This window comes from Dermacentor variabilis, chromosome 6 (assembly GCF_050947875.1).
Source record: "Dermacentor variabilis isolate Ectoservices chromosome 6, ASM5094787v1, whole genome shotgun sequence".
Classification (NCBI taxonomy): Eukaryota; Metazoa; Arthropoda; class Arachnida; order Ixodida; family Ixodidae; genus Dermacentor; species Dermacentor variabilis.
The window spans coordinates 117,564,926-117,637,014 of NC_134573.1; the positions used below are offsets into that span (position 1 = coordinate 117,564,926).

Consider the following 72,089-nt stretch of genomic DNA (forward strand, 5'->3'; position numbering starts at 1 on the left):
GAAGGAGAACCAGCGCATTAGCATTACCAGCGGCGGCTGCCTCATCCGTATTTTCTCACTTCAACATGTATTGTTTTAAATTCCCACTGTAAACAGCATGCACATACACAATACATAATATACACAAAGTACAAAATTTATTATATTTTTTTTGAAAGAGAAGGAGGTAGCCAATTAAAGATTGTTTCTAAACGTATGGATAGCCTATGCTTAGAGAATGAATGTGTTGCTGTATGTTCACCTCGCTTCAAATTGCTTTGCGTGCTTTTGAGACCATGAAAAAAAGCCTGCAGACTTCAGTGACCTCTTCGGCAGTCTTTTATCAACGGCGTTTGAAATGCACGTGAATGATATGTGGCTCAGTATTGCTTCTCTTTCCATAAGCAATGCTAATGACTCACGAAAAAAAAAAAAAGCTCTTCTCATAATTTACACTATTCATTAGGAATGGAAACATCGTCACTTGTACGCAGAGGTAATATATATATACAGGGTGTCCGAGCTAACTATTATGTACTTAATTTAAAAAAAAAAGAGCAATTGCGTTACTCGAAGAAAACCAAGTGCATATTGTTTCCGGTGCAGCAGACTAGCTGCCAGTAATTTTTTCATTACTGAGATTTATTTAGGCAATTGTAATTACTTTTCTAACTAAAGACGTAATATCGTAATTATCGAAGTGTCAGTGAGACATTTGTAGGCACAGCCAAGGGACATCTAAGTGTGGTATTTTCAGCGACGTACTAATTACGTACTAAATTTTTCCGACGGTAGATAAACCCCGCGAAATACGAAAAATACCACGTGACTGCGCTCCCACCCGCATCATAAAGCAACGCCCTCGAACAAGCTCCCTCTGAGTTAGCCAGAACGAAATAAAAGAAATAAAGAAAAACATCGCGATCGAGCTAGTGCCTTATCTGCCGCGCCTCGGCCGAAGCAACACGTCGCGTTTGGTGTTAGTTGGAAAGAAGCTGTGATAGCTGTTGTGTTAGCGTAGTTAAAGTGCACAGATGGTTATTCATTTTTTTTTTGTGTCACAGAACCTATCATCACAAAAGGGAATTGACAACGTCAGTGCAAATGTTTAAAGGTGTGTTTTGTTTCGTCCCAGTTGCCATGTCTTATCTCTAATGAGCAGAAGGCAAATTTGCCTTGGGAGCTGCAAATGACGGAGCTGCAAATGACAACAAGAGGAAGGCCGCAAATATATATCAGTCATGGAAGTGTGGAGGTAGACCGAACGCGCCAACTATCATCAGAAATGATCATCATCAGAGAAACTATCATCAGAGAAACCGGCAGCTTCAAGAAACAGCGGCGTGGGACTCCCAACTTTGGGTCCTAGCCTACGCACAGATGCTCTAGCATTTACGGCCTCAATCCCTCATGCTAACATGCGGGACGAGGTCGCCCAGGTGCCAATTTCCAAGTCATCAGTTTGGAGGATTCTAAACGACGGCCTTTCACCCGTACCACCTTAACCAACACTAATGCTTGAAAGATGGGGACCTGCATAATCGTCTAGATTTCTCAAACTGGGTCCTCACAAAATCCAATGAGTCACCGAACTTTGTCAGCAACATCATGTGCACAGGTGAGTCCAATTTTCACAGAAACGCACAAGTAAATTTGCACAAGGCACACTATTGGAGTGACTACATGCAGACTGGGTAAAGCGCAATCGGCACCAGTACCAGTGGTCGTTCAATGTGGGGTGCGGAATTTACGCCGGTGCTATAATCAGTTTCACCTTCTTCTATCACACACTGAGTGGGCAGCGTTACGTGGACGAAACCCTTGAAGGAGTGGTGAACGAGTTTCTCAGCGAAGTCCCGCTGTGACGTCTTTCACTTCTGCGGTATCAGCAAGATGGAGCACCAGCACACTGCGGCAGCCGAGCACGAAACTGGCTGGATGCGACTTTTCATGCGCAATAGATTGGAAGGCACGAGCCTGTAAACTGGCCGGCTAGGTCACCTGACCTCTCTCCACTCGGTTTCTTTCTGTGGGGTTATGTGAAAAATCATGCTTACATGTTCAAGACGCACGCCAGATTAGATAAAGACAAGGATAACAGATGTCTGCCGTATAATTCCAGCGTTGGTCATCAAGAAAGCCACTGAAGACGTGGTATCGGCGTGAGCTATATATGTTATCCCAAAAGTGCTGTCACATAATCCAGCTTATGTCGATATCTCTCTTTACTGTTTCTTTAAATGTTCTTGTTGGCCGTAAAATTCGGCTTTTCTTCCGTTCTCTCACTATTACCGAGTTGTAGCGTTTATCGAACTTCCCGTGTATCACTTCACACAGAGGCACTTTCATTATTATTATTTTTTATTCACAGACGCTTCACAGTCAGCTTAAACAAAATCAGGAAAGGAAAAAGAAAAACTGAGCTTTCCGCACGGTTGGCACTGCCACACGAGAAACGTGTTACATAAGCATAATCAGATAAACACGTGAATACAAGAACACGCTCGAGTGCCGTGCAAAAGCGAAGGCAACTAGAACCAACGACTAGAACATCAAGCTAATATGCTAGCCGCCTCACCTGGTTTGAAATGCTCCACTTTGAGCTTCCAAACGCTGCCGCTGCTTTTCGTCGCCGACGTCGCCGCGTTGTTTGTATTCATGGCGGTGCTTCCTCCGATGCGTCGATGTTACGAGTAGATTGTTCTCGAATACTCTAGTCGCGAGCGACCCGATGTGAGACGGTAAGGAGAGCGCGTTGACGGATGGAGAAAGGCGAGCGCCGGTGGAGGAGGAACTGACTGGAATGGCGGAGCACCTAGCACGACCGCAGAACAACTACGGCGCGACTATCGCGGCTCTTATGTGCTTTTTCTGCTGCTTATTATTTCTTTTTTTTTTTCACGCGGTTGGACGGTAGGAGCGCTTCTTTCCTTGGGTGTAACTAGATTGTACTAGAATATGGTTCAGTGGAACGAGCGGTGGGGGCGGCGCATGCCTCGCAGTGACGCGCCGACGACGAAAGATACTGTGGCGGCGCTGCGATCGAAGTGGATTGGGCCGCATCAAGGTCGCGCCGTTGGAAACTGCTGGCGATACTTTTCGGAAGGTCGTTCGTATTACTTCGTGCGCTGGTATACGCGTTCAGACAACTCAAACGGTGTTCATAATTGCATATGAGATGTATTCATGCCTCAGGAATGGATGCCTTTCTTTCCCTCCTTTATTTCATTTTTCTTTAATGCCACTCGGCGATTGCGTGTGCATTGCGGCCGCAGCGTCGGCTTTCATTCTGCTATATGTTATTGTACGGTTTCCTTTAAAGAACAAAAACGTTTTCTTGTTCTTCAAGCAGCATGTATCTCTCTTGTATTTTTGCGCATATAGTTGTCCATGAGTAGGTATTGCGAAACGCAGACGCTAAAACATATGTAAACTTGCTGCTTGCCGCTTCAAACATAAAACATATCCGGCGCCTTGTGCTCAGATTTACGGGAAGTACTCGTATAGAAAAAGAAAAAAAAACTGCAGTGAAACATTTCAACCATGTTTCTGTCTTGCTCGCGTAAAGAATGGGGAGTAATTGGTACGGGTTTTTTATTGCGGTATGACCTCGGGTGCCGAAAACAGTTTTAGTTGGCCATTGTATGTGTGCTAATATTTGGCCCGTAAGCCGTGTGAAATTTTTGTCCAGCCCATGCTTAACAATAAAAAAAAAAAAAGTGGCGCGGTAGCTCTATTAGTGGCTACATAGTGGATGTGACATTGCGCTGCTGAACCCTAGCTCACGGGTTGAAACAAGGTCGCGGAATTCGATGGGAACGAAATACAAAAAAAAAAAAAACACTCGTGCATATCTATTTAGAAGCAGGTGAAAGAAGGAACCCCAGGTGGTGAGAACTTAAGAGGGTGCCTCAAAATCATATCCGCAGAAGTAAAACGCCAGAATGTGTTAAAAAAAAAACAGAAGAGAGAAGGTAGCTGCGTCCTCGGGAGTTTTTTCTAAAGGTGTAAACGAACGAAATTCTTCTCAAGTATGATTTCCGCGAAAAATATGTTGCGCTTATCTTGTATTTCATACATAAATGTAATCACCGTTTCCATATCTACGTCCGCTCAATTAAGCCGCTTCTGTATCATGAACGGCTGCTTTCAGTTGTCCGGTGCACTATCATACGGGCAATAACGAAGCAAAAGAAGGGACGGCATGCACGTAGAGATATTTGTAGATCAGCTGTGTTCGCTGAAAAAGATAAGTGTGGTACAACATTAGGCACCCAGTTTAGTGGATTGCAGACGTGCATGGTGGGACAGTAAAAAAAAAAAAAGTTTTCCTTGCCTGATTGAAGCTGGTAGATTTAAAGGTTGCCCCAGAATGGTGCGTTTGTATTGAATGACAGCTAGGAACTTGTTCAGCAGAACCGATTAGCACGAGTGCGTAAATCCTCTCAGGAACTGGTGCGCAACAGCCACGACTCTCTAGCAGCAAAATGATTCGGAATTAGAGTCCTCACTTGGATCGGTCCCTCACCTTAGAGACTTAAATGTGCTGTTATGCGTTACATTCGAACGGGAACAGCTACTCTATAAGTTTTGATAGTGAATTCTGAAGTCGAATACGATCTGAATAGCAAATGCCATTCGGTTAGACTACATGTTTCTGCTTCATTTCGCCTGCTGGCACGTTGAAGGAGATCGCCAGACAAGCCACGGAGATTATATTGGTAAAGACTTCCCGGTCTCCCCGATTAAGTCTGGGTACATAGGCAATGTCACTATAACAATGTTTTTTTTTATCATGGTCCCTGATCAATACTCCACCAACAAGAAGCGCACGTAAAATGACACGATATCAATAAAATTGTTTTTACGTAGCTTCATGTTGCATATAGTTGACTTTAGTTGAAAAAATTGTGTGTTACTTTTGGAAAACAATGTCGAAAATGGCAGTTCACCTGGCTAAAACTACAAATGGTGCCGGCCGACAAGAGTCCCGGCCGTGCCAAAGTAAGTAGAACCATAAAAAAATCTTACTGCGCAGACATTCTGCGAGAAAAACTTGGCGTCCGCCAGCGTCCGCGCACCGAACAGAACGAACGCGCGCTCGCTGGCAGACGACGCATTTGACGACAGCAAAATTGAAGACGTCCTGTTGTAAAACTCATGCCTCGGATATGTATACGTAGCAAAAAGCTGTGGAATAAGAGTTCGACTCTGTGGCATAAGCGTTTGACCGTAACGACCCAGCTAGTAAAGGTGCAGTGGATTACCAGGGTAGTCATCATCATCAAGTAGATCACATGCATGTACTCTTAGTGCACAGCAGTCCACCAAATGTAACTATGCACGGCAAGCTCCATCCTCTTCTGGATTTCGGCCGACGCAAAAATTGCAGCGCTACGTATTGCGACTTCTTTAGCCACAACCATGGGAATATAAGTGAGTTTAACAGAACAAAAAACGTACTGTAAGGAGCCAAACGACGTCGACAAAAGAGTAAAGCACGGAAGCCGGTGACGGGGGAGGGAGCGCGCCGAACGTGCGCTTAATTTACGCGTACTGTTGGTGACGGCGGGAGAGCGGCCATTGCAGCTTACTGCACAATATGTTCTTAATAAAAAAAACCCTTTCTGCCAGCGGTAGTGGCGACGCAGTCACTGCTTACGACTGTTCTTTATTGGAGCTGACAATGCCTCGCCACTTGTTAGGTGAAACACCGTGCACTAGCACAAAATTTGATACCTAGTATTTGTACATGCTTGGTCTGTTTCATGTCTCCATGTAATGTTATCGCAGCGCGACCTAAATTTTATGCTTCACATTTCCTTACTTAATATGTTCCTTGACATTGAAGCATATTATTTGTCATTATAAAATACCCCTACGAGACCCTGCCCATCCTGTAAGAACAAAGTAAAGTCCTCCGCATACGATAATACCTTTATACCTCTTTCGAGCGGGATCTCGCTAAAATGCCTTAACAACGTGTCGATCGCAATCAAAAACAATATAAGTGACAAATGACAGCTCTGCCGCACTCCCCTTGTCACATCAAACCTAGGTGTGAAAGTGCTGTTAAGTAGTAGCTCAGCTGTTGTTCCCGAGTACAACATCCGATGGACAACTACAAACTCTTCTGGAAAGTTATAGCACCATAAAACCTCAAATAAGTACTAATGTTATAAGCGATCGAATGCTTTGGCATGGTCCAAGTTTACCAATACTCCTGAAGCTTCATGCGATGTTATGTATTGTGTGATATCATGTGCTAAGTTGACAGACGAAAATATACTACGACTAGGCGCGGAACATGTTTGATGTACACTGACTATTTTCGGCAATAATACCTTCATGCGATTTACAAGAAGGGTTGTCAATATATTGTAGTCTGTGTTGAACAGCGTTATAGGCCTTGAGGATGAAGGTTCTGCAAGGTTGGAGTCTGGCTTAGGGAAGAGCATCACGCGGCCCGATTAAAAGATTCAGGAATACCTTCTCAAGCGAGAATTCCGTTAAGGAGTGATACTAAGGCAGTACGTACTTATACACAGCAAGACCGGTAAAATTCGCCTGGTAAGCGATCTGGGCCGGGTGTTGATCCGTTAGTCATAGATAGGATAACGTCAAAAACTTGTTGCAGATTTGCTGGAGACAATAAATTCTTGCCTTCTGTGTCTTCCACTTGGGGTAGGTTATCACAAAAACCCAAAACTTCTTCAGCTAAGAGTTGCGCATTGTAAATATTTTCTGATGGGAATGCAGCTGAGAACCATGCAGTTCCATAATCTTTCGATATCTCGCCTCGCACCGCTCTATGCGCCATCTTCTATTAGAACCTTTTCAATAAAAGAGCTGCCATTTTGCCTCCTGCTGGAAGTACGAGCCAGCCGCAGTACCTCAGGATCAGAAATTGGACTGTTCATCATCCACGCTTTTGCAGAGGTACGAGCGTACCAGATCATAAGTCTATGGTATCGTTCACGCTGGTGATCTGGGTACTCGGGCGTGAACTGTGTTTTGGAGCCACCGTCTAATACTACTCTTATCCTCAGGCACTCACAAAGCTGCTCAGTGTCTTTTTCGTTTCCTGCTAGCTGCTATGCGTGCTGACCTCCACATTTCTTTTGAAAGTATCCCATGCTTTGATATTGCATCCATAATCACATACTGATGTAGCTACTGACGCTTTTAGTTCGGTTACGGTCGCCTAGTCACGCAAAGAAGCAATGTCTAGTTTCTACATCTCAGTGCGTTCACCTGGCAAGCTTAGAGCGGCAAGTTGCAAGGGTTATAGCTGGTTGAAGTTCGTCTTGTAACAAGGAGGGTCACTGCGCGCGTCCGTCCGCTTCTACTTCTGTTGTCCGTAGGTTCATAGCGCAGTAACCCCCCTCATTACAAGATCACCTGGCCTTCCTTCGATGTTCAACATGACCGCGAAAGCTCGATGATCTTCAATGCGGCTGGCGGCTGCGGGAATGTCGAGGACGCTGCACTGGACAATTTCCATTGTTAATTAAGGGGAGAAATACATTCGATTTAGACGACATAGCGATTGCCTTTGCTGCCATGCGGCACCAAAACTTGCACCATGCACATGTACACAGGCATCTGATAAATTGTATTCTTTCCCTATACGAGTCAATTCTGCTGCATGCGCATTGGAAACGTTTTGTCTTGCTCCTAGTGAATCGCACATAGGGTAGAGTACACAGTTAAAACGCCAACGATAAAGGATCGCCGGTTGTGTAAGAAAAATGGTGATAGCATTGCAAATAAGTCATTGCGGTCCGAACATACGCGGTTCCATAGACTTTCAATCCCCGAACTATGGACTATGCCTGGACTATGGACTATGCTATGGACTATGCAGACTATGGCCGTTGCCATAGTCTGCAACATCAACGTAGAGCACGTCCTTCGAGTTTTTGAAACTCTTCTCAAGAGCCTCGGCCCGTTTCTCTCTGTGTTCCTTATGATGGATTGGGTGCATGTTTTGAGGTAGTGGTGGGATTAGTAGTCAGTTCCGCACGCTTCGCGGCAGGTCGACTTTGATGCCTTCCTGCCCCTCATAGTTTATGCCTAGCCTAGCTAGGATTTTCCTGCCCATAGGACTTCCCGCAAGTCTCTCATACTGCGAGATCCTCACTGCTTCAATAATCTCCTCAAGAGTGTTGTGGAGCCCTAGAGCTAAAAGCTTTTCATTTGCAGTGCGGATGGGAAGCCCCAGCGCCTGTTTTATACTTTTACGTATGATGCCATCAATCTTCTTCTTCTCGAATGACCTAAAGCTGAGGAAGGGAGCAACATAAGCTATTCTACCTATAACAAAGGCCTGGACTAGCCTAACTAGATTCGTCTCTCTGATCCCGGACCACCTGTTGGCAATCCTGCGGATCAGCCTCATGGTCTGCAGTGCGTAGCCGCCTAGTTCCCTTATTGTTCACCATTAAAGCTGTTGGCCTGAATCAAAAGTCCCAGAACTCTGATTTTGTCCACTTTTGGAATGGGGATCCCCCCAGCTGTGAGGGAGATTTGCGGTTCCTCCTTACTGGCCCTGCCTTTCGGCTGGTATAGACGCAGTTCCGATTTTTGCGGTGAACATTTAAGTCCCCTAGGTCCGACGTAATCTTCAACTGCCTGGATAGCCCTTTGGAGGGTTTCCTCTATTTGGGCATCGCTGCCCCTAGCTATCCACAACGTGATGTCATCAGCGTACATGCTGTAGTTTAGTCCTTCAATAGCCTCCAGTCTTTCAGGGAGTTTGATCACGGCCACATTGAAAAGAAAGGGCGAGAGCACAAAATTCCTCACAAAACCATTTAACTTCCCGCTAGATTAAGTTACACTCGTGGAGAAAGAAGTGGACATCTTTCTCGCGAGCGAAATGAATTACTTCTCTCTGCTACGAAATAATTGTGCGTTAAAAGTCATTATGTGCAAATACATTGTAAGTTATTTGAATACAGAGATAGACTAAGGCAGATGGCTTACCACGTATAAGTTGCGCACTGAAACGGCGTCCCAGATCATTGCAACAGCCAGAACACGGCAAAGTAAAAAAAATGACACAGGAGTACCACAGCAGCGAACGCGAAACGGGCACTGCTCATATTCTTCACACAGGTTAGCCAGAAGCAAGTTGATTCCTAAAATACCGCGGTTGTAGATTCTCGCACAGGAACGGGAACGCCATGTCTGCGCCAAACGTCATTCCATCCACGCTGCCTCAGCTTCGTAGCGGGGAAAATCAGCCATTACGGGCAGCAGAAGCGGTGTAAGGCGCCATCGATAGTACGTCTCTAAAACGGAGACAACCTCCACGGTATTGGTGTCTCGTGGCATCTTTTAGCATTTCTTGGTGGCTGACGGCGTTGGTTCTGATGACGTAGAACTATCTGAAGACAGCATTTACTTGGCGTCTTTAGACGCCGTTTCTGAGCATGTGCGTCTCATTCACCGCTGTACGGGTACCACTCGCAAGTGCTGTCGTCTTCTTGACAACCGGCGTGATCCTCGACAGACCAGCCGAGACTTCGGGGATGCGGAGGTGGCGTCCATATGCGTCCTCGCTAGCGTTTGGTGATGTAGCGCATGTAAGCGATAGCGTAAACTGGGCGTCTAACACAGGCTCCTCATCGTCTTCTTCCGTGATAGGCGACGCCATTGCGGCTCTCTTCATCAGCAGAGGAAGAAGACGCAGCGTCGCTGGCATCGGGGGACGCTGGAGTCGGCCCCTCTGGTGCACTTTCTTCTCCTGACCTAAAGCTGAGGAAGGGAGCAACATAAGCTATTCTACCTATAACAAAGGCCTGGACTAGCCTAACTAGATTCGTCTCTCTGATCCCGGACCACCTGTTGGCAATCCTGCGGATCAGCCTCATGGTCTGCAGTGCGTAGCCGCCTAGTTCCCTTATTGTTCACCATTAAAGCTGTTGGCCTGAATCAAAAGTCCCAGAACTCTGATTTTGTCCACTTTTGGAATGGGGATCCCCCCAGCTGTGAGGGAGATTTGCGGTTCCTCCTTACTGGCCCTGCCTTTCGGCTGGTATAGACGCAGTTCCGATTTTTGCGGTGAACATTTAAGTCCCCTAGGTCCGACGTAATCTTCAACTGCCTGGATAGCCCTTTGGAGGGTTTCCTCTATTTGGGCATCGCTGCCCCTAGCTATCCACAACGTGATGTCATCAGCGTACATGCTGTAGTTTAGTCCTTCAATAGCCTCCAGTCTTTCAGGGCGTTTGATCACGGCCACATTGAAAAGAAAGGGCGAGAGCACAAAATTCCTCACAAAACCATTTAACTTCCCGCTAGATTAAGTTACACTCGTGGAGAAAGAAGTGGACATCTTTCTCGCGAGCGAAATGAATTACTTCTCTCTGCTACGAAATAATTGTGCGTTAAAAGTGGCTTGCGTCTGAACTGCTGGCTCTTCAAGTTGCTGCTGTCACTGCAGCAGCATACGAACGTGGATCGTATGCGTTGGGGGCACGTTACAGATGCGCTGGTGGTCAAAATCAATCCGGAGTCCCGCACTATACAGCGTGCCTCATAATCAAATCGTGGTTCTCGAATGTAAAACCCGACAATTCAATTTATTCTTCTTCTGTCTAGGCAGTGCGCTCTGTCTTTCTGGCGTCTTTCAGTGCCTGTCGTGTGGCCTTCAGCCGGTTTTCTTCTGGCTGGGCAGTGTCGATATGTACCAGTGCACAGTATGACGTGGTGCGGTGTGGTGTGCCGTAGCGAACGTGTACTACACCCTTTTTAAGATTGCGGCTAGTATCATCTGCAACCAATCTGCTTTGCCGGTTGCCATTTCATGTTTACATGTACTCTCGATTACGGGACAGCCATGATTTTTTTTACAGCGACGCTGTTTACCTCTACCTCCAAGGAAATTTTTCATGCCGTTGTAAGCAAAAAAAAAAAAAACACCCCGTACGTGGACCAATCCCGAAGATAATGCAATGCCGGGCCGACCCGCGGCGGAGGTCCAGTTCGTCATTAAGGGTCCCACGTACACAGCTTCGCTGGTCATCCTTCTTCACAGTGGAAGGGCACCGAGTTTATTTCTTCCCCAGCGGCTGTGCTACGAGCAAGGCGGGAAGACGGGAAGACAGTAGAGCGAGAAGACGTAAGACATGGGGCTGTGCCCCATGTGCTTCATTGGGTCGAGCTCTCTGCCTTACGAAGTCTCAGGTATCATTGCGTCCCGTATATGTTATCCCAAAAGTGGTGTATTATAATCCAGGTTATGTCAATATCTCTCTTTACTGCTTCTACAAATGTTCTTCTTGGCCGAAAAATTCCGCTTTTCTTTCTCTTTCTCACTATTACCGATTTGTAGCGTCTATCGAACTTTCTGTGCATCACCTCACAGTTAGAGACACTTTTATTTTTTTTTATTTACAGAGGCTTCACAGTCAGGTTAAGCAAAATGAATTAGGAAAGGAGGAGGAGGAGGAATAAATTTTATTTGTGCACAGCAGATTTGAGACCTAGGCCTCTCTACCTAAATGACGGCCTCGAGCCCTCGGGCCCTGGCGGCATCTTCGGCCTGCTGGATTGCCTTGAGTTGGTCGTCCGGTGCACAGCTGAGCAACGTGGTCTCCCACTGCCCTCTGGTCTTATTTATGTTATTCTGTATGGGTGTACGAGGACAAGTCCAAACCATATGTTGTAGGTCCGCGCTTTCTTGACAGAATCTACATCTATCCGTGTAAAGGTCCGGGTAGTAGCGGTGGTAGACCACCGGTTCGGATATGTATCTGTTTGTAAGAGGCGCCATGCCGTCGCTTGCCGTCTACTTAACGAAGAGTGTGCCGGGGGGAAATGGGCCCTTCCCAATTTATAGTGTTTGGTGATCTCGTTAAAGCTGGTCATCCGGTCTCTCTCCGTTCCCAGTATTTGTTGCGTGTCACCTGCTCGGCATGTCAGTTCTCGAGCCAGGTTGTGCACTATTTCGTTCCCGGAAAGGGAGGAGTGTGCGAGTGCCCATATAATGTGAATGTCGCGATCTTCACGAAAGTTGTTTAAAATTCTCAGTGCTTCCGGCGAGATTTTTCCTTTTGCGTAGTTCTTGACGGTTGTCTTGCAGTCGCTTACTACAATGTTAGCTTCCGTGGAGGCTATTGCCAGTGCTAAGGCAGCTTCCTCCGCGACCTCTGCCTTTCATGTTTTTACCATCCCGCTAACTCTGCAGTCACCCTCTAGACTCGTAGCAACTATCGATATAATGTGCCCATTTGCGTACTCCACCGCGTCCACATAGACCTCGTCCCTGGCACTACGGAATATTTTGTGGCGAGCTCTCGCTCTTGCGTTTCTTCGATCTTGGTGAAACTCCGGGTGCATGTTTCTGGGGATTGGGGATATTGATAGATGCTCCCTTATTGTCCTTGGGATGTCTCTCCGCACTCCGTGCTGTGCTTCGTAGGTTATTCCGATGTCATCTAAGATGTGTCTCCCCGTCAAACTCTGTGTAAGCCTTTCATACTGCGCTACTCTCTGGGCCTCAATAAGTTCGTCTAATGTGTTGTGCACGCCGAGCGCCAAGAATTTCTCGTTTGACGTATTTGCCGGAAGTCCCAAGGCTTGCTTATACGCCCTTCTAATAATACAGTCTATCTTGGCTTTCTCCGCAGCGTAGAGCTCGAGGTAAGGAACCACATATACAATACGACTGATTACGAATGTTTCTACTAATCGGATGAGATTGTGCTCTTTCATGCCATAGTGCCTGTTGGATACCCGCTTTATTAGTCTGATTGTTTGTTGAACACTCTTGTCAAGTAGTCTAATGGTTTCTCCGTTATGGCCGTTTTCGTATATGCGGAGTCCCAGTATTCTCAGGCTCTCCACTCTCGGTATCGTGGTGCCTTCTACTGTGACCACAATGCCCGGCCTTTCTCTAATGCTTTTTCGACACCGGCATGTGGGTCTATAGAGCAGACGTTCTGATTTTTGCGAGGAGCATCTCAGTCCCTTGTCTTTGATGTAGTCTTCCATCGTGTTTACTGCTGTTTGAAGGATATCTTCCACATGCCCATCACTTCCACCCGCCACCCAAAGGGTGATGTCCGCGTAGAGGCTGTGTCCGAGTCCCTCTATCTTTTCGAGTCTCGCAGGAAGACCGATCATTGCCACGTTGAATAGAAAGGGAGATAGGACTGAACCCTGCGGGGTACCCCTATTACCTAGTTTGGGCGCGTCCTATTCGGATTCTCCAATTTAAATCTTTGCGGTACGATCTGTCAAGAAGTCTTTGATGTACGCGTATGTTTTACGTCCTACATCCTGCTTTTGGAGATTTTGTAGTATGGCCTTGTGCGTGACGGTGTCAAAGGCCTTAGCTAGATCGAGACCTAGTATTGCCTTAGTGTCTAGACTTTTCTCACCCACATTTATGATCTGATGTTTCAGTTTGAGCATAATATCCTACGTCGATAACTTTGGTCGAAATCCAACCACGGTATGTGGGTAAAGTCCTCCATCATCCATGTATCTCGTGAGACATGTGAGAACCAGATGTTCCATGAGTTTACCGACGCAGGATGTCAGCAATATGGGCCTTAAGTTCGTCAGTTGAGGTTTCTTTCCAGGCTTTGGTATAAAAATGATTTGGGCTGATTTCCATTGACTTGGAATGCTGCCTTGCTTCCAGCAGTTATTCATGTAGTCCGTGAGAGCTCGGATGGATACATCGTCGAGGTTCCTGAGTGTTTTGTTGCTTATCCCATCAGGTCCTGGTGCAGATTTCGAGTTCAGCCTGGTAAGTTCATATCTGACTTCTGCCTCTGTAATAGGGGTATCAAGATCAGGATTCTCGTTACCTAGGTAAACCGAAAGTAGTTCTATATCCGCATCTCCAACGTACATCTATATATTGGAGCTCTCGAAAGAGCTCTTCTTCTGTACCGTTGTAGCTGTGTATAACCTTCTGTAGAGTGTGTCTGTATAGTTTTTGTACTTCCGGGGTCCAAGAGGCATCGGAAAATGTTCCAGGTCTTGGACATTCCTATCTGCCTTTTCTTCAAGTCGCACATGGCTTCCCACTTTTGTTGGGTTAACTTATTTGCATATATCTCGATTTCCTTGTTTAATTCCACAATTCTCTTCCTTCATTTCCGATTATGTTTTTGCTTTTTCCATCTTTTCAGCATGCTACCTTTCGCCCCCACATGTGCAATAATCTGCTATCCATCTCCTCTATACCTGCCTCCTCTGGAACAGTTTTGGTAGCTCGTTTAATGTTTTCTTGCAGTTTCTCTGCCCATTTCTCAATGTCCGTTATAGTGTCTTCCGCATCATCTTGTCGGATTTTGCGGAAAGGCTCCCATTCTACTAGCTTCAGTTCTCTCCCCCTCTTTTTACTTGGGCCTGCTTGTATCATTGTGGCGACGGTGCAGTGGTCACTACCTAAGCTTTCCTGCACGTTTGTTCATTGAGAAACTGCTACATTCTTCGTAAATGTGAGATCTGGTGTCGTGTCGTTGGTTACGCTGTTTCCTATTCTGGTTGGTGCCTGAGAGTCGGTTATGAGCGTTAGTCCTTCGTGCTGAGCGTCTGCCCATAGGCTTCGGCCCTTGATGTTCTCTATGCTGTATCCCCAAGCCGCGTGTGGCGCGTTAAAATCGCCGACCACGACTAGTGCCTGCTTGTGCGCTACGCTCAACACTTTGCGGAAGAGTGGGCCGAATTTGGGCTTGTGTCGGGGTGGACTGTATATGTTGAGAATAAATAGACTTCCCTCTTCTTTACGGGAGGAGATTATTTCAATCAGGACGTGGTCTATGCCGCGCACACCGGTATCGTGCTCGACAGCCGATAGGTTTGTGTATCAGCGTCGTGACGGTTGCCTTCTCGCCGGAAGCACTGTAAGATTTATACCCCGATAATTTTGGGATCCCCCGGTCTCCTGCAGGGCGATGACATCTGGCGCCTCCTTACTTGTTACGAACTGCTGCAGGTTTCCTCGCTTGCGACGATACCCGCGGCAGTTCCATTGCCAAATCGCGTATTGGTTACGCGGCGCCATGTTGATTTATCTGTTCTTCCCCGGTGGCCTTGCTATTTTCTACCGCATTCGGTCTGCTATGCAGTTTGCTTTTAACCGGTCCTGCGCCTGCCGGCGTAATATCCTTCGGTGTGCTTTCTAGTGCCGCTACTCTATTCTCTAATCCATCGAATCGTTGTTTAATCTCTACATACACGTTTGTGATTTGTTGCTTTAACCCATCGAACATTCCTTTAAACTTTCCCATAACCTCGCTGATCGCAAAGACATTCTTTTCTTCAAGCGTTTCTTGCGCCCTCCTCTTGTGTGGTGGTGCTTCTGCGTCGAACGGGCGTTGGAGCCCGACTACGCATCGACGTCGTACTGGCGGAGGGTGCGTTGCCATTCTTTTGTTGCTGAAGCTTCGCGTTTTCTGCCCTAAGCTGCTTGATCTCATCTTTAAGCGTTGCATTCTCTCGGGTCATCTGTTCTAACATTTTCTAATCTGTGTCATTTCCTGTTCTAGTGCGGACCCTTTAACTTTAGGCGATTGAGTAGCAGTGCCGGAGACCGCGCTTGCCCAGCTCACCTGTGCTTTGCTCCCGTCTCCCCCTCGATTATTTCTCGAACCGCACCTCGACCTTGATCTCGTCCACGATCTGGTCCTGGACCTGGACCTGGAGCGTCCGCCACCGGCTTCCCCTGGCAGTCTCGGGAAGGAACTGGAGCGGTGTCTTCCATAGTTTTTCCTGCGTGTTTCTTCTCTGTCGGTTGAGGGCTGCTTGCTCGCTACAGTCTTATGATTATCGTTGTTGCTCCCTCTGGATTCTATGTAGTTGTGGTAGTAGTACTTTTCCCCTTCGGCCTCTTCTTCTTCCCACCTCCGTCGCTCCCAGGGGCGTCTCCTGACCAGGTACGGTATCTTGTATCTTGCCTGGCACTTCTTGTCTCCCGTGAGGTGGTCTTTGCCGCACAGTTGTCACTCCGCGTCGCAGTTGTGATCCTGCTGTGGATTCTTGCACCCACACCCTCGGCAAATCTTGTCTTCAGAGTTGGGGCACACGTCAGCCCTGTGCCCTGTTCTTCCGCATCCATAGCATATGCCGATGTGTTTTTTATACAAGGAGCATTCGATAAGCATCGCTCCATACCTCGCATATCTTGGGACGTGAAAACCTTCAAATAAAATGATCACGTTGTCTGTGTTACCCATTCTCTGGGCGTGCAAGACTCCAGGATTGCGTAGCGTAACCAGACTGGTCACTATGTCCTCCGGACACTCCCGCTGGGATATTCCTCTGATAAAACCCTTGGATGTGTTATCAGGAGCTGCTCTGTAAGCACTTGCTTCAAGTTCTTGTTCTCCAAGGCGTAGCTTATTGATAGCCCCATATTTCCTGGCTCGGCCTCGGAAGGCGTGCTGAGCACCACTATATTTTGTTTGCTGTTTATGCATATGCTGTCTTCCTCCGCTGTCTCTCGGCCGACCCCGGCAGCGTTGCGCAGACGGTAGTAAATGCGATCCAGCTTGTAGTCTGATACGTTAGGTCCGCCACGTGGACGCACGATAACCCTATAGTCTTCTTTTGGCAGGTTAGGCAGCCTACTTGCTTTGATGATTTGTGGCACCTTGCGTTCGTTCTTCCATTTGTTTCTATTTTTTGCTTCCCCGACGAAGGTTCTTCCCTGCTGCTCGTGTCCCGCCAATCCGACCCCACCGCTGCATGGCTTCTTTGTGCCTCTTCTAACTTCGCACCAACCTGATTCTTTTCCGAACACCTCCGGTTGCATTTCATCGCCTTCCACGCTCCCGACTTCCATCATGGAACAGTGCCTGGGTATCACCGTCGGTGCGGTAGGCCGAGCTCTCTCAGGCACCGCAGCGGAGGAGGCGTTCGAGATGTCGAGGCGTTCGAGTTAGGTGTAGATCTCCCGCCACGCGTAGCGAGATGAAGGAACGATTGACGGCCGAAAACGGGCCCACCTGGTAGAGAATGGTGTTCTTGGAGTGCTTGGCACCTGTTCTTTTGATGATCAATAGATTTCTCCACAAAATGCGATTTTCCGCCGAGAATCATAAGAAAATGTGGAGCTGTTGTTGTTGTCCTGAGTGGCTGACGCGATGTGCATCCGCACTCCATGGCTTCTTCTTCTTCTTCCCCTTAGGAAGGGGAAAAAAAACGGAGTTTCTCGCACGGTTGGCACTACCACACGAGAAACGTGGTACATAAGCAGAATCGGATAAACACGTGAATACAAGAACACGCTAGAGTAACGTACAAAAGCGAAGACAACTAGAACCAACGTTCTGAGACATAATTTTTTCATTAATGTAGCGCACGACGCCAGCATCACAGCAAGCGGGTACCCAGCCTTTTTCGACCGATCAACTTGCTAAAAAACGCAATGTTTAACAGGATAAAGAACTATGCCATCATCATCATCACCATCGTCGTCGTCGTCATCATCATCATCAACCTGGTTTCGCCCACTGCAGGGCAAAGGCCTCTCCCATACTTCTCCAACTACCCCGGTTATGTACTAATTGTGGCTATGTTGTCCCTGCAAACTTCTTAACCTCATCAGCCCGCCTAACTTTCTGCCGCCCCCTGCTACGCTTCCCTTCCCTTGGAATCCAGTCCGTAACCCTTAATGTCCATCCGTTCTCTTCTCTCCTAATTATATGTGCTGCCCATGCCCCCATTTCTTTTTCTTGATATCAACTAAGATGTCATTAACTCGCGTCTGTTCCCTCACCCAATCTGCTCTTTTCTTATCCCTTAACGTTACACCCATCATTCTTCTTTCCATAGCTCGTTGCGTCGTCCTCAATTTAGGTACGAAGAATGAAACGCAGGAAGATTTAGCTTCCAATTTTTCAGTGATTCGGTATGTACAGGGCCTTTCACACAGACTTCAAAAGGTGGCTGGGAGTTACGAAGTAAAAGTGGTCTTTTCGGCTAGAAACAAAATAGGTAGTGTCTGTTGTAGGGTAAAAAAGTAAGTTCGAAAGTAAGGATGATGCAAAGAAAGAATGTTGTATTAAACATTCGCATAAGAACCAATTTGTCACGTCATAGATTCCTATGACGTGTGGTCTGGTGTACGTAGAGCAGACTGCGAGATGCATTAACGCGAGAATAAGGGAACACTTGTCTACTCTGAAAGGTCATCCTAGTACGCATTTGCGAATGCATTGTCAAGAACATGCTTGCTCACCCTCTCTTAGAAGCACCGACATATTGTTTACGCATAGAAATCAAACCGCGAGAGAAATTGTGGAAGCTCACAGGATTGCAAAACTAAAGAAAAAATGCATCAGTCATCCTTTTGTTTCATTATTAGATAAAGAGAATTCGCTCCTGTCAGTGCTTGTCTTATGCGCTTTACTGTTTTTATGTTGACCGGGTAGCGCTGACCCGAGGCATTTTATCACAAGTGTTGTTATATGCGCTATTGGCGTCTTTTGTTGACCGGATCGTGCAGATCTGTAGGCAATTAAGAAGGTGGTTCTTCGAAAATAAAACCAGTTGTTAGAAAGCGCTCGTCCTTGTGCTGCTCCTTTTCTTTGTCCCCGTTTGTTTTTCGCACAAGTTTATTTTTTCTCTAAAAATGAATCTGTTCCAACTAGGCCGACTCGCACTTAAGGTTCACAATGTTAGTTGCGAATTTTATTCGTAGACGATAATCCTTTGACCTATGAATGTTTAGTTGTCGAATCGGTTCTTGCCATTTCCTGCCGATCACATTGAACGTACATATCTTTATCGGTAGGGCCATGTAAAAAGGCATGCAGAAATTAGGTTTATTAGACACGTAACAGATGGCGGGCAGGGAAATTCGCCGAGCACATTCAGTTTGCAGATAGGAATTTCGTTTGTTTATCGTTTATAGCTTACACAGATACCAATCATCTACATTCACACTGTTTTAACGATTAAATGTACTGCTGTAGCTCCACTGGTTAGAGCGTTGCACGCATAATCTGAAGACGTGGGATCGTTCCCCACCTGTGGCAAGTTTTTTTTTCATCCCCCTTCGTTGCCGTTAATTAATCATTCCTTTAATGCCATTAGTAACCACAAGTAATTTCCCCTATGTTTTCCTTGGTGTCTTTGTTTGTGGGCTTATCATTACTATCGGGGCGTCTCAGGTTAATCCCCCTTCTTCTTGTTGTTTACATATTTTGACACTTTGCGTAAATGAATACAACCTACATCCTTTATTACGTGTTCTGGCATTTAATGATAAATTACAAGCAATTACAATTAAGAATTGTAAATTAAATAAAATTAAATTAAGAACTACAAGCAATTGGGCACCGCTGAAGTGATGCCTTGTGTTCTTGTGCAGAAAGAATGCATGGTAGTCCTGAGTGTTCTGCAAGGGAGCCACTGCAGTAGAGCTTCCCACGGCGTCTTGAATATGACGGTAAAACCTCTAGTTTATCTTAAAGTGGTGTAACAAAGTTTAAGCTTGCATATTCTGCAAATTATATTTTAAATCTTTGTCCATCATCCACTAATACATATTGTGTTGCTGACTTAACTGACAAAATCAAAGATCACCACAAAGCAAAACAAGCTATGTGTCATGCAGGTGCCACCAGGACAAATCTTTAAATCTTTGTTGGATATCTGTTCATTTTCATTTACTCAAAAACCCACAAGCATCGTTACACAAGGGGCCAGCTGCACAAAAATTTAATATGATTGCCCGTTTTGCAGGCGATGAAAAGGCACTCTAGCACACATCCTTGCAGAGTGCACTAAGCTCAAGAACCCCCCACCCTCCCCAGCCCCAACCGCCCCGAGCGATTGGAGACCTTGTTGTCCAGCCCCGACCTATCGACCCAGCTCGCGCTGCCGGCTAGGGGCCAGGAACTGCTGGACGCATAGGGGGCATGAGAAGAACGTTCCACCCCATCTGGTGCCAGCGCGCACCAACCTTTACTAAGGGCTCAGTATAAAAGTTGATTCTCTCTCTCTCTCTTTAATATGATGGCTGCATGGATTCAGTGCAGTCTGAGTGGTCACCTGAAGGTTTCTACTTATGCTAACGTATGCTCACTGTCTGTTTACATATTTCGATACTTTGAGTAAACGAATACAACCTACATACTCTTACTACATGTTCTAACATTTAATGGCAGCTTTTCTTCGCTACAAGCAGTTGGGCGTAGCTGACTGAGCCGTTCATATTGAGTTAACAAAATTTCTCATTATGAGTCCAACGCTAAATTCATGTTCCATTGCAGAAAGCAGCCGTTTAAGTTTCATCTCAACGCCCTGTGGAGGAGGTAGATTTGAATTTGCAGACTGTTCTAAAACGCACACATTTTATCAATGTGATCATTTTATTCGAAACTGCAGTTTATTGCTTCTATTTTGGTGACATTGCAGACGACGCTCAGAGTGACTTGCCAGGCTTGTGGCCGTTAGTCGAACGACGACACCAAGCTGAGGTAAGGCCTGCATGGCTACAGAAATCAGCTCCAATGCTATATTTGTGCTGTTTCTTGAAGGCCATTACGGCTGTAGGATCCAGCCATTTGAGCATGAACATTTAGGTAATTTGAGTGCCTCATGTTCTAGTACCATGTCATGCCAATTTATTCCCTTTGTTGCATCGACACTTGTCTTTACGAAAAGTGTAGGAGAGACGCCAGAAAACCTTCTCCCATGCCCACTAGCCTCTTATGGCTGCCTCTCTGCCAATAAATGACTTCTCACAATCAGGTAAGACTAAGTATATTGATTGCACTGCTTTTACTTATCTTGCCATAACTTGCAGGATCATATGGGCTGAGCAGGGCTTCATTTCCCACTGCTGATGTACTGTCTAGTAAGTGCATATTACTTTTAGTTGATATTAAGTGATAATTTGAATGCTAAGTTTGGTCATGCTCTGTCATACAAGAGGGCATGACTATGTGTTTTGCTTTCTGGTACAGTAGTGAGTAGATTCCGTTGCAATTTAAATAGACAATACTGCTGAATGAGCTTGCGAAATGTGATTACATTCAGAATCCAACCTCGACATTAGTATGCTATGTAACTGCAAAGTTGTGAACCAGAAAACCTTGTTTTACAATTGATGGACATTTCATTGGCAAAGAACCTCGTGCGGGCAATTCACTCCCAATGGTTAAATTACTTGCAGCACCTACCTCAAGGCCCACAAGCAGGCCAGTTTCAACTGTAAATGGGCCATCTGGTAAACAAAAAACTACATTCTATTAGACGGGTGTTCAAATTTGAGAGATGCTTTCTAGTGCTACCTATTCTGCCTGTGCATAATGCATGCCTGGATTCCTTGGGCTTTTTTAACATAATGGTTAGCATCCAAAGCCACAGTTGAGTGTGACACACTGGACCAAATTTAAGACTTTTGTGCACATGGATTTTTGCTGTCGATGTGAAATAGTCAAGAAACTACGAGTGTGCTTGACCTGAGTTTTCGCTGTCAGCTTGCCTTGTCTACTATATGTGGATGGCCTCTACCTTGCACTTCAAATTGACTGTATGCTTAATCTGCCAAACCTAACCTATGCCTGCGGATTTCTTGATCTCATCCCTGTGTCTGCATAATTCTCTGCTGCCCTCAACTGGCTACTCTTCCTTTTATATATCACCATTCATCTGTTGTACCCAGTACATACATGAAACAACCTTTCCAGTTTCACTTCCCCTTATTCTAAACTAGAATGTCATTTGCCTACCTTCTACAGTTACATATAAATATTTTGTTTCATTACTCATTGCATGATTGACATTTTTTTTCAATTTTCGTAGTTACCAAAGTTTTAGTTCCATAAGTTAGTGCTAGCAGAATACAATGATTAGATACATTTCTTTTCGAATATGTTAGTAAGCTGCAGATGTTTTATTAAACTGTTATTGTTACCTCAATCTTTGTAGATTTTGAACACCAGGTCTTCAAGACATTGCAAACAATTTTAATGAAGGTTGAGCACCAAGGGCGCCAACTTGATGTCATTACAGAACAGCTATGCAGTGGCCCTTTGAGAGTTGGCCCCGCAAAGGCTGTGGTCCAAAAACCATTCAAGGACATCGAAGAATTTGAAGAATTTGATGCCGAGATATCGACAAATGAAGGAACAAGGACACGCCTGGTCTGATATTTTTTTTCTTTTCTTTACCTGCTGTATCAAGTGCACTAGCATATATGAAACTGGCATACCAGTGCACGTTTGACAGGAATAATTCTGGTGTAGAGCAAAATGTAACACGGACACTAGGAGGCACATAAATAAGACAACACACAGCGCTTCTAGCAACAATGATTCTTTTCAAAACCAGACTGCTCCTATACCATCAGCGGCAAGCACACATAGATCACGTGGAAGCACTGAGACATGTGCTATGAAAGTCACACTATCGAAATTGTCAATGCTCACGCAGGGAAGCTAACTCTTTGGGAGATAACGCTATTGGTGGCTTGTTAATGCAAAATTAACCAAGTACGTCGATATGCTCAGCCTCAGCAATCAATAGGGTGATCTCTCCTTTATATCGAGCAACAATGATGGCGAAAACATGATTATTGTTGGCCATATTCATTGCTGAGGCCGAGCATATCGACGTACTTAGTGAATTGTGCATTAGCAAGCCACCAATATTGTTGTTTCCCAAGGAGTTAGACTTCCTCCATAAGCGGTGACAATTTGTTATGGTAGATTATCGTGGGTCGTGAATATGGTTCGATAGTGCGACTTTCATACTGAATGTCTCAGTGCTTCAACGTGATCTATGTCTGCTTGCCACTGATGGTATATAAGCGGTCTGGTTTTGAGAATAGGTTGTTGCGAGTAGCACTATGTGTTATTTTTTAATGTGCCTCCTAGTGTTCATGTTACATTTAGCGCTGCATCAAAAGTATTCCTGATGATTCACCAACAAGCCTGCCGGCCGCCCCCCCGCCCCCCATCACTACCCATGTTTTACAGATGCAGCAATTTCATGGTCTTGGTGGCAGCAGCATATGACCCGCAACACGGCGCATTTTACGAATTTTGCTAAGCCAAGAAGTTGCTGTGCAGTACAATTGGCTTGGCAAACAATGAAAGTTTTTCTGCATTGAAAGTGGCTGGCACAATCACAAGTAAGGGATTGGCTACCTGAATGTTTATATTGTAGGTGAAAAGAAACTTGGTAGAACCATTTCCTTTCTCGCTTTCAAAAGTCAAACTTGTACGGGGTTGCATACTATGTAAATTTGTCAAGCTGAGGAGCGTTAAACCAGCTGAGCCAAGTACTATTGTACTTGGGCAAGCTATAAGGTGGCTAATATGAAATTTCCTGTTGTTTCTGGATACTGTTAATGTTTTGCTTTGAGCGTGTATACACACAATGTTGTATATAAGTAATCTCCAATGCAGCTTTCAGGGGCTGTAATGCAAAATTTTCCTACATCAAAAAGAAGTGATGTCGAGAGTGTAATAAAGGTGTGGCTGCGCCACTCTGGCGAAAAACTGCGAGAACAGCAGGTCAAGGCTGCCACATCTGAAGGTGAGCTTTGTATTTAGACTATCGTGAAAAATGCTCAAAACATTATTATCTTGCATGAACGCTTAAGATTTGAAGGCGAGTGTTTTCGTGCTTATGGGTTTGATCCCCATATGACAATTTGGATGCTGCCTGGCACCCAACATAGCTGCATGGGCTGCCTGTTTGAGAAGTTGCACTTTGCTGTACATGCAATACTTGTATTCTTGCAGAACAATTGTCATTATCAGTGCTCATCATCAGATTATATGATTTTCTTCTAGGCTCACTGGATTTGCACTCAAAGTTTTCGGATTAAATGCCTCAAATTTCAAGTACAGAGCCCAATTTCAAGAGGAGTCACACTTTGTTCAGGAAATATTGCTGGCCTTTGCAAGGGCCAGCACAGTCATTCATAATTGTCTAGTCAGGAAACTGCACTTCGTTGAAGAAACGTTGGTCTTGGCAAGTGCACCCACAGTCTTGTAATACTCCAGTCATTGGGAAACTGGCTATATTTGTGTTTGCTTCAGCAGGTGCCATGACCATTAGCCGTATGCATTGCCTGCTACAGATACGTTTTATTAGCAGGTAGATACATTTTCGTTGGTACAGAAAAATTACATTTTCTTGCAGCCGGAATTTCATCCATGATTCAAAAGGCAAATTGACATTATCTGGGCACGGTGCTCATGGCACCTTCAACATTGAGTTTCTTGCGATAGATGAAGTAGCCGATTCAATTCACAACCACACGTCAGGCAATTAACGAACCTTACTGTGCATATGTGTTGAAAACTAGCTGATCACGGCAAGAGTTTGTGCTATTTTTGTCACGTAATGCAGTCAAGGCATTGGCTGTTTAATATATGTAAATTAGCCTTGTATATTAACCAGCAAGCCGAGGCTACCAAGGCATTCCATTCATTATTGATCGACTTCTGGAAGCAGCAATATATGTGGCCCATAACCATGCTTTAGTGTTACGTTCTGTTAAAAGTAAAACCAGGTTATTGAATGAGAAAATTCAGCATTCAAGCAAGCCTAGAGTGTGCCCTAATAAGTCCTCAAAACATCCTAGAAAAATCCTTGTGGACTGCCTGAGGACCTTTCTAGGCCTTTGCAAGGACCAGTAGAGTATGTCCTCAGGACGTTGCAATGTCCTTGCGAGGACGTACTGAGTAACTACTCAGGACGTGAGTGCGTTGTCTGGGAAGCGCGGCAGCCGCATTTCGACGGAGACAAAATAGAAAACGCACATGCACTTAGATTTCGAGACATGTCAAAGGCCATCACCGTGTCAAAATTAATCCGGAGTCCACCACTATATTGTGTTATTTAGCACTCGGATGGTGAATAAGACGGACTGACAGAATAGGAAGGTGCAGATATGGGAGCACCTGGGCTTATTCATGTGAATAAATCACTGCTGTTTCTCACGGCAGCTAAATTGAGAGTAGAAGAGTATTTGACCTGCCTGAAGCTCGGGTAATTGTCATCATCGTGTTAAAAACACGTTGTGAATGCGTTCCGTAGAACTGAGAACGTCGAGGGGAAGAAAAATTTAGAGATAACGTAAACTTTTCGTCCGAGGAAACCCAGGCTGTTTATGTTGTTTTGAATTGAGCTCTATTTGTAACCTTACAATTTGAAGGTGAAAGCAAAATTTAGGTTCTCATTATTCTTTGCATAAAAATATCAGGAAAGAGAGCCTTCTACACTGTCATTAACTGTTTATCCGTCACCTATGTGTACATTAGACAAACACAAAATGTCTAGGTAAATGAGTTACTTATATGGTCATAGTGCTTCGAAACGCCTACGTTATTTCAAATCCGCTTGAAACGTTTGGCGAGAATTCAATGGCTTTTGGTTTCTCACTTCAGTGAAACGCCTCAGAAAGGTTCGGCAACACTGGACTGTAGTAGTTCATTATCTGCGATTGGTAACCACATATGTGAATCACAATTATTGCAGCTATGCTGACGAAGCTTGATGCGACTGTTCTTATATGTGGCCTTATGCGGAATTCATTTTGTGTTCCGAAATTCCGTTTCGAAACAGTGCTTCTGTTTGGCTACTGTTGGCTCAGAAGACTTCTACAGACAAGCAGTGGAAATTAGTCAGATCTTTATTCTCTGTTTCGCGCTCTCCACTTTAGATTCTCTCATTAAATATCATTTCACACTGCAATGCGCAATAATGGACAATCAAATGACAGTTCTCCTTTCCTAGAAATTGTCTGTCGGTCCGGAATTCAGCGCTAGTCTTTTTCAAGAAGTTGTTCATTGGCCTCAACTCAGCACCAATCTCTCCCACACCAAGACCGCAACAATCATTGGTTCTTGTCAGAGATTGCTACTGCCTCCTTCCGCCCCCGCAGACTTTAGATCAGCGTGAGAACAATTGCTATTCCGGTGTTGTTCGTTCTCAAAACAAGTGGCCGCACACAGCGTCTTCGGTTTCACACTTGGTACAAACAGTCAAACACCAGCGGGGCGCGCGCGCGCGCGTGTGTGTCTGTGTGTGTGTGCGCGCGTGTGGCTTGACTCTCCTCCCCCGCCCTCGAAAAATAGTTCGTACACCACTGTTCAATCGAGAGACTTGCTCTTCCTATTCCCGATTCGGGGTTTGTGGAGCCAAATCGAATTATTAATTCATTAATTAAAGCACGGTTTACCAATCGGTGTCCTTTGTTGCGCAAGAAACATTGCAACAGTTTATCGACACCTTATTCTATGAAAGTAGCAGCATCACATCGCCAGCATGTATTGCAGGTGGTAAAATAGGTGAAGCAGCGGGCACTGACGCCCGATTTGGCGGCCGCTTTGTCGGACAGACTGTCTCGCAGCTGCGGCGCTCGTGCGAAGTCATTCGTGGCGGATGATAGCTTTCTGGCGTCTTACGCTGATGTACCCTGTAAATAACATCAGAGATATTTTTGTGGGAGCAGTACAGCGACCGTAGCGGATCCCGGGCCGCATATATCGAAAATCTAGAAGGCAGAGTGCCTTAGCAACCGCGGTTGAGCGCAAGTGGCTCAAAGGCCGCCGGTGGTGATGACTGACTCGATCAGCACCAGCGCCGCGGGCGCGAGAAAGTCTGTCCGACGTACCTTCAGAGGCAAAGTTCTGACCGGTGTTGCAGAAGTCCTCCCCTAAAGAATTGGCAATACATGCGGTGTGCCGCACCAGCGTACATCCCAATCCAGGTAACTGTGAAGCTACGAGAAAACACGTTTTGCTAGCTTTCGTGCTCCTAAAATTTTCGCAACACGATTTTCTCAACATTGTTTATCTGGCACCCGGGCGTGAAGCTTTACAAAATAAAGAACTGTAATATAACTCGATTGAAAGGGCTGTTAACATGGATGAAATGAGCTGATGATGAGCGGGTGCGATGAGTGACGTCAGGATATGGAAGCACGGGAAAGCCTATGTGAAATAGGGCCGCGGCCGGCACACGGTAGGCATGGCTTTGGTTACAGAATGGAACAGAACGTACCCTCATTTCTTAGGTGGCACGTACTGTTTTCATAACACGTCCTCGATCAACTTCCGCCAGAATGTTGGTAGTCAAGCATGACAACCTTAGAAGTTAGAACACGTTTGAACAGAATAAGTTTAATGTGCGTGCTCGAAGAAATAGTCAACTTCATCCATTCGCAATAGCTGACCGAGTTGAGTACGCACCTTTCTTTCATATCCCAGTTTGATCATGGGTGCCGAGTTCCGAGTTCGCCGCTGAGCGCTCACTGGGAACAAAACCTTCGGAAGATACACGCAATGGCATCAAGTCCTTTCTGTTTATGCTGGCAATACAAAGCGGACGCTAAGCTGCTCCTGCAGCGCGGCGGTTTCCACGAAGTTGCCGCGGCTTAAGACGCACTTCACGCTTGCTTGCGAAAGTTATTTTTGCAGCAGAATACAGCAGAGTGGTAGCCCGTAGATCTTGAGTCATCCAACATCGCAGAAACCCCAGATAAAACATGTTAAAACCGCAGAAATTCGTAATTAAACCCCTACCTTTCGAAGCTCCCGCTGGGAGGAAACGGAATCCGCACATGCCAATGCGACGCGCTGGTTCGAGGATACGTTCCTCCTCGCCCATAAAACAGTAACTCTAGTTTGGAATAAGCCCCCGTGGTCTGCATATATTTGCTCACGGGTGTACACTGAAACATTTCCTGAGGAAAAAACATTTATTGAAACGTATCACATCTGAACCGCATTCTCGAAGCGCCAATGACAATTCACTGAGAATTGCGAATACCAATATACACCCTACCACAAAACCAAAACTTACAAGCCGTATCCCAATAAGAAACGCATTCACTGGGCCTCGTTAATGATTTTCACGTGTTCTGCATCCTTTCTACACAACGATTAATTACCACCTCATATTACCCAATCCACCGAGCTGGTTCAGCAGTGACGACATTGAGATGCTGAGCACGAAATTTCAGGTATAACTCATGGCCAACGTGGCCTCATTCTGACTGTGGCTGGGCGCTAAAGCCTAGTGTACTTGGCTTCATATGCTCGTTAAAGAATCCCAGGTAGTCGAAATAATCCAGAGCCGTCCACTCGAGCACTACGGCGTCTATGATGCACCGTAAGTTGCTTCGGGACGTTGAACCTCATTACTAGATTATTGCATTAGCACCTGCTGTTGACGTACAGCAGTGATGTTTTCCCAATTATGTCTTAAGCATTTCTTTATCAGTAATCCCTATCGTAGCGACAACAAATATCTTCCGAACGAAGAAAGCAAAGCTGTGCACCAGGCAGCGATTCGTATCACCATTGGCGCCTTGGAGAGGAGCAATTCCACTAAGACACAGCGCAGATCGAAAAAATTGTCTGGCTTCGAGAGCCGTGACGTCGCTTAAACTATGACATCTGGAACATCACTCAATTCGTCACTGTCTAAACTGATCGTTTCAGTAGCGGAGGGAACGTGTCATTAGGACGAAGATTTATAACTAAGGTGTACCCCCCTCCCCCCTTCTGAGGTAAGCTCTTTTGTATTTTCCTCAATAAGTGTTTTCACCACCATCACCAAACGCGCTGCTCGATTCTAAACAGCATATCACCGTAGGCGGTTTAATACTGCCTTCTAGGAGAATTCCGTGCGCGAGTAATTCGTTCGCGAAGCACTTCCTGGCGACGACGGGGGGTGCCCCGGTGACTACCGTGTCCATAACCGGGGTCATAGCGATCATGCTCCCAGCGACGAGCAGTGCGCTCACGTTCGCTCGTGCGCTCTTCCATATTTCCTCGTCCGGTTGTCCAGCGTCTTGGATATTCTGTAATCTGCAACGGGAGGAAAAAATGCAGAGTAAAATGAGAGTCTGAAAAACGGAGGCATTGCTATCTCTTTCAACTTCTGAGAGACGAGAGGAGAAAACCGTCACTCCGTATAGTACCCTGGTTTGACCTCGATGCAAACATTTGAAAATTTAAAATTACATTATGGCGTTTCGCGTGCCAAAACCACGAGCTGATCATGAGGCACGCCGTAGTGGGGGGAGGGACTCCGGAAAGTTGGACCTCCAGGGTTTCTTTAACGTTCACCTAAATCTAAGTACACGGGCGGTTTCGCATTTCGCCCCGTTCGAAATGCGGCCGCCGTGGCCGGGATACAGTCTCGCGACCTTGTGCTTAGCAGCCCAACACCATAGCCACTAAGCAACCACGGCGGGTGCAAACATTTGCGTTCATCACACTTGTTTTTTACACTGCTGGCATGTCAATGAGCTGAAAAAATGTGCTCGAGGTAGGAAAAGAGCAATTGAAACACTGTTGACAGAATGGCGAGATTTTGTCTATAGTTCATTTGTGTTCGTATCAACGAACCAACTTGACCAACGTCATGTTAGGGTATCTTTATATTCAGTATGGCGGAAGTCTGAATTTCCTGGCCCTGTTATATTCTGAGGAGTTGGCGTTACTTAAACATCGAAGGCGAGGTAAAAGTCTGTGGGCATACTAGATACCATTTCTGCACTAATCATACCTATGAGGCAATGGCATCATTAAAGATGCCTAAATTTTATAATATCCCTCATTGTCATAACTGAGGGTGTCTACCAAGTTGACATTTCCAAATTCCCTGAGTTTTCCAGGTTTTCCTTGAGTGCCTTTGCAAAATTCCATGAGTGACACAGAACTTTGTTTTACGTCAAGACAGGCTGACACATGTCGCCCCATGCTGCCACTCTCTAGTAAGCATGCTAAAATATGACTCAATCCAGTTTTAATAGTAAGGAGTATCATTTCTTTTATAAAAAAAAGAATATGACGCGAGGGGGTAAAATACACAGCGAATAACTTTGAAAAAAAAAATAGTAAAACTCATTGCAAATCGAGTGGAACATTCTCAAATACGAATAAAAACGAGATGCATACTAAACAAAAGTTTTCGAGTATCCACTTCAGTCCCGATTTATGATCAACTGTCGATACATATGTGTGAACCATAGGTGGTGCTTGAAACTCCACTGAAAGCAAATCATGGTGATAGAATGACTCTGAGCATTTTATGATGAGCCATTACATTTACAGAGTAACTTAATATTTGAATATTGTAAAATCAGTCATGCTACGTTTCTTCATAAAAAGTATTCAATCCCCCGCTCGAATTACACGCACTAGTTATTCATAAGCCTCAAGTATTTCAAGAAAGAAATATATATATTTCAAGGTTGCTACCGACATTCCCCACATCAAGCGTCACAAAAAACATGGTAGTGCCTTTACCGAAGCAGTACTCTGTAACGATACATATCACTCAGAAGCAAAATGGAAATAATTTAGGTTATCAGAATGTTCAAGTTGCCGTAAGCTTAATGTTCATGATCTATTATTCCTTGCTACCACTGCACAGAAATGGCAAAAATAGGTCGCGTCTACAAATGTGGCCGCCGTGACTGAAGGTGATATGAGCTACTTTTATCTATTTATAGCAAGCTCATTGGTGTGAGGCCCGAACTTTGTCACAAATGAGATTCTCAACAAATGAGATTCTCAACAGCTGGTGTGTCAACCTCATCTCTCCTGACATACTCTCAGCCCGCGCACAACGCCTGAGTGTTGCGTTTCACTGCTTTAAAGAGTTTATTTCGGTTTGGATGAGGGATGCCTGCATTCCGGCGTCAGCCAACACGTTGTTTTTTTAGCTCAAGCTCCTTGAAAAAAGCGGCGGCAGGCTTCCTTTCCCATTCATTCCTCAGTACATAGGTCCTTTCTGTTCTTGTCGTCCTTCCGCTGGGCGTTCGACCGACGGACAATTTGAAGCATCCTCTTTGTCAGCAGTACAGTCAACGTCCGATTTTTCGGAGGTTGACTTCGGTGGTTTTCGGCCTAAGGGCCGCGAGAACGTCCGAAAAATGGAGCAGTCCGAAAAAATGAATGCATGTATTTTACTACCATTAAAGGCTCAAATCACCACAGGCACGTCCGAAAAGGCCTACCAGCACGGTTATTAGGCATATCGGAGCTCGTACTGTGATAGGAGATGGCGGATGGACGCGTGTATAATTAAGGAATAGGTGCTGTGTCCCGTGACAATTGCCCCTTCCCACGCTTGCTATGCTTCACCGCGTAAAACTTCTGTATTGAGGCAAAGCTGACTTTTGGGAACAAGCATTTTGCAAAGCGCCGTACTTTCCGAGATTCGAAGCCATTCGAGGCCCACAAAGACGGAGTCGATGCCATTGCTTACAGCGGCGAATTCTTTCAATGAAAAACACGGCGCCGGACGGCAAGAAGCTTAAAGGGACACTAAAGTGAAAAATGATTTCTTCTGCATCAGTAAATTAGCGTTCTACAACGCCAAAGCCAACTACAGAAGGCACTCTTATCACGCACATCAGAAGACTTGGCAACACCCGTTGCCTGAAGCTGTGGTTTGATGGAGACAGCCTTCCCTCACATGTCAAAGTTGGCCACGTCCGCCATCCAGTCCGCCCATACATACCGAAGCCCCTGCAATGCTACAAATGCTGCAAGATGGGACACGTAAAAGGTGTCTGTAGGAATAACCTCGTGTGCCCACGGTGTGCCGAATCCCATTCAGGAGATGCCTGCCGCGCAACTGTGTTAAAGTACCCTAACTGCCATGGTACTCATGAGGCCTCATCCAATGATTGCCCGCGGGTGAGGAACGAGCGAGCAGTACTCAAACGTATGGTACGGGACCATTGAACACACAAAGAGGCTGTCGCTACTCTCAGGCGACGACGACATCGGCCCCGAAGAGCAGCACGAAGGGTTACGTCTACTGAAAGATATACGCCATCTTCCGGCAAAGCGGCTACCGTATCAACGCCGACTTCCACAAAAACAGATACTGCGAAAACGAAGACTGCGGCAACACGCTCACCTCCTGAAGAGTGGCCTACACAACCAAGAGCACAACCTGCCTCGGAGTCACACCAAAGTGCGCCGCCCACAATGACCTCATGAACCGCGGATGGGACGCCGACTGAGGATCGCCAAGTCATAGTGATGCTGAAGTCACTTATGGACGCCATGCGCATTCTACTGAGCAGCATGAAAACCCCGTCGGCACAGAGCGCACTGCAGGTGCTGGACACCTTGAGTCCGGTGTTCTAGGGTAAAACCATGGCCCGAGAGATGCCGTCGTTTCAAGAGGAAGTCAAGCATGCATCTGTCTTGCAGTGGAACGGCAGAGGGCTTAAGTCACGAATGTGCGACTTTCGACAGTTTGTCTTTACGCACCAGTTCCCCATTATCGTGATTTGCGAGCCCAACCTGTCAGCTCCCATCAGACTGTCCGGGTATGAGTGCTTTATGTCCTCTACCTACGGAGAGTGCAGCAAGGTTGTTGTGTTTATACGCCGTGACTTGACTTATGTACATCACGCAGTGCCTCGTGACGAAGCAAATCAATACGTTTGCTTAACAGTGAAGAAGAAAAAGCTCACGTTTACAATTCTTGGAGCCTATATATCTCCAGCAAGCCGTCTAGATTGTGAGCGCCTACGGGGAATTTCGACATCGACTCCAGAGCCGTGGGTGCTCAATGGTGACTTTAACGCCCACCATTACCTATGGGGAAGCTCCAAAGTTAACTCTAGAGGCAGAACGTTGGTGTCCTTTGCTTCTGAACGGGAATTTTGCTTGTCAAATGATGGTAGCCCCACTTATCTGCGTGGATCAGCGTATAGCAGCTGCTTGGACCTAACCTTCGTGTCACGGTCGCTTTCGAGAAGAGTGCACTGGTTTTCCGATTTAGAAACACGGGGTAGCAACCACATCCCAACCTATTTGAAGATCGCAGGTTTGACTAGTTCCAAGTCTTCCAGAACCATCCAGTGCACCGATTGGCCTAAATACAAAATAATAATGGAAGACTGTTGTCGTGACGGCACCTCTTATAACCTACAGGGCGCGATAAAGGATGCCATACAAACAACCACGCATCTGCTTTCGAGGAGTTCTTCCCGCACCGATTTCGACATTGAACTAGCAAAACTTCGAGCCATTCGCCGTCGTGCGGAGCGAAGATATAGACGCACGAAGTCAAATCATGATTTGAGATTGGCTAGACGAACACAAAAGAAAATACAGCGTCACATGAACAAGCTGGCTTCGCGACAATGGGCATCCTTTTGCGAGTCCCTGGATCCACGAAAAGCTTTGTCGCTTATATGGAGGACTGTTCGTGGCCTTCGCACAACCTCTGGTCAGCGCCACCCGTTTAAACCTTTGGCACTTTATCTACAATGTAGAGATATTGACGTCGCTGAATCTTTCTGCAGAAAGATTGCTGGCGAGGCAAATTCCGATGGAACGGGTACGGGAACGCTCGACGAGCCACTGTTCTCACGCGATCCCCGCAGGGAATGCCCTTTTTCTATGGAAGAACTAGAAGCTGCGCTGGCTTTGTGCAGGCGTTCTTCAGCGCCAGGACCTGACGGCATTACATACCGTGCCCTGTGTAACCTAGGAGACCAAGCTCGGAAGGCACTCTTGCTCCTATACAACGACTCCTGGCAGACGGGTACGGTTCCGCAAGAGTGGAAGTCAACTGGCCTCATTCCACTTCTCAAAGCTGGCAAGTCGCCTTTGGACATTTCCTCATACCGTGCGATCGCACTTGCCAGCTGTGTCGAAAAAACAATGGAAAGAATGGTTTTAACACCTCTGGAATGGTACTTAGAGTACTATGAAATCTATCCATAAGCTATGGCCGGATTCAGACGGGGCCGTTCGTCAACAGACAGCGTTGTTGACTTGATAACATTTGTGCAACACCAAAAGGCCTGTAAGCGACTATCTGCTGCTCTGTTTCTAGACATTAAAGGAGCTTATGATAATGTCACCCATGAAGCCATCCTTAGCACGTTAGAAGCCGTCGGACTTGGTGGTAAGATGTATATGTGGGTGTGCAACTACTTACAGAGGAGACCATTCTACATGCACACCGAAAATGGCCCGACGTCCGAGCATTACGGTAGCCGAGGAGTCCCTCAAGGAGGAGTGCTTAGCCCGACTCTTTTCAATCTCACCCTCAGTGGATTAGTTTACAACCTGCCAAGCACCGTACGACTTTCCATCTATGCGGACGACATCTGCATTTGGGCATCAGGTGTGACACGACTTCAGCTTCGTGCTCGGCTTCAGAAGGCTGCCACAATGACATCTTGCTACCTTCGTCAACAAGGACTTGAAATTTCATGCGGAAAGTGCGCAATGGTGGCATTCAGGAGGAAGCCAATGTCTGGTTACGGCGTATCTATTAACGGACAACTTATACCATACAGCAGAAGCCACAGGTTCTTGGGAGTCGTAATTGACAGAGACCTGTCTTGGACTCCGCACGTCAATTACGTGAAAAAGCGGCTGACTGCTATCTGTCACCTGTTCAGGTTCCTTGCAGGAAAAAGTTGGGGAGCATCTATACACGCTATGTTACAGTTGTACATGGCGTTGTTCGTTGGATTCCTGCGATACAGCCTGCCTGCAATATCCAACACCTGCAAGACTAACCTGCGTACGATTCAGAGTATTCAAGCCCAAGCCATTAAGATATGTCTTGGCTTACCACGCAGTGCATCAACGGCTGAAACCATTGCCCTAGCGCAGGATTACCCGATCACGACGCACATTGCCGTTGAGACAATGCGTATGCATCTCAGGCATTATGCTAGGACCCCTTCCCACCACTTGGCGAGCCCCACTGCTGCAAGGCCCTGCTCGACATTTAGCGGTATTGTCAGTGCACATCGTGCGCCGTTTACCTCAGGGTACGCACCTGCGGCCAAGCCAGCGTTTCCTCCGTGGTGTTTGAGCCGTCCACAAGTTGAGATAACGATTCCAGGACTACAGAAGAAGACAGATCTACCGGCCCCTGCTCTAAAACAGCTGAGCTTACTTCTTCTGCATGAAAAGTACAGCAACCACGTGCACATCTATACCGACGGATCGACTACGTCGTGCAGTTCTGATGGTGCCGTGGTTATACCAACGCGAGGAATGACACTGCGGTTCAGGACATCGCATGTCATGACCTCAACGGCGGCAGAACTAACGGCCCTGCGTCGAGCACTGGAATTCATTGATTCGGAAAGACCCAGAAAATGGGCTGTGTTCTGTGATTCAAAACCGGCATTACAGTGCACGCAGTCAGTTCTCCGACACGGATGTCATGACCAATTGACATACGAAGTCGTGAAACTTCACCATGATGTCCAACAAAAAGGCCACGAAGTCGTTTTTCAGTGGGTACCTGGCCACTGTGGAATCAGTGGCAATGAGTCCGCCGATAACGCTGCTCGCACAGCTCATCAAGAAGAGCACAGCATTCCGATTCCGCTTTCGAGGACTGACGCTGCAAGGCAGCGTCGACACCTGGCACGTAGCCTCACAGTGACCGAGTGGAACTCGCAAAACTTATGACTTACACGACTACATCGACTAAACCCCTCCCTGCAGCTCCGACCTCCACCCGGACTTCCTCGACGTGAAGCTACGCTTCTCTGTCGCCTTTGGTTAGGAGTGGCCTTCACAAAGGCACACTCTACATTAATTGGGGTGACTGACAGTGCAGCATGCGAGGTCTGTGGCACCGAAGAAAACATCCACCACCTGCTGTGCCACTGTCCAAGATATGCCCTAGAGAGGCAAGAACTTGCCAAAGCTTTCCAAAAACTGGACAATCGGCCGCTTTCTGTGCAGGTGCTGCTGGAACACCGCCCCCATCGCCCGTCGGCCCATAAAGCGGTGAAGGCACTTTTGTGTTTCTTAAGGATGGCGGGTTTGTGCGACCACTTGTGACTATTAAGGCAATTTCTGTAAAACCGCACGCGTCAGCGAACTTGCCACAATTTCATTCTTTCATTCCCTCCTCTCTCTCCCTGTGATCTTTGCTTTCCCCTTTCCCATTTCCCCGGTGTAGGGTAGCCAACCGGACGTTATTCTGGTTAACCTCCCTGCCTTCTTCTTTTCTCTTTCCTCCTCCTCCTACAACACCAAAAACACCACTCTTACAACGATAAGACGTTTGGTAAGCCAAACGTCTTTGGTAAGCCAACGAAATACGGGTGGCGACGCCTACTTGAGTTCCCGCACCTGGGGGCTGTGACGTCTTGGATTTTGATGGCATCTTCTAGGGCCTGCTAATTATATATAGCGGTACAGATTGACTATATTGCGTTCTACAGGAACCAAATATTAAACATGGCAAGTTTCAAGAACCCTTATTGAGCCAACGCGGCCCAAATGCGAAAACATACTTTGGAACCCCTGACGTCACGCTGACGTACCGGTGCTGGGGTTTCGGCGCGAAATTCAAATAAGGATACTTGGACCTTCATTTTCTCATCTAATAATCAAACTATATTTTTGAAATGACTGCCTGCAGGGTTCTCAAACAATGCTCCATTAGTCTAAACTCATTTATTGTTTCGCTTTAGTGTCCCTTTAACAAAGAACGTTGAGGCAGCTAGGCCTAGCGTTTACCACGGCGGCGAGGTAATCAAAACGGTGGCAGTGGTGGCTCGGATTAACGCCGTTTCGGTCTTGCGGTCACGGCAAACAGTCGGGAAAATCGGACGGTGAAGGGCTCTTGCGTCCGAAATTTCAGACGTTCTTAGACATTGACTCTATGGGGCACGTGACGGGGCCGCGGAGCCGTCGGGCGTCCGGAAAGTCGGCAGCCGACGACACGGCGTCACAAGACGATTCCTTACGATTCCTCTCTGTTACGCGAGCCAGCATTACTGCGACTTTTGTTCCCTTTCAATAAAATTACAGCTAATTTTCCCTGATAGAGGCAGAAATTCCCTGAGTTTTCCCTGAGTATTTCCAGACTATTCAAAATCCCCGAGAATTCCCGGCTTTCCCGGTTGGTAGACAGCCTGTAACTAATGCATGAGTAATAGCCGCATAAAGTTCACAAAACGTTCTTAATTTAGGACTTATAACTACACTGAAGATACAATGAATATACAAAGCAATGTCTACAAAATATCAACAATTTCGTTTGATCCTAATGATCATCTGTCGTGACACGCACTAAACATTGGTGCATCGCGGTATGAGTATAAATCACATATTGCGCAATCTACCTGTTTACTCTTTGTCCTAATTAATGTATAATTAATTTGCAGTCAACTTACGACTTATATCTACTGTAATGTTTTGTTCCTTAGTAAATATTTTGTGATGTTTTGCATATTTTGTCCAGTTGATTATGTGTGCGTGCGCGTGTTATTGAAATAGTTTATTGCAACCTTTAAACAATAACCGCCCCCCCCGCCCGCCACCTCTCCATGCCAATGCCTTGACACAACATACAAATGAATGAAACGAAAAATACCAATTGTGTCGAAGTGGGTTTCTTCGTTCACGATCGATGGCCTAAAGGAATGGCGGACACAGAAACAAGGGCAAACGCAGACAGAAAATAAATAAAAAATAAAGGACACATTGCACACGGGAAGTTATCGCATTCTAAATGCTGTATGTGTCTTTTCGTGGCTGTGTTTGTCCCGGTTCCTGCGCTCAGCTGTTCTTCTGTACCAACACTAACGACAGAAATTTCAGGTTAGATTGGTAGTCAGTTTAGGCATCCGTTTCGGCTGATATATAATGCCTCCGGAGGTTGATATAAATTTCAAGGATAGAAAAATTGATATTTAACGAACAAATGCCGGACAAGCTCCAGATGAAAAATATTTGCGTCTGGAATGGCTAGCACACACTGCACACATTTAAAGCAAAACTTACTTGAATTCGCAATTTCTAATGTATAGTCTACAAATACAGAAAAAGTTTCCATTCTTTTCTCCCACGAACACATGCTTTCAAATAAGATGTTTTGCGCAGTGCAACGTTTCATATACTCGCATGAAACATCGCAAATCTACGAGTGTAGAACATTGGACGTCGCAAGAAATGTCAAATTCCATTGAGTCATGGTCACAAAATTTTAATTTAGGAGAGGAATCCTAAGAAGGCGACAGACGATAAAAGTACCGTTAAATATTCTCAAATATAAAATTCACCGTTGCTTGGTTCAGCCAAGAAGTGAAAAAGGATAAGAATATTGTCCGTTAGTTTATATACGAACCAAGTTTCTCAACTATGACATCATCTTGCGAAAAAACTTTTGAATAGCTGATATAACTACGAAGCAATAAGTGCAACGAACGGTACCATAAAAAATAACCTACTTTACGTACTATAGCATTAATTCTGCGTGTGGCGACTTTTCTTTCTGCGTATTTACCGCGTCTGTTCTACCATTACTCCGGTTTATTATTTCTGTACTGTATTTACATTGTCATGACCCCTCACCTAATGCTATTTGGAGTCTGTGAGGTATAAGTAAATAAATATATGAGGCAGCAGTTTATATTTACGACGTTTAATTTCGTAATATAGTAGGCACGTCTACAAAAACAGAAAGAGGTCCAAGTGCACTTCCAGATTCTTACCGTGCTAAAATGCATAGCGAAATCAGATAATAAACTTTAATGATACCCAGCGTAATAATCGACCAGTGGTCTTGGTGATGCCAATAAACTTCAACCAAAATTCTACCTTGCAGGGTAACGCAGTGCGTGTGGATCACTAACCATAAAAGTTGTTTTCAATCTAAGCCTATACAAGTAGACCCGAAAATGCCGCATTGTTTTTTTTTCCCCATTGATTAGCCAAACTATTCTTCCGCACAACAGGTCCAGCTACTTAGTCACTTTCCTCACCGCGTCCCATTGCGACGTGCCGGGTAATTCACGTTTTGCTGGCTGAATAAAAGCAGCAAGGCGCGCTGACTGCAAGAAAGGGCGCGTGCAGACGGTGCGCAGACCGACGTGCTGCAGTAACTACAACGAGCTCCGGCTCGACGACATACCTCAGTCCGACGCCTGGAATTTCCTGCTCGACGCTCGTTGATGGGGCTGCGATCACGTGCAGTTCGGTAGGGAGTGATGGGAGTGTAATTCTGGTGTACGGTAGAGTCTGTGATGGTCTGGTGGTAAACGTTCCCATTGGATACGTTTATTAACGGCATCCGGTGTTGAACAGGTTCATCCACCTGCTCTTAGAAGAAGCAGAAATTATGTGTAACACCCACAGACGCACACAAAAAGGTCTAGATGCTTACTATCAGTGCTAGCATATTATATATATAAATATGACACAGCAATAGCAGCGAAATGTGTAGCTTTTATTAGAAGTAATGATTGTACTTGCGGCCACCTTCATGGCATGGTGACGCTTCTGCGGGCCTCAAATTTCGCCGGGCAAAATCTGGTGTTTCGATAATCGCTATTTAAAGCTACCCCATTTTTATTTGACGCCACAAAGTTCCGCATTCTGTTGTTTTCAAACCAACGACAAGTACTAAGCAAAGTTGGGAGTGATGCCAAGACTTCCCGGAAAATTGGGCATAGAAGAGTATTCTTTCACAGTCGCACACGACTCTCATTAAAAATTTTCTTTTCTGTTTTGTTTGCTTTTTGGCATATGAAATGTTGACACAAAATTTGTTTTCGACCTCTGAAGATGAGTTTTTATGGTGTCAAACAAAGCGGTACTTATTGCAATTCGATAAAATTAAAGAACAGAAGGTGTAATAATAAATAATAAATGTAATAATATTAGGCTACATTTCCGAAGATAATTTAAAACCTCGATGCGTTCGCAGAAATATCTGACTGGCACCACCGGTAGATGATGACTACATAAGAACCGCAAAGCGCAGGGAGATGTGCTCTGGTCTTTGCATCCACCGTGGCCAGCCGACTTGTAAGGAGACCATACTTTTTATCGGTTACGTTTACCAATAGCCACGAAGTAAGGGACATAATATAGCGCAACAACACAGTCCCAAAGAGAAAAAAATACACAGGCATAGAGTCACGTGCTATTCGTTTCTTCATTCCCTTGCCACTGTGTCGATGTGTTATAGTTTGTACTTTAGCGAGCACCATAAATCTATGGAACGAGAAATGATAGGCGCAACGTTAGGAGACAGGAAGACAGTGTTGTGGATTAGCGAGCAAACAGCCTAGCCGATATTGTTGTTGACATTGGGAAGAAGCAATAGAGTTGGGCACGACGTGTAGTAGCCACTGTATCGTATGCCAGTAGCCACTGTAGTCGGTCTCTAGTTTCTGCCCAGTTACTTAGCTAAATTTATATTCGTCTATGCTGCCACTGTGCAAAAGACAGGTTTCTAAAAGGCTTTAAATAGAAGGACAATGTTTAAAGTGCGACTTATATTGCGACAGAAACAATACAGCATAGAGGACATTTTAGAAATTTATGCGTTTTAATTGGCAGGTGATCATATATTTATTGGTGCCCCTCGATTTCTGTGTGCGCTGAATAAATCATCGGCTGGAAACTTTCAACTATCTCAGTCTCCGCTTCTTCTCAACGGTATTTGCATGATTTTTTTTCTGTGAACATCTTTCTTGCCGTATATAGCCAGCTAGCAGTCGGCTTGAGGCAGCTCTCAGTAGCATCTGTTCTTGCTATGCAAAAGATTTGAAGAAAGCTTTTTACAATGGGCGGTAATCTTTATTCCGATAACGTTTAAGTATGGACGTTTTAATTAAACAGTCAACCATTAAGTAATCTGATTTCATCAATTTAATTACCATACTTAAAAATGAAATGTTTGGAGTATGTTCTTTATGCTCAATATCGAAGTGGAGGATAGGAAGGTTCTACGTACCTTGTTTTGTACTTGGGAAGGAGACCCCTCTTGTGATGGACCGGGTCCGGTGTCGTCGAGCGCGAACTCAACTGCATGACAGCAGGAACACAATAACGCATCTTATTGCTTAGGCAAAGAAATGCCGCACATTATTTCCGGCCGGTTCTAACGTCTATCGGGAGCCCATTCCATCCTGGAGAGAGTACAGTCTAAAAAATGTGACAAAACTGATTATGATTATGGGATTGACGATTATGCATATAACTTGTTCTGAGAGCCCCACCGATGATGAAAATGTAGATCATGACGATTGATCTGCTGGTGCTGCCGATGCTAAAATGTTGACAGAAAGTTGGAAGGCGATTTAACGTGTAGTTGACGACGATGAAACGTTGCCTAGCGCTGCTCTCAAAATAAATTATGTCGTTCATACATCGTGCCCTACCCTACCCTCCCCCCAACTCACTCAGGAAGACACTGTCTTTCATTGACTTCAAGCAAAGCATGAATCGCCTTCCAACTTTTTTTTTGTCCTGTTGGCTCATCCCCCTACGTGGTTAGCGCGAGCCATATTTTTGCCAGCAGGCTTTCTCTGCACAGAAAGGTAATAGAGGTGACCAGGGCTTGATCTCGTAATGGCTTTTGACAACATTGAAGCTGCATTGTTCACAGAAGTAACTAGCATTTATTGGTTTTGATTGATTGATTGATTGATTCTGAAGCTTTGTTTATATCTTGAGGATTACACTTGCGAAAGCCTGCGCACAGAAGCATTGGGAATACACAGTACGTCTGCGACCAACGTTATCTCCGTTGATACCGTGCTCAAGGGGAAAAAAAGAAAAGGAAGTTCCTCCTGACGGTGGGCACCTAGAAAATTCCGAGGGCTCCTATTTTTCGGAACCACCTGTCAGCAAGTACAGCCCAGTATGCTTATATCTTATCAAGGAACGCTGAACTATCACTTCTGAAGCCATTAAAATCTGGCTTAATATGCTGGCCTGGGGAAACACGTTCGTTTTATAGATGCTTGCGCAAAGTGTCACATTGCTAAAAAAAGATATGTTGAAGAAATTGAGTGGTTCCCGGATTGAGCGTTACGTTGAAGAGCGAATCAGATTACAAATTTAACTGCACCCTTTTAGCTACCGAGCTCCTATCTCGCGTAGATGAGAATAGAATAATCGTTTTGCACTGCATCGACAGCAGCGCAGGTGTGCTGCATTATAAGGAAAATCTTAAAATCTGCGGACTGTAGGGAGCTTTCTCTTGTTTAGCCCATTGTTTATCTCTTGTTTATCCCAACATTCTTGAAAACTGAAAAAAAAAGAAGCTTCAACATCAAGCAAGAACCTCTTTAAATCAGCAGCAAGAAACAATATCACACTTCTAGAAGCTGCACTGTCTATTCCGACATATTACAAAGACAAAATGGATGCTTTATGCACTTCCTTAAAATATACCCTCCATCTGCGAGTACTGGTTTTTGCAACATCTTCCTAAACATTGTGGCAGTATGTTGTAAAGTAGATAATGGCATTTGTCTACTTTAGTTGCTGTATCAGACGCAGTTCACAGAAATGTGACAGAAATGTGCCGAACACTATTCCTTTTGGGGCTGAGTTTTGGATTTGCAACATTTGTGCTTTAATTTTTTCCTAAGCCTTACAAATATACTCATGAATGTTATGAAAAACTATGAAGCACGGCTGAGCTTCCTGCGATAGGTAAACTATACCTTTCCATTCTAAATGTAACAAATTCATTTTAATAGTTCCGGTGAGTATCTAATGCGAGAATTGCTACGTCTAACGATTATCTGAATAAGTAAATCGCAGTTAGCTCCAAGCTAAAGCCTCATCTAAAAGAAAATTGAATTATTTATGTCGAGACCGATTGCAAGCGGAATAACGGAATATCAACGGCTTCTTACGCAAAGCGTCACATTTCGCACTTTTTTCTTAGTAAGAAATATGGAGGTCACGTAGGCTCGAACGCAAATTATGTGTTATTTTTTGCTACAAATCATAATACGCCTTTGACACCCTGTAGCCTCATGACGCGATTTCGCCGATCTACTTCATCACAGCCCATACCTTGACGTCATGTCGGACGACCCGACATGACGTCACAACCACGTTCATTCGTGACAATCTCCGAGTCACAAAGCAGCACTCTGACACGGAGCTATCGACGAGGTCGCACACTCTAAGAAACATATCCCACGGGCGCATTCATTTTATGCATGAAAATTTCAGTCACCTCCAACACTGGCTGTTTTAATGGCTGCCACAACATGTGGAGTTAGCCTGAGCTTGCACAGCGTGAAAATGTACCAATACAGTGGCATTCCTTTTGCGCCGGACGCCCGTATCAGTTTTTGTAAAGAGCCGACAAACTTAGCCTACAGGTATGGCAAAGATGTGGAAACAATTACGCATGTTCTAACCTTCTATAACAAATATCTTCGAGTGCAATTAGATATCATAAGTTTTCACACACGTGGCGTAAATAATTCTAGAATTTTTAACCTCACATTTGAAGTTATTTCTCAGGCAGGTAATTTCATATGTTTCTTCAGCCCCTCGAAAAAAACAAGCTCTAAGGGCGAGCAAAAAATTCACGTGGCAGTGCGGAACAGTATCGTTATAAAACTTCGACTCGCACAACCTCACATACCCCATTCGCTGTCGCCACGTGGAGATCCACTTTGCTTCACTTTCTCGGGCTCCACTCGAGACATGGCGAACGCGCGCATGACTGGGCTACTGGCTGAATGTCGCACGCCGTACCCGTACAGAGAGAGAGAGAGAGAGGAAGTGCAGCAGACGTCGGCGCGGCGGAGACGCGTCACATCCTGCCTGTTTGCAGCGAGTGCCGATGGCAGCAACAGGGTGTGCTATATTCGTAGCATCAGCCCGTCAGCTCACCAGTACCCCAACGTGGAGGCAGTACGTGCAAATGTAGTGTAGGCGCCGCAAAATTGCATTACGAAGTGAGGCAGAAGCATTGCTTAGGCGGCCGGTTACGAAATGTTTTAAAAACCTAGTACGTGGGCGCGTGAACAGCGGTGGTGATTGTTTTTCAGTCGGCGTGTAAAAATTGTTCATTTCTCGCTATCGGGGCGAAGGAAGTTTTGTGAAATACGAAACCAAATGCTCAAGGGATACAACAGTCCACCGCAACGTCCGTGTAATTGGTTATGTAAATGTGCAAATGAATTTCGGAGCCTTTCTCTGCTATTACCGGTGGAGTTCGTGCCACTGCCGTTGCTGCAAGCGATGAATGAATAAATTGAAGAAAAAGAAAGATAGCGTGGCGTCAGTGGAAGCGCCTATTCTTGTCAGTGGTCAGGACCATTTTATCGTCCGATATCGCTCATCTATATTTATATCGCTGATTCGTAAGAGATTTATAATTATGCACCTAGCTTAGAAAAATAAATTTAAAAATGCAGCAACACACACAAACTCAGCCGCAGAGACAGATGCGCGCATGCGGTGACAACAAAAAACACCTGGCGCCTTAGTGTGCTCGTGTTCAGTTGTGTGTATCCCCTAAGTTCTGCAGTCGAGGATGTTTTGTACCTAATAACAGGATCTTCTGAAGTGTAAGGTTTTGTAATATGGTGGCGGGTTACATGTCAAGCGTTTGCGTGCGGGTATCTGCACGAGAAACGTCGCGCGCGGCTTTCCGGCTGGCTACCGTTTATCTCGGTAGTGTCGCATATCTCTGTACTGTCGGAGTGTGACGCTTTGCGTCAGCTGCGCATAACCGCGCGTGGCTTGATTTGTAGTATTTCGTGCCTCTTCGAGAGTAATGCGACTTAAGTAGTGGTAACATGGTATCTGCTGCAGGCGATAAAAGAAATCTACATATATCCGTCAGCCTCTAAATCATGAATGACACCCAGGGCCCACACAAGTATAAGGTCTCTACTCAGGCAAACATAATTTGGGCATCGTTCTGGCTGTAGGAAGACTTTGCCTCGGGAGACGGTAAAGTACCGCGTAGACCAGTGGCGAGGAACAGCTGTTCTTCGAAATGGCCCTATACTACCACCCGCAGTTTTCGCACTCTGGGGTACATTGCTCTAGTTGGCTGCCGAGATCATTCTGCAATGTCGCGGAAGTACCACAGAACGTAGTTAGTGCCGTAGGCGCCGATTAAGGGGGGGAGGGGGGTCTCCGGGGCCCGAGCCCCATCTGAGCCCCCTCCCCCCCATCTAACGTGCCATTGCCAGAGTTTTGTCAGCCAGATAATTTGAGGCTTCTTTCGACTTGCCTCGACCTTCTAACTTAATATTTTATTGTGCCTAGTAGCTTACTGCATCATTGTTGGCGCGGACGTGCACGGGTTTTAATTCATACTTTGCTTTCATTCTGAAATTCTAACAAAAAACGACAACAAGCGCATTAGAAGTACCAGTGGTGGCTGCCTCCTCCGTAGTTTCTCACATCAACATTGTTTTAAATTTCAACTGTAAACACCATGCACATACATAGTATATAAAAATATATACGCAGGAGAAAGTTTATTATATTTTTTTGAGGAGAAGGAGGCAGCACATGAACAATTGTTTCTAAAGGTATGTATAGCTTATGCCTAGAGAATGAATATGTTCCTGTATGTTCACCTTGCTTCAAAACGCATTGCGCGCTTTTTCGACCCTGAAAGAGAAAAAAAAAAACTGTAGACTTTTTAGTGACCCCTTCGGAATAGTCTTTTACCAACGGCATGTGAAATGCACGTGAATGATACGTGCCTCAGCATCGCTTCTCTTTCCAGTAAGCAAAGGTAACGACTGATCGAGAAAAACACTTCTAATAAGTTACGACATTTATCAGGGAAGGAAATAGCGTCACTTTCATGCAGAGGTCATAAATATATATACAGGGTGTCCCATAGGCACCGACTACGGGAGGCTCCGGACTCCGAGCCCTCTCCAGAGTTTTCTGGAGGGAGCAGAGCCTCCCCTCCTACCTCCGGCAATGACGAAGCATGCTCCTCCCCACCCCCCCCTACACACACCTAAAATGTAATTACCACAGTTTTGTCACCCACAGCATTCGAAGTTTCTTTTCACCAACCTCGATCTTTTCCCTTCAAGCTTTATTGTCGGTGATTATTGTTGCATCATTGTTGGCGCGAACATGCACAGTCTTTAATTCTTAGTTCTGATTTACTTCTGCAAATCCTGCCATAGGGGGACACGGGCATTAGAAGCGCTCACAGCGGCTGCCTCATCCGTATTTTTTCACTTCAACATCTATTGTTTTAAATTTCCTCTGTAAACAGCATGCACGTACACAGTACATAATATGCACACAGGTGAAAATTGACTACATTTTTTGAAAGAGAAGGGAGGTAGCCAATTAAAAATGGTTTCTAAAGGTATGGATAGCCAACGCTTAAGGAACGAATATGTTGCTGTATGTTCACCTCGGTTCAAATTGCTTTGCGCGCTTTTTTTACCCTGAAAAAAGCCTGCAGACTTCAGTGACCTCTTCGGCAGAGTCTTTTCATCAACGACGTTTGAAATGCATGTGAATGATATGTGTCTCAGTATAGCTTCTCTTTCCAGTAAGCAATGTTAAGACTCACGAAAATAAAAAAGAAACATCTTCTCATAATTTACAATATTCATTAGGAATGGAAAAATCGTCACTTGCATGCAGAGGTAATATATATATATATATACAGTGTGTCCCAGCTAACCATTATGTACTTAATTTAAGAAAAAGAGTCATTGCATTACTCAAAGAAAACCAAGTGCATATTGTTTCCGGTGCAGTAGAGTAGCTGCCAGTAATTTTTTTATTACTGGGATTTATTTAGGCAATTGTAATTACTTTTCTAACTCAAGACGTAATATCCTAATTATCAAAGTGTCAATGAGACATTTGTAGGCACAGCCAAGGGACATCTAAGTGTGGTATTTTCAGCGACGTACTCATTACGTACTACTTTTTTCCGACGATAAATAAACCCCACGAAATATGAAAAATACCGCATGACTGCGCTCCCACCTGCATCATAAAGCAGCGCCCTCGAACAAGCTTCCTCTGAGTTAGCCAGAACGAAATAAAAGAAATAAAGAAAAACATCGTGATCGAGCTAGTGCCTTATCTGCCCCGCCTCGGCCGATGTAACACGTGGCGTTTGGTGTTAGTTGAAAACTAGCTGTGATAGCTGTTGTCTTAGCGTACATAAAGTGCATGGATGTTTTTTTGTTTTTGCGCCACAAAAACCTATCACCACAGAAAGGAATTGACAACGTCAGTGCGAATGTTTAAAGGTGTGTTTTGTTGCGTCCCAGTTGCCATGTCTTTCTCTAATGAGCAGAAGGCAAAAATGCCTTGGGAGCTTCAAATGACAACAAGAGGAAGGCCGCAAATATATATCAGTTTAAAAATGTGGAGGTAGACCAAACGCGTAGACTATCATCAGAAATGATGCGAACCTGACAGAAACCCGCAGCTTCAAGAAACAGTGGCGTAGGACTCCATCTTTGAGTCCTTGCCTACGCACAGGTGTTCTAGCATTTATGACCTCAAAACCTCATGCTAACGTGCGGGACGAGGTCGCCCAGGTGACAATTTCCAAGTCATCAGTTTGGAGGATTCTAAACGACGGCCTTTCACCCGTACCACCTTAACCAACACTAATGCTTGAAAGATGGGGACCTGCATAATCGTCTAGATTTCTCAAACTGGGTCCTCACAGAAGCCGATGAGCCACCGGACTTTGTGACCAACATCATCACAGATGAAGCCAATTCTCACAAAAACACACAAGTAAATTTGCATAATGCACACTATTGGAGTGACATCATGCACACTGGGTAAAGCGCAATCGGCACCAGTACCAGTGGTCCTTCAACGTGGCGTGCGGAGTTTACGCCGGTGCTATAATCTGTCCCACCTTCTTCGATCAAACAGACAGCATTACGTGGACGAAATCCTTGAAGGAGTGGTGGATGAGTTTCTCAACGAAGTCCCGCTGTCACGTCTTTCACTTCTGTGGTATCAGCAGGATGGAGCACCCGCACACAGCCGCAGCCGCGGGCAAGAAACTGGCTGTATGCGACTTTTCATGCGCAGTAGATTGGAAGGCATCATCATCATCAGCCTGGTTACGCCCACTCCTGGGGCAAAGGCCTCTCCAATATTTCTCCAACTACCCCGGTCATGTACTAATTGTGGCGATGTTGTCCCTGCAAACTTCTCAATCTCATCCGCCCACCTAACTTTCTGCCGCCCCCTGCTACGCTTCCCTTCCCTTGGAATCCAGTCCGTAACCCTTATAGACCATCGGTTATCTTCCCTCCTCATTACATGTCCTGCCCAGCCCCCATTTCTTTTTCTTGATTTCAACTAAGACGTCATTAACTCGCGTTTTTCCCTCATCCAATCTGCTCTTTTCTTCCTATCCTATCATTCTTCTTTCCATAGCTCGTTGCGTCGTCCTGAATTTAAGTAGAACCCTTTTCGTAAGCCTCCAGGTTTCTGCCCGTACGTGAGTACTGGTAAGACACAGCTGTTATACGCTTTTCTCTTGAGGGATAATGGCAACCTGCTGTTCATGATCTGAGAATGCCTGCCAAACGCACGCCAGCCCATTCTAATTCTTCTGATTATTTCAGTTTCATGATCCGGATCCGCGGTCAGTACCTGTCCTAAGTAGATGTACTCGCTGACCACTTCCAGTGCCTCGCTACCTATCGTAAACTGCTTTTCTCTTCCAAGGCACGGGCCTGTAAATTGGCCGGCTAGGTCACCTGACCTCTCTCTATTCGGTTTCTTCCTTTGGGGTTATGTGTAAGATCGTGCTTACATGTTCGAGACGGACGTCAGATTAGCTCAAGACAAGAATAACAGATGTCTGCCGTAGAATTCGAGCGTTGGTCGTCAAGAAAGCCGCTGAAGATGTGATAAAGCGGACTCGGTACTGCGTAGCTGCAGAAGGAGACCTACTCGAACACGTCCTGAACACCAGCAGCTGGTGTTCAACGGCGCTTTCTAATTCATAGATAATAACGGCACACTGAATCCTGATGTTTTTGTTTGGTTTTGTTGTTTGTGCAGACGTCCCGATTGTCAACTGGGCTCATTTAGAAGTAGTATATTTACTTTTTGAATGCATCGGTTTTACCTTTTCTATACATGTGAGTCGCTTCCCAGTCTATTTATTTCGCTTTTGTTTTTTGCCACGAACCTGTTTATGCAGCATGTATACATTCTCATGAAAAATAAAACCATCACTTTAATTTGGCTTTGGTCCGAAGGAAATTTCCGGCGCGAAATATAGCTACGAGCACACTTTTTCGATGCGGTGCGAGCAAAGCCGAGAGTGCCCGCGTAACATACTATGCCTATTCCATTGCTTTTCGCGTTTCGTGCGTGGTCAGAGCGGCGTTTCGGCCGCGTTATCAAGGGGCTTTTGTTATCTATATGATCAGTCGGTCTTGAGAGACAGATAACAGGTGTGACGTAGAGAGGAAGGAATAGCTGCAAAGCCGCAAAACCTGCTGTTGGTTCTCCTTCCGTACCATGCATTGTCAAGGTGATGCGCTCTCTCTTCGGGTTTGCGACAAGAGATGCAATTGCTTTCAATCATCTTATTTCAGGGCGCTGCTTTGTGATGCGGGTGGGAGCGCGGTCACGTGGTATCTTTTATATTTCACCAGGTTTGTTTGCCAGTCGGAAAAAGATTGCACGCAATTAGTACGTCGCTAAAAACAGAGCAGTTAGATGTCATTTGGGGGTGCCTGGGGGTGCCTACAAGTGCGTCATTGATACATTGATAAATCATCATCATCATCATCATCATCATCATCATCATCATCATCATCATCATCATCATCCTGGCTACGCCCACTGCAGGGGAAAGGCAGCCCCATATTTCTCCAACTACCCCGGTCGGTTGATAATTAGGACAGTACTTCTATAATTAGACAGTTAATTGCAATTGTCGAATTAAATTTCAGGAACGAAAGAATTACTGGCCGCTACTCTACTGCACTGGTAACATTATGGACAAGGTTTCTTTTTGAGTAACGCAACTGCCCTTTCTTCTTTAAGTCCTGGTGCGTGATAGTTGGGGCACCCTGTATAATTCATTCAGTATCCGAAATTAGGCCAAGCCGGATACCCTCGAAATTAGAATCAACAGCAGTCATGCGCAAGCACTTATACTCGTACTCACAGAAGAAACAGAAAACAGAAAGGCAGAGGCTGCAGTTCTGCCGGAAAAGCGACGCAGTATTAGTGATAGCGAAATATACGACACTTACGCGAAGGTAGATTATACCACCGAGAGACGATAGATTCTTGCTGGTGGGAGAGGACTCAGGTTGTGAAATTAAACTGTTTCTATTATGAGGTCCTGTAAATTCTCATATGAGGCTGTGGCTTCAGTGAACAATTCTTCGAGGTCACACGAAGTTTCGTCAAGTGCAAGAAATATATATATATATATATATATGGGATTCAGGAAGCTGGTCGCCTCCCCCCCCCCTCCCCCGAAGAATGAAAGCTTTCCGCCCATGACTAGCGCTGCAGTAGGCGGGACTCGTAAACCTATATCGCCGCCGTGGTGGCCGTATGATGGATATTCCTAGCATTCTTGGAACTAGTTTCCAGAAAGTGCGTGCTACAATGCACGCCTTTACCACATGCGTGTTGGTTCTCTGTGCGCAATTTATCATTCGCTACCATATATGCCAACCTTCAAGCCCGTCTCTTGTAGGTATAGAATGCCCCACTGATATTGCGAATGAAAATCCTTTGCCTGAGAGGGTGAATTAGGCGAACGTATATAGGGCTGTCCATGTTTGTGTAGTAGCTGTCCCTGGAAGCACAGCTGTCTCAAGCAACATTTCACAAGGCCTTGAAACTGGTGTCGCACGACACTTTGTATTTCTTAGTTGTACAAGGTGGATTTTTAAACGCGTAGCCGCCACATACGGCGGTGCTGGCGTTATCGCTGTTGGAAGCAAGTTGCCTGTACTTTGCGGCATAAGCGTTCTACGGTAATGGCCCAGCCATTAAAGGAGCAGTGGCCTACCTGGGTTCTGATCATCATCAAGTAGATCACATGAACTCTTAGTGCACAGCAGCCTGCCCAGTGTAACATAACATATGAGTGGGCCATAAGCAGCGGAAACCTTATTGCAGGTCGTTGTGTAATACCGCTTATGAAAAAAGGAAGAGAGTGAAGAGGCTTTTAACAGCAGTACCTCATGCTACTCTAATAAGAGGAACGACGAGCAAAAGCATTTCTGGTAAAGCACTTAAACAGTAACTTTCTGAAAGACAGAACATTCCAGGTGAGAGATGGAGGTACATTTGGCCCACCCACACCAACAACACAGGCATACTACAAGAAAGACTACAGCATATGGTGTATTACAGTCAATGGGAAAGCTATCTTATACAGAAATCAAGAATGATGCAACAAGCCCTCGACAACACTGCAGACTTTCTTGGCTAGTCTGGCCTCTCGCTTTCTGATAAGTCGGCTTACATCGACGTCGGAAAAAAGACTAGAATCAAGAACTACTCCAGATTGCACATTGTTCTCCCAATAGCTGGAGAAACATACCCGCGTGTCAACATCCACAAATCCTCAGCTAGTGTAAGACCACGACGGCAGAGCCAGCATGTGGGTGAAACAATTATGCCATGCCTGGACGCAAATTCTACACCTGGTGAAAAGAATAATGTTGAAATCATGGGGGGTGGACGAGTGGATACTATGGGAAATAGCAGATGCTGTGCTTGTGTCCAAGGTATGGTACGGTATGAATTACCAGCAGCACACAAAAAAGGCAACTCATCGAATACAGGCATCGGGTAACAACAGGTATTTCCGACTTTACCATGCTCGAAGACCTCTATGAGAAAGAGCAAACGAACAAGCACCTAGACAGAGTAGAGTTGCAGCCTGCATCACAAATTCTTTGCCTCAAGAGCTCAGCACCTGGTCCCAAGTTACCATGCCAGCTAGCATATAAGATGCAAGGACGACTACCCCTCCTTTCAGAAACAACCTCGGGAACACCTGAACTTGAAACACAACACGCCCATACCGTGAAATATAGGGGCAAACAATTAGGTCAGGACGCTATGCTACTGCCAAGCACACAGAGGAGGTTGCTAATAATGAATATGCAAGCGAACATCAGGCACACATAGTACACTGATGTGGCAATATCAGTGTAACAGTAGTATGACACTACATAAAGCTCAATCCCCTATAAGCTAGTACTATTCCAGGTCATCCTACACCTAGAAAAGCTGAACTGAAAGCAATCAAAGCAGCACTTGTAGTGCAAATTACACCCTGCACAACAACCTGCATGGATTCACCAGAAACTGTTTGGGCCTGCACATCACACAAGATTAACAGGAAAATCAGTAGATTGGCATGCGACTTGCAAGCACATGGCCAGAAATTACAGGATACATAGACATGCAGATATTCCAGGACACAAGCGAGCTTATAAGCCCGACATAATAACTGAAAACTGGATGAGTTGGTGTGTATTCATTATTAACTAAAGTGCAACATATAGACAGCAGACAAGAACGAAGCGCTCTGTGTGTTCACTTCATTCTTGTCCATCGTATTTCTGTTGCACTATAGTTAATGAATTCATAAGGCTGCACAGGAGAAGAATGATACCTCTGCCCAAGGGCCCGATTTCACATCCAAATCCACACACGCACACACACACACACACACACGCACACGCACACACGCACACGCACACGCACACACACACACACACACACACACAAACACACACAAAAATGTTGCAAGAGTGCATAGCATGAAGCAGTGTCAACAGGATGACACTAGAGATGGATGAGGACTAACTTTCAACTCAGGTTCATTTGTAAAGATGTGGCGAGTTATACAAATTACCAGAAAAAAAAGACGATGAGCAAAACGAGAACAAGGTGAAAGCAGGAGCCAACATTTCGACAAGTGGACTTGTCTTCTTCAAGGTCCACTTGTGGAAACGTTGGCTCCTACTTTCACCGTCTTCTCGTGTTGCTCATCATTTTGAATTTCCATCCCACCCCAGTGTTAATGACTCATCTATACCCGAAATTATATGTGAGTGATGTGTGCTGTGTGTGCCAGCGCGAGAGGGCCACCCTGACGCACATCCTATGGGATTGCACCAAGTTCCCCGACGAAGCTTCGACAAGTACAACGATTCCGCCGCGACTCGCGGCTGCGGCGGAATGCTACGACCACGAAAGCCAAACCACCTGGGCCTTCCAGCAGGTCTCGGCGGCTCTTGAAAGACAAAGGCCGAGCGAAACCGACGGAACGTTGCCCCTCAGGGCGACCGACCGCGGGAGTAACACGCGCTGGAGTTGAGTAGAGACCACCCGCTGAGAAGACGTCAGGGCTCGCGTCACGGCGCCATATAGTCATGGTGTCGTTCTGCAGGCGACTACATGAAGTTGATTCTCTCTCTCTCTCTCCTGCGTTCCCCGTGCTTTCCCCAGAAAAAGAAAGACATCTTTGAAGGCTAGATAAAAATTGGTGCTTGATGCAGCCAAACACAAATAACAATGATACAGAAAGAAAATACAGAAAAATTCAAAATGCAGGGAAAAAATCATTACAATTGCCAATCCTGCATGCCAGCACCTTTAAAGAAATACTGTTGTTATTCCAATAGACAGACTGACAGCTTGCTTATGCAAGCACATTCTTCCAGTTCCATGCCATTGAAAAAAAAAAATAGTTTCTTGGAAAGTAGCCACATGCACACTTGGTGATCACAACCTTATTTTTTCCCTGGACTTGTATACTATATGTATTTTCTCCCTTTCCTGCTTGTATGTTTGGTTTCATCAAGCACTAGTCTTTATCAGGTTTTATTGCTGTACTACTTTCTGGTAACCTTTATAGATCGCAAAGCCACACATCTTGCAAAGCGCGATGTGTGGCATTCCAAATAAACAATGTGATAAACCAAAGCCAAACGTGTGCATGACCTCGTTAAAAAACACAGACATAACCAATAATATAGAAACACTTGAATAAACTATTGGAATGAAACCAGTGATAAATACCGGGGCCGCACATTTCAGCTTCGCTGGTTTACCATCTGTACAGGGTGCATGGGCAGTAATTTTTTCTGTTATTGTTTGTTAAGTATTGTATAATGTTTGCCAGTAAAACACGTTGGGCTAGTTGGTGCAATATATTGGTACTGCTTTTTTTGCTGGTTTTTTTCTTAAAGTTGTGCCCTTCTTCATTTTGTAACAACCTTTTTATTCCCCCTCGCATAATACTTCAACCTTGCAGCCTGCGAGGTATATAAATAAATAAGTACATAAGCACATCATTCATTCATCTGCATACACCTCGCACCATTCCTTGCTGAACAAACATCACTGTGTTGATGTCTCGCAGCGTGCATCTACATTAAGTGCCGTTTGCGTTTCGGTATAGTTTGTGAACAGTGTTATGCATAACGATTACACGACATTAAGATTGTGACCTATGCGTTGCATAAGCAAACCTTGCAAAACATGATATGTTGGATTGTTGAAAATAAGACAAATTTTATATATTGCAGTTACTTTAACAGCATGTAATTGACCACTTGACAAAAACTTCACATAGATTCCAACACGTACACTGAATCTGCACTTTTTTGCTTAATTATGTGGTCGTTATTGCATGGCCACATTGTAGATTTGAAAACAAAGTTAAATTTTTTTGTTGCAATATAACAATATGCGTAGATCACTGCGATTGCAACACCAGAACTTGATACAAACATGCACACTGTAGGATGCAGACAAATGCTCAGGACAAACTCCAGAATGTTTGCATCCTGATACTTATGAAAGTGAACAGTTTCATTCCATGGCTGTCAATGAGAGGGAGAAAGAAAACTTAATTGTGTTCGTGGAAAAAAAACCATTGATAAGCTTAGAGATACAGTCATTGCTTAACACTTTCGAAATGAATAATTACAGCTTGAAGCAGGCTTTCGTCAGCAAGAAAAGGAATCAGTTTTTCCATCTCTGAACATAGAATTGCAGATAATGCAAGCAGGCATCAAATTCAGCCAATATAATCTGTTTAGGAATACCAAATTGGAATAAACATTCAGACTTGCATTTGTACTTTCTCTGGCAGAGCAATCTAGCTTGAAATGACTCCCATAAGCATGTCGTAACAATGCTGATATAAATGCATGACTAGCTTAAGAAATATGGATTGCTATAAATTACAGTGAAGAAACTATAATATTTAATAAGATTATTAATATAACAATAATATTTGTTTCCACAAAACATGCTAACCGTGAGCGGTGTGCGAGGCTGAGCAGAAAGCTGAAAAATTCTAAGGCATGTGCGCCTGCCGTGGGCCTACGATCCTGCATTATGAATAGCGCGCATTGATATGGTCTTCTTGTTAGAAGTTCCGAGTATACTACGAGCGCAAGACACAGGACAACAAAGTGGGCGAGAAGCGTGTCTTTTAGAATGTCATGTTACAACGTACAGGTTTCCACAAGAGTGACGGTGACTGCTCGAAACATTTGATGCGTCGGCTTTTGAGCATCTAGAATTATTTAGAGAGGGCTCCCATATATATATTCGCAGCGCAAGCACGGCGATGGAGGAACCAGGCTAGCGCTAAGGTTGAATTTCACAACACAATTTCCATTCCACGTCCAGTAATCACACAGAGCATTTGAGGCTTCGTTCAGGGGCATACGCGGGCTTTCGGGTTGGTGCTTATTGTTGCGTTTGGTGTAAGAATATGGCTAGCAGCAGGCACCATATATGCGCAATCACAGGCAATATACATGCATCATTTCTCCAGAAGCTGACGCCGAGCACGGGTAGCGCGAGGATCTTGTTGGGCTGACACGACGCGTGGCAGCCGAATTCCGAATACATGCATATGCGGTGAGGGTAGCTATATGCACTTGTCGATAGGTCATCTTGTAGATTGTAGTAGCGCAGGCAAAACGAAACGGTCATAGAAGGCAGATGAGACAACACACAGCGTTGAACCACCTGCGAACAGCTGTTTACGTGCGCCATGTCGCACTGAACTACAGAAACGGCCGTCGCGCACTTGAAGACAAATCTTAATCAACGTTTTTAAATTAGTAAACGTGCGTATTATTTGCTTCTAATCAAGAAAAGTCAATAATATTATAATGCAAACGTTTTTTTCATTACAATAAAATAATTATGCAGCGTGTGCCACAAAACCTGGCAGTAAGCAACCCTGAGCGTCGCATCAGTCACATTGTAGAAATCGCAATCATGTGAAATGAGCCCTCTAAAAATCGCATTGCGACGCGTGCGACTGCACCTATTTTCGTCGCTCCAGTCGCAGCATGTGAAACAGCCTAAACGCGACTGCAAGACACATTAACACAGATACACCGAGACAGTAAAGTCCCCGTTACTTAAGCGCGGCAGGTTTGCCACAAAGCTCAGAGTGCGTGTCTAAACTACATTTACCGACCGGTAAGCGGTACAGGCCAGTTGGTACAAACGACGTATCGCAGCTAGGATGCCTCGTTGTACCGACGCGCTACATCGAGTGACGAAAGGCGCGACTGAAGCGTCGATAGTTCCAGTGACAGCTTCCGCGGCCACATCGGCCGCATAGGGAGCCGTGAAACTGAAGTATGTGTAAGAACGCTCACTAGAACATCAAGGTAATATGCTAGCCGCCTCACCTGGTTTGAAATGCACCACTTGGGGCTTCCCAAAGCTGCCGCTGCTTTTCGTCGCCGACGTCGCCGCGTTGTCTGTAGCCATGGCGGTGCGTCTTCCGATACGCCGATGTTACGAGTACAGTCGTACTAGAATACTCTAGTCGCGAGCGGCCCGATGTGGGAAGGTTCAGAGAGCGCGTTGACGGATGGAGAAGGGCGAGACCCGGTGGAGGAGGTGCGTCTTCCGTTGCGAGTAGTGTTCTAGAACACTCTAGACGTCGAGCACGAGCACATCATAATTGGATTTCTCCGTTCTTTCTGCGCATGCGCGAGGAGCAATAATCGCACGAGAGAAATGTGGGGACTTTCGGTCCGTCAGATTTCTCTTCGCCTAGGTACTACGGAGAAGAAAGTTGTTAGCTCCGTTCGTCCCTAGCCGAGCTGGCAAAGCAATGGACAGAATGCGTAACCGGCAAGGCGACGAAGCCGTGTCCAAAGTGAGATTGCGACGGTAGCATATTAAATTTTTATAGTCGCAGGGGGATACGTTTGGAAGTGAGGTGTCTTCTCGGATAACTTTAGGGGCAAAGCATTACATCGTGCCGATGCATTGTTCATTAGTGTCGTTGAGCGAGGCCAGCATACCGCACACTTTTGGAAATTCGCGGGAACGGAAACAGTTTATGAATTCGACTGCCGTGCCGATGCGAGTTTTTTGCTTTTTTTGCGGCGGTTTCATATTAAATTTTGATAGTCTCAGGCGGATACGGTTGGACGTGAGGCGTTTTGTCGGATGACTTTAATGGCAAAGCATTACGTCGCGCCGGTATATTGTTCATTAGTGTCGTTAAGCATACCACACACTTCAGGGGAATCGCGGGAACGGAAACAGTTTACTAATTAAACTGCCGTGCTGATGCATTAGCTCTTAATGTAACTGAGCATACAACACACTTGGAGATTCGTAAGAATGGAACATCTTGTACTCTGTATGTGAAAGTACTAAAACTTGCGTCGCCATGCAATCTGAGCCGTAGATATTTGTTAGAGCTGTAAAGCCACACTGGCAGAACACTATGGCCTGCGGACGAATACGAAACAAATGTATCCTAAAGAAAAATGGTCGTCATGCAATGTCATAGCAGTAGACCTTTGTGAAAGCTGTACAGTAACACTGATATTGGCTACGTGGTTTGTTCAATCAGCCAGCTCTTCCAGATTCAGAAAATACTTAAGGCCGGAGGAAAGCTTCTAAAACTACAAGACGGCAACCTGATCTGATAACTCATAGTTGGGATGTTTCTAGTAGAAGCACCTGCAACAGTGGAAACTAAGTTGCAGTAAAAGTTGGACTTCAGAAAGTAAATGCGTCAGCATTATACACCAACGATAAACGCAATTCCACTACATGGATGGCTTGCCTTATATGAAAACATTGTTTTCGCCTTTTGCTCTCCTGTTCGCCACATAAGCATTGCGGGTTAAGGCGAAGTCTCACTGTTTAGTGCAATGCGTTTGTCACTGGCTGACCACACATGAATCGCTGTCAATGTCGTATAATGAGCATTAAAAAGTGCTTTTCAGCTCCTACTTTGCGACTGATGAACCGGCTGTGCTTACATAGGTGCCGATCCACCTCCAGAGGGTCATCACTTAATTGCATTTTTTTTTTACAGGAGCGTGAACACCTGCAGAAATAGTGTTTTTTGACTGACTGCACATAGGTTACCAGGCTTTTTATCAATCTTTTAAATCACCCACACAGGCGTACGTTAATCTCGTCATTTAGTAAAGAGGGGTAGACATCGATAAAATGATGCAGCTCAAGTAGCTTGAACGTGTATGCGTTTTCTATCCGCATTGACGGACAAGATGGCTCGAGCGTTGCACAATGCCGTTTGCCTAAAGTCAGCTTCGCCGTGAGGCATCGGTGTCGCGCAATCAAGCATGCGCAGTGTATTGCGGAGAAGTATACCAACAATGGAAAGCGACCACTGTCAGAGGATATAGTGTGCGCACCTTCGGTCACGTCTCCTGTCGCAGTACAAGCACGGAGACGCCGAACAAGAGTAATGGCAGGCCTTCAGAGCTATTTAGCACGCCGCTGTAGCGATCTGAGCCCTTGTTTCGACCACATACAGCTCCCCCTATATGAGCTAGACATCGTAACAGCCGGGATTAGTAATACGCGCTCCTTCATTAATTACCCATGCGCACAAGCACCTCAGAATCGCTACGAACCTGCACCACGTAGCCAATATCAGTGTTACTGTACAGCTTTCCAAGGATCTATTGCTATGAAATTGCATGACGACCATTTTTCTGTAGCATATATTTGTTCCGTATTCATCCGCAGGGCGTAGTGTTTTGCCAGTGTGGCTGTACAGCTTTCACATAGATTTACGGCTCAGATTGCACGGCGACGCAAGTTTTAGTACTTTCACATACAGAGTACAATATGTTCCATTCCCATGAATCTACAAGTGTGTTGTATGCTCAGTTACATTAAGAACTAATTCATCGGCACGGCAGTTGAATTCACAAATTGTTTCCTTTCCCGCGATTCCCCTGAAGTGTGTGGTATGCTCAACGACACTAATGAACAATGCATCGGCACGATGTAATGCTTTGCCCCTAAAGTCATCCGAGAAGACACCTCACTTCCAAAGGTATCCCCCTGCGACCATAAAAATTTAATATGCTACCGTCGCAACAAAATAGCAACAAACTCATTTTTGGACACGGCTTCTTCGACTTGCCGGCCACGCATTCTGTCGATTGTTTTGCCAGTTCGGCTAGGGACGAACGGAGCTAAAAACTTTCTTCTCCGTAGTACCTAGGCGAAGAGAAATCTGAAGGACTGAAAGTCCCCACATTTCTATCTCGCGACTACTGCTCCTCGCGCATGCGCAGAAAGAACGGAGAAATCCAATTATGATGCGCTTGTGTGATGCGCTCTCGTGCGGACGATGCCCTCTCGGTGAGCGCATATTTCCCCCCCCCCCTCATCTTTTAAGAGATTCAATACATACAAGCATTTGTCTCGCAAACCTGATTTATTTCAAGGGAATTTTCCACGTCTCAATAATTTCTCTCGTCGTATACGAGTGCTGATTGCCGTGTTATAGTTTGTTAACGAAGCTTCCCCTCAAGTCTAAATATTTTAAGGCAGTTTTCCTAGTCTATAAAGCCGCTCGAGTTCACGCTGCTCCTCTGGCGGCCATTTTTCCAAGAAATTATGCCTTCCAACCACTCAGAATGCCGGTGACAACTTCACGTTTGATCAATTCTGGATATTGTAAATAGTAAACAGCTACTTTTGCTTACATGATCGGCCATGACATTGAAATTGCTGATACAACGGAAAGCATTGCACCGGATGCACGTATATAGAGCTGTGTATGTTGAGTGAGATAAGAGCTGCACTATAGGCATCGCAGGCAGTTTTAATTGGAGGCAAACTTGGCAAGTGCGCCTCGAATGATAAATTGTTTTGTCTAAACCGAAACAGCGCGAATTGGTAGGCTGCATGAAAGAGAGACATTCTTATTGAATGACAGGAAGTTATTCGGCATATATCTGGCGATCACTCAGGAAATGGTTGTTGTGGAACGACGAATCGGTTCTGATGTACGTCGCTATAAAAACTCGCGAGATAGTGTCGAGCAGCCTATATTGGCTTTTGTGTGTGTATATATATATCAATTCTAAATATTGTAAGGCAGTTTGTCGTGTGCGTATCATGGACACGCATGCTTATATCGCCTTCCGTTTCCCTACCACGGTTGCGCTTTAAAACCAACAGCGCGCGCATGCGACCCCATAGATGAGATGAATACATATATATAGAAAAGTATCAGTCATAGCTCTCGTAGTATAGCCTTCTGAGCCGTTTCCCTTTTCTTTTTCTTCTCTTTTTTTTTCTTTGAAAGAAGTCCTATTAGGGTTATTATAATTACACGAAGGTATTTCGCCCTCGCCAGCAGCAGTACTTGAGATAGCTATTCCGGCGGCTAGCTTCCCACGCTATGCGTGCCGCCCCCGCACCTGTTTAAGCTCTTTCCTAGACGCTAGAGCTATACAATGTCCGCGCAACCTTGAGCGATCGGAAAGCGCGTTTTCCACCCTGGGCCGGCGGAGAGGGGAGACTTTGTTCCGGCCGCGAAGCTCTCTACATCTCAGTAAGGTGCCTGGCGGTGGTCTCGTGCGGACGATGCCCTCTCGGTGAGCGCATATTTCCCCCCCTCATCTTTTAAGAGATTCAATACATACAAGCATTTGTCTCGCAAACCAGATTTATTTCAAGGGAATTTTCCACGTCTCAATAATTTCTCTCGTCGTATACGAGTGCTGATTGCCGTGTTATAGTTTGTTAACGAAGCTTCCCCTCAAGTCTAAATATTTTAAGGCAGTTTTCCCAGTCTATAAAGCCGCTCGAGTTCACGCTGCTCCTCTGGCGGCCATTTTTCAAGAAATTATGCCTTCCAACCACTCAGAATCAGCAAAAATCAGCGACTGCCGCGGACAACACCAGTCCCTTTCCACATAAGTATGAGGCTCGGAGCAGGAGCTTTGGCGCTTGAAAGTAACCGTTGGCTTGACAAACCAACCGACTGAGCTACCTTTCCGTGCAACATTGAAGGATCACGAGTTCAAATCACATGTTATGTTCCTCTTTTTCCCTTTTTTTTCTTTCTTTTAATGTATTTTCCTTCCTTTTATCACTGTACGGAAACCCTGCTAAAAAAAAATTATATATCCTCAATTATGTGTGGCCATACATGTGCAGGTCATAAATACCAGGTTCACTAGCCGAGTGCCATCCATGCGGTATAACCGAGCTCAGATTGGTCCACCTTGACTGATCAAATAGGGCACCACTGTAGGTTAAATGAGGCTTACAACTCCTGCGGGACCCGCCGTGGTTGCTCAGTGGTCATGGTGTTAGACTGCTGAGCACGAGGTCGCGGGATCGGACCCCGGCCACGGCGGCCGCATTTCGATGGGGGCGAAATGCGAAAACACCCGTGTACTTAGAATTAGGTGCACGTTAAAGAACCCCAGGTGGTCGAAATTTTCGGAGTCCTCCACTACGGCGTGCATAATCAGAAAGTGGTTTTTGTCACGCAAAACACCATAATTCAATTTTTAATTTAACTCCTACGGGGACGGTAGAGTATCCGTCTCCAGTGCAAGAGGACCGTGATTCACATCCCGGTGCCGCGCAATTCTCCGCCGAAAAAAAAAAACCGTGTGTTGAGAAAAATTGCACAAACAGGCCTGGAGTGCGGCCTGATCCCGGTGACCAGAACCGGTAACGCACTCTCTCACCAGAGCAGGATTGGCCACCCTGGTGCAGTACTTGGCCACAACCTCCTATATGAATACAACAATCAAACCCCGGCCCTCAGTCCCCAGCAGCCGCGAAGCAACTGACCACGGCGGCGGTCAGATCTGTAACGCTGCAGAGGGTGCTAAGAATACCTGGCTCCGGACAGGCCGCCATTGGAATCTGAACCTGGCAACGTTTAACGTTAGAACGCTATCTAGTGGGGCGAGTCTAGCAGTGTTATTGGAGGAATTAGAGGGTAGTAAATGGGATATAATAGGGCTCAGTGAGGTTAGGAGGACAAAAGAAGCATTTACAGTGCTAAAAAGCGGGCATGTACTGTGTTACCGGGGCTTAGCGGAGAGACGAGAACTAGGAGTCGGATTCCTGATTAATAACGAAATAGCTGGTAACATACAGGAATTCTATAGCATTAACGAGAGGGTGGCAGGTCTTGTTGTGAAACTTAATAAGAGGTACAAATTGAAGGTGGTACAAGTCTATGCCCCTACATGCAGTCATGATGACCAGGAAGTCGAAAGCTTTTATGAAGACGTGGAATCGGCGATGGGTAAAGTCAAAACAAAATACACTATACTGATGGGCGACTTCAATGCCAGGGTAGGCAAGAAGCAGGCTGGAGACAAGTCAGTGGGGGAATATGGCATAGGCTCTAGGAATAGCAGAGGAGAATTATTAGTAGAGTTTGCAGAACAGAATAATATGCGGATAATGAATACCTTTTTCCGCAAGCGGGTTAGTCGAAAGTGGACGTGGAGGAGCCCGAATGGTGAGACTAGAAATGAAATCGACTTCATACTCTGCGCGAACCCTGGCATCATACAAGATGTAGACGTGCTCGGCAAGGTACGCTGCAGTGACCATAGGATGGTAAGAACTCGAATTAGCCTAGACTTGAGGAGGGAACGGAAGAAACTCGTACACAAGAAGCCAATCAATGAGTTAGCGGTAAGAGGGAAACTAGAGGAATTCCGGATCAAGCTACAGAACAGGTATTCGGCTTTAACTCAGGAAGAGGACCTTAGTGTTGAAGCAATGAACGACTATCTCATGGGAACCATTAAGGAGTGCGCAATAGAAGTCGGTGGTAACTCCGTTAGACAGGAAACCAGTAAGCTATCGCAGGAGACAAAAGATCTGATCAAGAAACGCCAATGTATGAAAGCCTCTAACCCTACAGCTAGAATAGAACTGGCAGAACTTTCTAAGTTAATCCACAAGCGTAAGACAGCGGACATCAGGAACTATAATATGGATAGAATTGAACAGGCTCTCAGGAACGGAGGAAGCCTAAAAACAGTGAAGAAGAAACTAGGAATAGGCAAGAATCAGATGTGTGCGTTAAGAGACAAAGCCGGCAATATCGTTACTAATATGGATGAGATAGTTTAAGTGGCTGAGGAGTTCTATAGAGATTTATACAGTACCAGTGGCACCCACGACGATAGTGGAAGAGAGAATAGCCTAGAGGAATTCGAAATCCCACAGGTAACGCCAGAAGAAGTAAAGAAAGCCTTAGGAGCTATGCAAAGGGGGAAGGCAGCTGGGGAGGATCAGGTAACAGCAGATTTGTTGAAGGATGGTGGTCAGATTGTTCTAGAGAAACTGGCCACCCTGTATACGCAATGCCTCATAACCTCGAGCGTACCGGAATCTTGGAAGAACGCTAACATAATCCTAATCCATAAGAAAGGGGACGCCAAAGACTTGAAAAATTACAGACCGATCAGCTTACTGTCCGTTGCCTACAAAGTATTTACTAAGGTAATCGCAAATAGAATCAGGAACACCTTAGACTTCTGTCAACCAAAGGACCAGGCAGGATTCCGTAAAGGCTACTCAACAATAGACCATATTCACACTATCAATCAAGTGATAGAGAAATGTGCAGAATATAACCAACCCTTATATATAGCTTTCATTGATTACGAGAAAGCGTTTGATTCAGTCGAAACCTCAGCAGTCATGGAGGCATTACGGAATCAGCGTGTAGATGAGCCACATGTAAAGATACTGGAAGATATCTATAGCGGCTCCACAGCCACAGTAGTCCTCCACAAAGAAAGCAACAAAATCCCTATAAAGAAAGGCGTCAGACAGGGAGATACGATATCTCCAATGCTATTCACAGCATGCTTACAGGAGGTATTCAGAGGTCTGGAGTGGGAAGAATTGGGGATAAAAGTTGATGGAGAATACCTTAGCAACTTGCGATTCGCTGATGATATTGCCTTGCTTAGTAACTCAGGAGACCAATTGCAATGCATGCTCACTGACCTGGAGAGGCAAAGCAGAAGGGTGGGTCTGAAAATTAATCTGTAGAAAACTAAAGTAATGTTTAACAGGCTCGGAAGAGAACAGCAGTTTACGATAGGTAGCGAAGCACTGGAAGGGGTAAGGGAATACATCTACTTAGGGCAGGTAGTGACCACGGATCCGGATCATGAGACTGAAATAACCAGAAGAATAAGAATGGGCTGGGGTGCGTTTGGCAGGCATTCTCAAATCATGAACAGCAGGTTGCCACTATCCCTCAAAAGGAAAGTGTATAACAGCTGTGTGTTACCAGTACTCACATATGGGGCAGAAACCTGGAGGCTTACGAAAAGGGTTCTGCTGAAATTGAGGACGACGCAACGAGCTATGGAAAGAAGAATGATGGGTGTGACGTTAAGGGATAAGAAAAGAGCAGATTGGGTGAGGCAACAAACGCGGGTAAACGACATCTTAGTTGAAATCAAGAAAAAGAAATGGGCATGGGCCGGACATGTAATGAGGAGGGAAGATAACCGATGGTCACTAAGGGTTACGGACTGGATTCCAAGGGAAGGGATGCGTAGCAGGGGGCGGCAGAAAGTTAGGTGGGCGGATGACATTAAGACGTTTGCAGGGACAACATGGCCACAATTAGTACATGACCGGGGTAGTTGGAGAAGTATGGGAGAGGCCTTTGCCCTGCAGTGGGCGTAACTAGGCTGATGATGATGATGATGATGATGTGTAGGAAACTCTATGGCGGTGGCGGCGCATGCTTCGCAGTAAGGCGCCGACGACGAAAAATACTGTGGCGGCGCTGCGATCGAAGCGGATGGGGCCGCATCAAGGTCGCGCCGTTGGAGACTGCTGGCGATACTTCTTCGAAGGGTCGTTCGTATTACTTCGCGCGCTGGTATATGCGCTCAGACAACTCAAACGGTGTTTATAATTGCTTATGAGATGTATTCATGCCTCAGGAATAGATGCCTTTCTTTCCCTCCTTTATATCATTTTCCTTTACCACCGCTCGGTGATTGCGTGTGCATTGCGACCGCTGAGTCGGCTTTCATTCTGCTATGTTATTGTACGGTTTCCCTTAAAGAACAAAACAATTTTTCTTGTTCTTCAAGCTTTCAAGCAGCATGTATCTCTCGTGTATTTTTGCGCATATATTAGTTGTCCGTGAGTAGGTCTTGCGCAACGCAGACGGTAAAACATATGTAAACTTCCTGCTTGCCGCTTCAAACATAAAACATATCTACCCCATCCGGCGCCTAGTACTCAGATTTACGGGAAGTAGGCTTATAGAAAAAGAAAAAAGAAAACTGCAGTGAAACATTCCACCCATGTTTCCTTCTTGCTCGCGTAACAGAATGGGGAGTAATTGGTGCGGGTTTTTTATTGCGGTAGGACCTCGGGTGCCGAAAACAGTTTTAGGTAGCCATTATATGTGTGCTAATATTTGGCCCGTAAGGCGTGTGAAATTTTTTGTCCAGTCCACGCTTAAAAAAAAAAAAGCGGCGTGGTATCTTTATTAGTGGCTACATAGTGGATACGGCATTGCGCTGCTAAACTCTAGCTCACGGGTTGAAACAAGGTCACCGAATTCGATGGGAACGAAATACAAAAAACACTCGTGCATCTCTATTTAGGAGCAGGTGAAAGAAAGAACCGCAGGTGGTGAGAACTTCAGAGGGTGCCTCAAGATCATATCGGCAGACGTAAAACGCCAGAATGTGTAAAAAAAGAAAAAAGAAAAAGAAAGAGAAGGTAGCTGCGTCCTTCGGCGTTTTTCTAAAGGTGTAAACGAACGAAATTCTTCTCAAGTATGATTTCTGAGAAAAATATGTTACGCTTATCTTGTATTTCATACTTAAATGTAATACCGTTTCCATATCTACGTCCGCTGAATTAAGCCGCTTCTGTATCATAAACGGCTGCTTTCAGTTGTCCGGTGCACTATCATACGGGCAATAACGAAGCAAAAAAAAAAAAAAAAAGGGACGGCATGCACGTAGAGATATTTGTAGATCAGCTGTGTTTGCTGAAAAAGGTAAGTGTGGTACAACATTGGGCACCCAGTTTAGTGGATTGCAGACGTGCATGGTGGGACAGTAAAAGAAAGAAAGAAAAAATGTTTTCCTAGCCTGAATCAAGCTAGCGAATTTAAAGGTTGTCCCAGAATGGTGCGTTTGTATTGAATGACAGCTAGGAACTTGTTCAGCAGAACCGATTAGCACGAGTGCGTAAATCATCTCAGGAACTGCTGCGCTTCTCCGCAACAGCCACGACTCTCTAGCAGCAAAATGATTCGGAATTGGAGTCCTCACTTGGATCGGTGCTCACCTTTGAAACTTCATATGTGCTGTTATGCGTTACATTCGAACGGGAAGGGCTACTCTATAATCTTTAATAGTGAATTCTGAAGTCGAATACGATCTGAATAGCAAATGACATTCGATGAGACTACATGTTTCTGCTTCATTTCGCCTGCTGGCAGGTTGAAGGAGATCGCCAGACAAGCCATGGAGATTATATTGGTAAAGACTTCCCGGTCTCCCCGATTAAGTCTGGGTACATAGGCAGTGTCACTATAACAATGTTTTTTTTTATCATGGTCCCTGATCAATACTCCACCAACAAGAAGCGCACGTAAAATGACACGATATCAATAAAATTGTTTTTACGTAGCTTCATGTTGCATATAGTTGACTTTAGTTGAAAAAATTGTGTGTTACTTTTGGAAAACAATGTCGAAAATGGCAGTTCACCTGGCTAAAACTACAAATGGTGCCGGCCGACAAGAGTCCCGGCCGTGCCAAAGTAAGTAGAACCATAAAAAAATCTTACTGCGCAGACATTCTGCGAGAAAAACTTGGCGTCCGCCAGCGTCCGCGCACCGAACAGAACGAACGCGCGCTCGCTGGCAGACGACGCATTTGACGACAGCAAAATTGAAGACGTCCTGTTGTAAAACTCATGCCTCGGATATGTATACGTATCAAAAAGCTGTGGAATAAGAGTTCGACTCTGTGGCATAAGCGTTTGACCGTAATGACCCAGCTAATAAAGGTGCAGTGGATTACCAGGGTAGTCATCATCATCAAGTAGATCACATGCATGTACTCTTAGTGCACAGCAGTCCACCAAATGTAACTATGCACGGCAAGCTCCATCCTCTTCTGGATTTCGGCCGACGCAAAAATTGCAGCGCTACGTATTGCGACTTCTTTAGCCACAACCATGGGAATATAAGTGAGTTTAACAGAACAAAGAACGTACGGTAAGGAGCCAAACGACGTCGACAAAAGAGTAAAGCACGGAAGCCGGTGACGGGGGAGGGAGCGCGCCGAACGTGCGCTTAATTTACGCGTACTGTTGGTGACGGCGGGAGAGCGGCCATTGCAGCTTACTGCACAATACGTTCTTAATAAAAAAAAACCCTTTCTGCCAGCGGTAGTGGCGACGCAGTCACTGCTTACGACTGCTCTTTATTGGTGCTGACAATGCCTCGCCACGTGTTAGGTGAAACACCGTGCACTAGCACAAAATTTGATACCTAGTATTTGTACATGCTTGGTCTGTTTCATGTCTCCATGTAATGTTATCGCAGCTGCGACCTAAATTTTATGCTTCACATTTCCTTACTTAATTTGTTCCCTGACATTGAAGCATATTATTTATAAATATAACATACCCCTACGAGACTCTCCCCATCCCGTAAGAACAAAGTGATGTCCTCCGCATACGATAACACCTTTATACCTCTTTCGAGCGGGCTCTCGCTAAAATGACTTAACAACGTGTCGATCGCAAGCAAAAACAATATAAGTGACAAATGACAGCTCTGCCGCACTCCCCTTGTCACATCAAACCTAGGTGGGAAAGTGCTGTTAAGTAGTAGCTCAGCTGTTGTTCCCGAGTACAACATCCGCTGGACAACTACAAACTCTTCTGGAAAGTTATAGCACCATAAAACCTCAAATAAGTACTGGTGTTATAAGCGATCGAATGCTTTGGCATGGTCCAAGCTTACCAATACTCCTGAAGCTTCATGCGATGTTGTGTATTGTGTGATATCACGTGCTCACAGACGAAAATATACTACGACTAGGCGCTTAACATGTTTGATGTACACTGACTATTTTCGGCAATAATACCTTCATGCGATTTACAAGAAGGGTTGTCAATATATTGTTGTCTGTGTTGAACAGCGTTATAGGCCTTGAGGATGAAGGTTCTGCAAGGTTGGAGTCTGGCTGAGGGAAGAGCATCACGCGGCCCGATTAAACGATTCAGGAATACCTTCTCGAGCTAGAATTCCGTTAAAGAGTGATACTAAGGGAGTACTTACTTATACCCAGCAACACCGGTAAAATTCGCCTGGTAAGCGATCTGGGCCGGGTGTTGATCCGTTAGTCATAGATAGGATAACATCAAAAACGTGTTGCAGATTTGCTGGAGACAATAAATTCTTGCCTTCTGTGTCTTCCACTTGGGGTAGGTTATCACAAAAACCCAAAACTTCTTCAGCTAAGAGTTGCGCATTGTAAATATTTTCTGATGAGAATGCAGATGAGAACCAGTTCCATAATCTTTCGACATCTCGCCTCGCACCGCTCTCTGTGCCATCTTCTATTATAACCTTTTCGATAAAAGAGCTGCCATTTTGCCTCCTGCTGGAAGTACGAGCCAGCCGCAGTACCTCAGGATCAGAAATTGGACTGTTCGTCATCCACGCTTTTGCAGAGGTACGAGAGCACGAGATCATAAGTCTATGGTATCGTTCACGCTGGTGATCTGGGTACTCGGACATTAACTGTGTTTTGGCGCCACCGTCTAATACTACTCTTATCCTCAGGCACTCACAAAGCTGCTCAGTCTCTTTTTCGTTTCTTGCTAGCTGCTATGCGTGCTGACCTCCACATTTCTTTTGAAAGTATCCCATGCTTTGATATTGCATCCATAATCACATACTGATTTAGCTACTGACGCTTTTAGTTCGGTTACGGTCGCCTGGTCACGCAAGGAAGCAATGTCTAGTTTCTACATTTCAGTGCGTTAACCTGACAAGCTTAGAGCGGCAAGTTGCAAGAGCTAGTTGGTTAAAGTTCGTCTTGTAACAAGCAGGGTCACTGCGCGCGTCCGGTCCGCTTCTACTTCTGTTGTCCGTAGGTTCATTGCGCAGTAACCCCCCTCATTACAAGATCACCTGGCCTTCCTTCGATGTTCAACATGACCGCGAAAGCTCGATGATCTTCAATGCGGCTGGCGGCTGCGGGAATGTCGAGGACGCTGCACTGGACAATTTCCATTGTTAATTAAGCGGAGAAATACATTCGGTGTAGACGACATAGCGATTGCCTTTGCTGCCATGCGGCACCAAAACTTTTACCATGCACATGTACACAGGCATCTGATAAATTGTATTCTTTCCCTATACGAGTCAATTCTGCTGCATGCGCATTGGAAACGTTTTGTCTTGCTCCTCGTGAATCGCGCATAAGGTAGAGTACACAGTTAAAACGCCAACGATAAAGGATGGTCGGTTGTGTAAGAAAAATGGGGATAGCATTGCAAATAAGTCATTTCGGTCGGAACATACGCGGTTCCATAGACTTTCAATCCCCGAGCTATGGACTATGCCTGGACCATGGACTATGGTATGGACTATGGAGACTATGGCCGTTGTCATAGTCTGCAGCATCAACGTAGAGCACGTCCTTCGAGTTTTTGAAACGCTTCTCAAGAGCCTCGGCCCGTTTCTCTCTGCGTTCCTTGTGATGGATTGGGTGCATGTTTTGAGGTAGTGGTGGGATTATTAGTCGGTTCCGCACGCTTCGCGGCAGGTCGACTTTGATGCCTTCCTGCCCCTCATAGTTTATGCCTAGCCTAGCTAGGATTTTCCTGCCCATAGGGCTTCCCGCAAGTCTCTCATACTGCGAGATCCTCACGGCTTCAATAATCTCCTCAAGAGTGTTGTGGAGCCCTAGAGCTAAAAGCTTTTCATTTGTAGTGCGGATGGGAAGCCCCAGCGCCTGTTTTATACTTTTACGTATGATGCCCTCAATCTTCGTCTTCTCGAATGACCTAAAGCTGAGGAAGGGAGCAACATAAGCTATTCTACCTATAACAAAGGCCTGGACTAGCCTAACTAGATTCGTCTTTCTGATCCCGGACCACCTGTTGGCAATCCTGCGGATCAGCCTCATGGTCTGCAGTGCGCAGCCGCCTAGTTTCCTTATTGTTCACCATTAAAGCTGTTGGCCTGAATCAAAAGTCCCAGAACTCTGATTTTGTCCACTTTTGGAATGGGGATCCCCCCAGCTGTGAGGGAGATTTGCGGTTCCTCATCACTGGCCCTGCCTTTCGGCTGGTATAGACGCAGTTCCGATTTTTGCGGTGAACATTTAAGTCCCCTAGGTCCGACGTAATCTTCAACTGCCTGGATAGCCCTTTGGAGGGTTTCCTCTATTTGGGCATCGCTGCCCCTAGCTATCCACAACGTGATGTCATCAGCGTACATGCTGTAGTTTAGTCCTTCAATAGCCTCCAGTCTTTCAGGGAGTTTGATCACGGCCACATTGAAAAGAAAGGGCGAGAGCACAAAATTCATCACAAAACCATTTAACTTCCAGCTAGATTAAGTTACACTCGTGGAGAAAGAAGAGGTGGACATCTTTCTCGCGAGCGAAATGAATTACTTCTCTCTGCTACGAAATAATTGTGCGTTAAGAGTCATTATGTGCAAATACATTGTAAGTTATTTGTATACAGAGATGGACTAAGGCAGATGGCTTACCACGTATAAGTTGCGCACTGAAACGGCGTCCCAGATCATTGCAACAGCCAGAACACGGCAAAGTAAAAAAAATGACACAGGAGTACCACAGCAGCGAACGCGAAACGGGCACTGCTCATATTCTTCACACAGGTTCGCCAGAAGCAAGCTGATTCCTAAAATACCGAGGTTGTAGAGGCTCGCAGAGGGACGGGAATGCCATGTCTGCGCCAAACGTCATTCCATCAACGCTGCCTCAGCTTCGCAGCGGGGAAAATCAGCCATTACGGGCAGCAGAAGCGGTGTAAGGCGCCATCGATAGTACATCTCTAAATCGGAGACAACGTCCCCGGTATTGGTGTCTCATGGCATGTTTTAGCATTTCTTGGTGGCTGTTGGCGTTGGTTCTGATGACGTAGAACTATCTGAAGACAGGATTTTCTTGGCGTCTGTGGACGCCGTTTCTGAGCATGTGCGTCTCATTCACCGCTGTACGGGTACCACGGTACCACTCGCAAGCGCTGTCGTCGTCTTGACAACCGGTGTGATCCTCGACAGACCAGCCGTGACTTCGGGGATGCGGAGGTGGCGTCCATCTGCGTCCTCGCTAGCGTTCGGTGATGTAGCGCATCTAAGCGATAGCGTAAACTGGGTGTCTAACACAGGCTCCTCATCGTCTTCCGTGATAGGCGACGCCATTGCGGCTCTCTTCATCAGCAGAGGAAGAAGACGCAGCGTCGCTGGCATCGGGGGACGCTGGAGTCGGCCCCTCTGGTGCACTTTCTTCTCCTGATTGATCGGTGGCTTGCGTCTGAACTGCTGGTTCTTCAAGTTGTTGCTGTCACTGCAGCAGCAAACGAAGGTGGGTCGCATGCGTTGGGGGCACGTTATAGGTGCGCTGGTGGTCAAAATCAATCCGGAGTCCCGCACTATACAGCGTGCCTCATAATCAAATCGTGGTTCTCGAATGTAAAACCCTACAATTCAATTTATTCTTCTTCTGTCTAGGCAGTGCGCTCTGTCTTTCTGGCGTCTTTCAGTGCCTGTAGTGTGGCCTTCAGCCGGTTTTCTTCCGGCTGGGCAGTGTCGATATGTACCAGTGCACAGTATGACGTGGTGCGGTGTGGTGTGCCGTAGCGAACGTGTACTACACCCTTTTTAAGATTGCGGCTAGTATCATCTGCAACCAATCTGCTGTGCCGGTTGCCATTTCGTGTTTACATCTACTCTCGATTACGGGACAGCCATGATTTTTTTTACAGCGACGCTGTTTACCTCTACCTCCAAGGAAATTTTTCATGTCG

The 72,089-nt window shown here is 45.6% G+C and overlaps 2 protein-coding genes across 4 annotated transcripts in view; both read right to left on the reverse strand.

Moving 5' to 3' along the window:
- LOC142585098 (uncharacterized) overlaps positions 1-2,871 on the reverse strand; it is a 13,840-nt gene extending 10,969 nt beyond the window's left edge. The window contains exon 1 of one of the 2 annotated variants that reach the window (XM_075695612.1): positions 2,558-2,871. In XM_075695612.1, the coding sequence (XP_075551727.1) occupies positions 2,558-2,639 (82 nt within the window). In that variant the 5' untranslated portion in view covers positions 2,640-2,871. The remainder of the gene's footprint in view (positions 1-2,557) is intronic. The other variant, XM_075695611.1, reaches the window with a different exon arrangement.
- A 24,759-nt stretch (positions 2,872-27,630) lies between these two features.
- On the reverse strand, positions 27,631-56,539 carry LOC142585099 (uncharacterized). Of its 2 annotated transcripts, none has more exons than XM_075695613.1 (4): positions 56,420-56,539; positions 40,693-40,763; positions 38,863-39,045; positions 27,631-28,790 (listed from the first exon to the last, which is right to left on the reverse strand). In XM_075695613.1, the coding sequence occupies exons 1-4, from the start codon at positions 56,499-56,501 to the stop codon at positions 28,581-28,583; spliced, it is 546 nt and encodes a 181-aa protein (XP_075551728.1). In that variant the 5' UTR covers positions 56,502-56,539; the 3' UTR covers positions 27,631-28,580. The 2 variants fall into 2 exon arrangements, with proteins under 2 accessions (XP_075551728.1, XP_075551729.1); XM_075695614.1 differs by lacking the exon at positions 56,420-56,539 and adding an exon at positions 43,354-43,430.
- Positions 56,540-72,089: the final 15,550 nt, after the last annotated feature.

Coding starts and splice junctions, on each gene's coding strand:
- LOC142585099 (XM_075695613.1), bottom strand. CDS start 56,501: ATGGCTACAGACAACGCGGCGACGTCGGCGACGAAAAGCAGCGGCAGC. Junction 40,764..56,419: donor AGTGGTGCATTTCAAACCAG/GTGAGGCGGCTA, acceptor GCTGTCATGCAG/TTGAGTTCGCGCTCGACGAC. Junction 39,046..40,692: donor CTTCCCAAGTACAAAACAAG/GTACGTAGAACC, acceptor TTCTAAGAGCAG/GTGGATGAACCTGTTCAACA.